At 35.3% G+C, this 72,089-nt stretch overlaps 1 pseudogene; it reads right to left on the reverse strand.

Moving 5' to 3' along the window:
* Positions 1 to 21,798: 21,798 nt before the first annotated feature.
* LOC115506023 lies at positions 21,799 to 29,131 on the reverse strand (annotated as a pseudogene).
* Between the last annotated feature and the right edge of the window lie 42,958 nt (positions 29,132 to 72,089).

The raw sequence follows: 72,089 nt of genomic DNA on the forward strand, positions 1-72,089 counted from the left end.
CTCTTCTTGGGTAGGAAAAAAAGGCATAGTGTGACAAAGTATGTAATACCCTTCATTATTAAAACTTGCATTATTCCAATGTTACTTACTTATAATTAATGTGTAAGCGATTCTAGAAGCTTAACCCCTATCCCTTATTTGTTGCTTAGCAACAATCAAGCTGAATGAAACACTCCTAAGAGATAGCCTATGAATCACCACAGGAAAAGCTGCTTGGGAATTACTGAGTTGGGATTGCTCTCTCTAGAGTCTCTTAAGCATTGTCTCCGTGTAATTTAGTTGAAGCAAACCTGCTTTGCTAATGGGGAACCCTGTATAAATAAATCTGTGCCCATGTGGAAACAGCCTTATTGTAGATTTTTTACTACAATAAACATGACAATTATTTTTCAAGAACACACTGAATTCCACTGTTCCTAAGGGTTACTTGCTTAAAAATAAAAATTAGTGTTAATTGTCCTTTCCAGTGCAAATGTAATTGTTTTGTTCTTTCCTTGAGTCTCGGCAGAATCAGCAGGTGTATATATATATGGGTCACAAGAACATTACTGTATCTACATATGCAAAGTGAAGTCAGAGATTGATATAAACTAAATGTTTGTGTCCTCTAACTTTCATGTGTTGAAATCTAATCTCCAGTTTGATGATATTTGGAGATGAGACCTTTGGGAGGTGGTTAGTCACTAGGGTATAGACCTCATGAATAGGATTAGTGTTTTTATAAAACAGAACCCAGAGTGTTCCCTTACTTGCCCCTTCTGCCATGTGAGGACACAATGAAAAGATAACTATCTATGAACCAGAAACTGGGTTTCCACTAGACATTAAATGTGACAGCACCTTCCAGCTTTCAGAATTATGAGAAATAAATTTCTGTTGTTTATAAGCCACTCAGTCTATGGTACTTTGTTACAGCAGCCTAAATGGACTAAGACAGGGATAGAGACAGTTATCCAAGAAGTTCATGTTCAAATCTCTTGCAATAAAACACAAAACGACAAAGGTAGGGGCGCCTGCGTGGCTCAGTCAGTTAAGCGTCCAACTTCGGATCAGGTCATGATCTCATGGTTCATGAGTTCGAGCCCTGCATCAGACTCTGTGCTGATAGCTCAGCTCAGAGCCTGGAGCCTGCTTCAGATTTCTGTATCTCCCTCTCTCTCTGCCCCTCATCTGCTCATGCTCTGTGTCTCTCTCACAAAAATAAACATTTAAAGAAAATTTTAATTACAAAAATAAAGAAAACAAAAGCAAAGGTATAGAGTTCTACTGAGCTCAAATTGTCCAAATAATCATGTGGAATGTGTACACCACTTTCATGACTATTTGAAACCTTATCAACTCCATTATCAACTCCAATGCTACCTTTCGCAATCTAAAGGCCAGGTACAAAACTTGGATCTTAGTGGAGACTAAAGTCAAATACCAATAAGGTTACACAAGTTTCATACTCTTTTATAGTAACTTAGTAGAATTTATAAATTTATACCAGTGTTCTGTCAGATGTAAAACTGTAACATCAAGATGATTTAGGTCCTTATCCAATGTTGAAAAATTAATGTCATATCCATCTCTCAACATTTATCTACAGTACTACTGAAACATCAGTAATTAAGATATTCTTTATTCTAGTCTATTTGATAGTATGTCACCCTCTTAAAAATGAGGTTCTGTACAGACATAACCTATAATGGAGATTTTAAATATGTGGCTGTGAAGACTTTGTGTATGTGCAAATTCAGTCATGTAACTAAAACTAATCCTGCATTTAAATCAACCTTGTTGATTAAAGATCTGAAGGAAATCTAGAATAGGTGCAACCAAAAAGAAAGAACTGTCAATATGTTTCTAATACTGTCCATTCAAGAGCACCTGATTGCTTTGGATATTTGAATTTACTATGTCAGGTGTAATCATCAAGGGGAAAAGGAGATATCAAGCTCTCATAACCTAATCAAATTAACCATAATGAATTACTTAGCTTTCTCTGTCCTAATTACCTACTCATATCAAACAAGCTTTTTATTACAATTTAACTTCACGTGTGAATTGGTTTTCAGAAGAAAAGAGTGTTCTAAACTACTGATATGATAATAACATATTATTTGTCATTTTGAACATTTCACTTATATATGAAATATATACAACTTTTATTGATTTTATACCTAGGTTATCATTTAAGCTTGATTATCTTATGTCAAGAATATGAGCATAATTGCTTCTGAATACTGACTTAACCAAATTCATAAACCTGCCAAATATAATTGTATCTCAATCTCGGTGAGGATAAGATTCAGCATGAGAATTTTATGAAGTAAACAGTTGAAGCACCTTCAGAGATTCTGATTAATGAGATCTGAAATCATGCATCTCTACTTTAACTAGAGATTCATTTCTGGCATTTTGAAGTGAGTAGATCAACTCTCTCTCCAAAAATCCAACTAAACCTAAAGCATAAAAAAATAAGGAAATAATAAATCTACAGGGTAGTTAAATGAAGTAGAAAACAGAAAACAAAAGAAAAAGATCTACACAATAAATTGTTTTTTTGAAAAAAACAACAAAATTGACAAATCTTGGTTAGACCGTCCAAGAAAAGAAAATAAGAGAAAAGATACAAATTACCAAAATCAGTAATAAAAGATGAAACATTACTATGGAACTATATATATTAAAAGGAATATATATGTATATATATGTTTTCTTTTTCTTTTCTTTTCTTTCTTTCTTTCTTTCTTTCTTTCTTTCTTTCCATCTCAATTTAAACTGCTGAGACACAAACTTATGTTCCAGAGTTCTCAGTGAGATCAGGCTGAAGCTCTCCTCTGTGGGACTTTTGCTTGAAATCACAGTTTTGCTTGGCTTCCTCCTCCTCCTAAGCCTTCTTTTCCCTTACATGTTTCTCCTGGGACCAGTTCCATAATAAATCACTTACAATCAAGTCCCTATCTCAGGGTCTGATTCTGGGGAACAGAAGCCACATCCAGCACCTACAATGGGCCAGGCCCTTTGAAGGATACTGGCAATTCAACAAATAATTAAGACACAGCCCGGGCTTTCAAGGAACACACTGTCTGGTGGAGAGACAGATGCATACATTGATGATTACAGTACAGTGTGTGAGGTGCTGTAAGAGAGACATTCTGGCCAGGATGGGGGCGGGGGGAGGGGGGAGGAGCGCAGCTGTTAAAGGAGGCATGAAAATAATGTCAAGAACTGTTTCTCCATTTGAGGGAGACAAGGACATCTTCGAAGAGGTAATCCTAGAGGGGGATATTTTTGAACAAACATGCTAGCAAATACAGAAAATTTAGATGACATGAACATTTTTCTTTTTTTTTTTTTAATTGTTTTTCAACGTTTTTTATTTATTTTTGGGACAGAGAGAGACAGAGCATGAACAGGGGAGGGGCAGAGAGAGAGGGAGACACAGAATCAGAAACAGGCTCCAGGCTCTGAGCCATCAGCCCAGAGCCTGACGCGGGGCTTGAACTCACGGACCGCGAGATCGTGACCTGGCTGAAGTCGGATGCTTAACCGACTGCGCCACCCAGGCGCCCCATCATGAACATTTTTCTAAAATGACAAAATTATCAGGACTAACTCAAGAATAAATAGAAAATATAAATAATAAATATATTCACTTGTAATTGAAAATTTTTCCACAAAAGAAAAAAAAAAAAAACCCCTGAGCCCAGATGGCCTTATTGGTAGATTTATCAAATATTTCAATAAAAAGTAATACCAACTACAAAAATGCTTTCAGAAAAATGGAGGAAGAAAGAATCCTTCCCACCTTATTCTCTGACACATTATACTGGTGCCAAAGTCTTTAACAAAATACTAGCTATAAAAGATTATATATTGTGACCTAATGGTATTTATCTCAGGAATACAGGTTTGATTTACCATCTGAAACTCAATGTAATATTCCATATTAATATAATAAAGGATTAAAAAACACATTATCACCTCAATAAACACAGAAAAAGCAGCTAAAAAAATCCAGCATTTGTTCATTCTTAACAAACTAGTAATAGAATAAAATTTCTTAATTTGTTAAAGGGCATCCACGTAAAATATACACCTAACATCACACCTCATGGAGAAAGACTGAATGATTTCCTCCTAAGGTCAGAAACTAGTCAAGGATTTTTGCTATCACCACTTCTATTCAAGATTTTAATAAAGTTGGGCCAGTGAAATAAGACAAGAAAAAGAAACTGAAGACATACAGATTGAAGAGAGAGAAGTAAAATTATGCATTTGAAGATTAAATGATCTCATACCTAAATATTCTAAATATTTCACAGCAAAAACACTAGGACTAATAAAAAAATTTATGGAGGTTTCAGGAAACAAGGTCAATACAAGAAAATCAATTGTATTTTTATGTACCAGAAAGAAACATTCAAAACATGAAATTAAGAAAGTAACTTTCTTTGAAATAACATTTAAAAGAATAAAGTCATGAATAAATGTAACAAAAGAAGTACAAGACTTATACACTAAAAACTACACATTGTTGAGATAAATAAAAGAATATCTAATTAAATGGAGAGACTTTCCATGTCAGCGGATTTGGAAACAATATTATTAAATTGGAAATTCTCCCAAAATGATCTGTAGGCTCAATTCAATCACTATCAAAATCTCAGCAGGCTTCTGCTAGAATTTGTTTTAGAAATAATTTTTGTAGAAATTAAAAATTGCTTCTGAAGTATATATGGAAATATATAGTACCTACAGTAAGCAAATCAATTTGGAAACTGAAACTTATTATTTTAACATGAATGTTACTGTCTCCCATACTATCCTTTTTCTTCACATCTCGATAAATTGCATTACAAGTCAGAAGCACATTCCACCTCCCCACATGTACACTTACATAAACAACAACAAATACATGTACATATACATATGTATATACATACTCAGCAACAAATCATCCTTGATTCTTTTTTTTCCTTTCATCCCCCCAATCAATCTACTATTCACACTTTGCTGCAATTTCTTCAAAACATATGTCAAATTCGGCTACTTCCACTACCTATACCTCTTGTTAGTCCCAGTCATCTTCATTTTTTACTTACTACTAAAAAGAGCCTCTTAATTGTGTCACTATGTCATCCTTCATTCATTTCTTTTTTAAACACCTGGAATAATATTTTTTTAATAGACAGAGAGAGTGAGAGAGAGAGAGCGCACATGAGTAGGGGAGGGGCAGAGAAAGAGAGGAACAGAGGATCTCAAGCAGGCTCTACCTTGAGAGTGGGGCACCTGATGCAGGGCATAGGGTTCAAACTCACAAACAGTGAGATCATGACCTGAGCTGAAGTCAGTTGCTTAACTGAACCACCCAAATGCTCCCATATTTTTTTAAATGTAAATGAGATTACATCACCATTGTTCTTAAAACATGAAAATGGCTTTCCATAACACTTACAATAAAATCCACTGTGACTTAAAAGGCCTGGCTTTGGCATGGCTGGCAATGCCACTTCTGTCTCATTGCCTGACACTCTTCCCCTTATCATGTTTCATCTACATGTAAGTTCTTGATATTCTACCTCAGAAAGCACTTTCTCCAGATCTTTGCACAGGATGCATCTCACATCATTCAGATCTTTGCCTGAATATCAATTTTTTCTTTTTTTGGAGGAGGAGGAGTTCAAACAACACTGCCTCTACACGAGCCTCAGTATATGTCCACTTCAGTTTCTTACTTTGTTTTTGTTTTCTCCATAGCCTTATTTGCTACCTGAAATTACATTATTTTTTTTAGCATTTAACATTTATTAAATAAGGCATAATTTAATGAATAAATAATGTACAATTCTCACTTTGCTCAGATTGTATATTCTAAATACCTCCCCAAATTTCAATGTATTTCTTTTTTTATGTTATTTTTTACTTTTTAAAATTTACATCCAGATTAGTTAGCATATAGTATAACTGATTTCAGGAGTACATTCCTTAGTGTCCCTTACCCATTTAGCCCATCCCCCCTCCCACAACCCCTCCAGTAACCCTCAGTTTGTTCTCCATATTTATGAGTCTCTTCTGTTTTGTCCCCCTCCTTGTTTTCGTATTATTTTTGTTTCCCTTCCCTTATGTTCATCTGTTTTGTCTCTTAAAGTCCTCATACGAGTGAAGTCATATTATTTTTGTCTTTCTCTGACTAATTTCAATTAGTATAATACCCTCCAGTTCCATCCACGTAGTTGCAAATGGCAAGATTTCATTCTTTTTGATTGCCAAGTAATACTCCATTGTATATATACACCACATCTTCTTTATCCATTCATCCATCGATGGACATTTGGGCTCTTTCCATACTTTGGATATTGTTGATAGTGCTGCTATAAACATGGGGTGCATGTGTCCCTTCAAAACAGCATACCTGTATCCCATGGATAAATGCCTAGTAGTGCAATTGCTGGGTCGTTAGGTAGTTCTATTTTTAGTTTTTTGAGGAACCTCCATGCTGTTTTCCAGAGTGAGTGGCTGCACCAGCCTGCATTCCCATAAAATTATATTATTTAGTTAGTTGTTTCCTTTATATGGTCTGGTATCGTTCATTAGAAAGGAAGCAACAAGGATAGGAATGTGTCAACCTGCAGTAAAATTCACAACAAAATCATGAAGCTCCTGGTGTAGAAAAAACACTCAATAAATCGGCATGAATGGATGAATTTCCTGATAGTGAATTGCTCTTGCTTTCCTGCAATAAATACTATTTGTCATGATATAATCAAACTTCATTATATCACTAGTTATATTGGTTAACATATTAGAATATTTGCATCTATATTCATATGAAAAATTGGTCTATTTTAGTTATCTTAAGAAAATCTATATTAAACTTACCCTAGTTTCATAAATAGAAACTGTGAAAATTTTCATCTTTTTATACTTATGGAACATTTTCAACAGCACTGACACTTCCTGTTCTTTAAAAGTTATTTAATATTCAGGTATAAAACATTAACTTTTTAACCCTCATTTTTACTTCTTCATTGATAAGAAATGTATTCAAATCTTAACTTCTTCTTGGGCCAAATTTGACAAATTTACATTTTACCTTAAAATAATTTCTTTTCAGGGCATCAGGGTGGCTCAGTCGATTAAGTGTCTGACTTGGGCTCAGGTCATGATCTCGTGGTTTGTGGGTTCGAGCCCCGCAACGGGCTCTGGGCTGACAGCTCGGAGCCTGAAGCCTGCTTCGGATTCTGTGTCTCCTTCTCTCTCTGCCCCTCCCCCACTTGTGTTCTGTTTCTATCAGAAATGAATAAATGTAAAATAAGAAAAATTTTTTTAATAATTTCTTTTCTCTAGAAGTTTAAATTCTTCATTGTTTCATAGATTCTACAATTTATTTTAATTTCTTTTACACAGTTATATTTCCAAACTCATACCTAAACCTTTACAGGTTTCTTATTTTTTAATTAGTCACTATGTAAGTTTTGTTGTTTTTTTTGTTGTTGTTGTTTTCTAAGAACCAGCTTCAGAATTTATCTATTCTTTGATTTTCTTCAATTAAACCCATTTCCAAGTGTGTTTTCTAATTCTATAAATTTGTTTCACTTTATTGTTGTTTCCCTAAATCTTTAAAATGAGTGACTCTAGTTTTTAAATTGTGGTGTGTTTCTTTAGCTTTGGGGGTATTTAAATTATATATTTCTTCAGAATAATGTTGTAGCTTTGTCTTACATGTTTTAATATAAAGTGCTACACTTTTATTGTTCTTTAGGTAGTTAAAAATTTTTATTTTGCTTTCATTTTTGCTCCAGAGAATATTTACAAGAATATTTCTCAGTTTGCAATCAGCTAAGACTTTTATATTTCATTTAATATCTGTATGAAATTTTTCTCTCTTGTTAGAATGGTATTGGGAATTTTGGAGCACTTGACTAGGAGGCCAAAGATTTAATATCTAATTGCAAATTCTGACTTGTGCAAAGTACTTAATTTATCTAAGAGTGCTTTCCCCATATTTATATGAAGTGGTTAAAGTAGATGACATTGAAGTTTCTAATTATAAATTTTATTGATTGTAGTATATACTGTATATATTCTTTATCTTATGTCACCACATACACAAAGCCTGTATATTTTATTTTATTTTATTTATTTTATTTTATTTAATTAAACATTTTGATGTTTGAAATAATAGGAAATAACTTTTGCCTCTTAGAATTTATTTTTATAGATTAAAAATAATGTTAGCTTACAATCACTTGTTTCTTTTATTTTTTAAGATAAGAGTCAAAAGAATTTAAGGTATCTTCAAGACAAAATAAAAAAATACTCTGCAATAAATATACCTAATATTTCACTAATAATTTGTAGAGCTTTTGGAAAAAGCCCATGAACTTCAGGGACTTCTCACACATTCTGTTAAAAAACTTTAGCATACTTTTTCTTTAGAGATACATTGTAATGACTTCCCTACTGTTCAGAAATACTACACATAGTTTTATGTTCCTTAATCGATCAAATAATAATTGCCACACCCCTCTCTTCAAAGAAATTCTGATGTTTTATGATTCATACCTTCACTCCACAGATTCTAATAGATGCTTTGCTTCTCATCTTTATTACTCAAATTAACAGTAGCCTCATTTTGTCCATTAAAAGATGTAATAGTATACAAATAGTGGTATATAATTTAAGGGCGTAGTTTTCTTATATTTAGAAACATTCCAAGTGGTCTGTTATCATTTTAGTAGCATTTTACAGGCTTTCTTTCCCTGTGTTTGACTTTATTATCATTCACTAATTTCCTTTCTGAAAACTTATATTTGGATTCCAATCCAATGATTTCCCTCTGGCTTATTCTTCTGCTGCAAGCCTCATAGGCAATTAGCTTTCCTTGCATGATTGCCTGCTTGGCCTCCCCTACCAGAATTGGGAAGCATCAGGAGAGCAATTTTCATGTGAATATTTTTTCAACTTACTCAAATTTCTCCTTTCCGATGATTGCAGTCAAGAATTGCCACTCATTTCTAAGAGATTGATCTCCTCACCTTTTCAATTTCTAGCTAACTAGCTGGGATAGAATTTCTGTTTCCCTCCAGGGTAAATTTTTTATTAGAATAAATTTTATGTAGTTCTGACTTTACCAATGGTTTTTAAAACTTTGCGGTTGTTTCTAGGCTAGTTGTTAACCAATTGATAATGTCAAGTGGTCACACTTCAAGAATGGCTAACACCAGGTATTTAAGGCCAAGTGAGGGGGAAAAAAAAAGCAAAAAACTATGGAGAGGAATTTCAGGAAATAGTGTACTGGGAAATATAATTCTACTCAGTACAAGTTATTAAAAAGCCTGAAATTCTCTTCAACCAAGCATCTACAATTTAAAATTGAGGACCAGTTTCCTAGAACTTAGGTGGGACTGCCCTACAAAACCCAGGAGGTATCACTTCATTGTAAAGTCTTGTGGTTCTTGTATTGTCTGTGTGTCAGCTCATATTGAACATATTGCAGCATAAAGGATGTGACATATGTGTGTCAGCATCACTAAGATTATTTCGACAGTTCACAAAGGACCTTAAGCAGGTATCATTACTCTGAATAGTATTATTCAACATTTCTGACATCATTGTGGAAACCTACAACCAGAACGTTTGTTCATTAGCAAGAGGATGTTAGAAGCAATAACATCAAAAGATGGTCAAAAAAAGTGTTTGATTAGGAAGACAGTAAAGGTCTCATTTTCTTTCTTTTTTATTTTTTCTTAATATTTATTTATTTCTGAGAGAAAGAGACAGAGGGAGGGGCAGAGAGAGACAGAGACACAGAATCCAAAACAGCCTCCAGGCTCTGAGCTGTCAGCAAAGAGGCCGATGTGGAGGTTGAACTCACAAGCCATGAGATCATGTCCTGAGCCACAGTTGGATGCTTAACCAGCTGAGCCACCCAGGTGCCCCAAGGTCTCACTTTCTAATATTAGGTATAAAAATTTGCAAGTAGGGCATGCAGTTCTTGAGTTCTATAACCTTATTGGTCCTTGGGCTAGATTGCTTTAATGGCTCCAAGTTTTCACCTTTCCCTATGCCCACCACCTCTTTTACCATTTGACTTTGCTGTTTCTCTAACTAAAGAGGAATATGTTTCTCCACCCCTTTGATTTGGCCATGTCTTGCTTTAGCCAGTAGAATATTAGTGTGAGTTACATAACCAAAGGCTTAAAAAACACTAGTGCAGTTGGGCTTGCCAGCTTCTGCCTCTATCATTTCCATATGATGAGCTTTCCCCAGGTAGCTGCTTCTCTAATTTCCTGGTCCCTGGACCAAATTATATCTTTGCAAAGAGCTAGGCCCAGCCATAGCTTAAAGAAGAGCCAGCCAGCCAATCCCCCCACCTCCTCATGCCAATACGAAAAAAACTTGAGCTAAATATTTATGTTTTAGTTTTTTTTATGCCACTCAAATGTTGTGTCTATTATGTAGTGTTATTATAGTAATTGCAAACTGATAAATTCCTGCATCTAAACTCACAGGGAACGTATACTTGACTCACTATAAGGTTGGCCAGTTTTATCCTGAAGATTCTATGAATCTTTACACAAACTTCCAGTGAAAATATGAAAGGGAGAGAAATACTGAATAGGTCATAAGACTGTTTTGTGCATTCTTGCTATTAAATCTCTGTACATTAGGCAGTATTTGCCTTTTTTGATACTACCATATGATGCATAAGAAATGCATTCCCACTTCCTTTATTTGTTTATTTTTAAGGTTCATTTATTTATTTTTGAGAGATAGAAAGAGAGAGAGGAGAGAGAACATGGAGGGGCAGAGAGAGAGAGGGAGACAGGGAATCCTAATCAGGCTCTGCACTGTCAGGACAGAGCCTGACACGGGACTCCATCTCACAAACCATGAGATCATGAAGTGAGCCGAAATCAAGAATTGGAAGCTTAATAGGCTGAACCACCCAGATGCCCCAATTCCTACCTCCTTTTAAACACCAGAAACTGAATATTTATCAAGAGATCATTGACATTTGCTGAATGTGCAAAAGAGCCCATTTGCAACAGTAATGTTCACTTTTAAAAATCATAGACCTTTTATCAGGGCAAATTTCATGTCTGCTTCATGGGAAGATGTCCCATCTTTACACAGCTATAGTCTTCCAGCCCCCATACATGCAAACATCCTCCTGAAGGGAGGAGATGCTTTTAAAAATTTTTTTGGTTATCCCTGTCCTCAAGTGAAAGAATATTTTCTGAATTGGCAGCTAACTGTCCTAAGGTTGGATTGTATTTTCAATGTAAGCTACAGCCAGAGATGTTTGAACATTTTACACTGTCTTAATTTATGATTCGTGGATTTCTACAACTTATAATAAGTTTTGTCAACCTCTTCCATGAATATGTTTTTCACACTTCTGGAATTGATTTTACATTTGCTTATGCTCTTTCTTTCTCCTTTACTCACATGTTGAATTTACATCACCTGCCAGTTTTCAATACTCAGAACCATAATTCAAGTCAGAAATTACTACCTACAGATGTCTTCAGTCATTCAATCTATGCTCTAAATCCTCTAATTCTCAAACCTCAATTAATCTTAATTCATCTGACTTCTAAGATAAATGTCATACAGCTATTTCAAAAAAGAAAAAGGAAAGTTCTTTAAAGATAATTGCACATCGAAAAGAAACTTGTAAGTACAAATCTACCCTAAAAGCCCAAGATCAATGTACTGGGAGGAAAAATAGGGATCTTTCAATTATATCCACATTATTTGGAATATGCTAAATCTATTAGCATCCAAATATTTGAACACTAATCTGAAGGCTGACATCATGAAATTATCAGAATAATTAATAAACTTCTATTTCACTTTTGAACTGCAGAAAATAAAAACTAGTAAAACTACTATCTCAAAAATCACAATAACTTTCTAACTAGCTTATCACTCACTTATCCAAGTTACTTCTCCTTTCAGAATTAGATATTTTGTCCTATATACAATCAATTTATCTATAAATGCCTATATATATTTGTTTTGTTCCTTTGGAAATAACTATCTTGGTCATCTCAAATGTGTGTTGTAAATTTAGATAAACTGGTTACAAAGTTGGCATATGCAACCCTGAAGATTATGAAATATTGAAATTTTAAGAGTGTTATTTAGAAGTGGAGATGTCACCAGAAAAAAATCCTATTGGCTGGATTTAGGAAGCATCCTTGCACAATATTTCCTAGGTAAATTCACCATGGTCTGGGGACTAACCTTAGTTGTAAGCATCAAGACGCACCAATTTTTTCAGTCAGGGACCGACTGGACTACAGTGAATTGGCTTTGACAATTATGTAAGTTATAATTTATTGTCAATATTTTAGGTCTTGCATAGGGTGTAAAATGTTTATTTGGCCAGTAAATAAATAATGAAGGGGGTCAATGATGAGAATATGGGAGTAAGTTCTGAGCAGAGTCACTAAAGTAGAATTGTTGGATAACAGTTCTTGAGAACCGCTTTAATTTTTTTTTATTATTTGTTTTTTGAGAGACAGAGTATGAGCAGAGGAGGAGTAGAGAGAGAGGGAGACACAGGATCTGAAGCAGGCTTCAGGCTCTGAACTGTCAGCACAGAGCCCGCTGTGGGACTCAAACTATGAGATCATGACCTGAGACAAAGTCAGATGCTTAACCAACTGAGCCACTTAGGCACGCCATTGAGAACCCTCTTTAAAGATAGAAGGTCTTTTTTTTACTGTCTGAAATTCAATTTGTACCATGAAAATAGAACTCCTGAAAGTAATAATGGATAGAAGGAGAAAAGGACCTTTCCTGAGTATGAAACATTCACATCTGACCAGGACTGTTTGTCTGTGGATTTAATTCAAATAGAGAATCAAGCTCTATTTTATTTAAGTCACTAATATTTTGGATTTGCTTTTTCATTCAGCCCATTCTTAATCCCAAAGGATAAACTCTTTAATTCTCAAATGTGTATGCATTTGCATAACTGTGGTTTGATTCTTATTTTGGAATAACCAGTGGAAAACAGTGTTGACAATTCAGGCACCACAATTTAGGAATCGATATACAAATTCCCTGAAAAGTAAGGCAGAAATAACTAATGGAGAAAAATGATTTTTTTTTTCACCATGACAGATCATCTACTACAGAACATAGTTATGGTCACCAAAACAACACACTCTCATCAGTAACAATAGGATTCACACAGATAGGATAATCTGTAGGTTGTTCCTAATTCCCAAGCCCTATTTTGTGACTCCGTCTTTCTCTGTGATCTATGACAGAATTTGTTGATTGAGTTATATGACCTCAGTTTCTGTACACAGCATAGCCCCAACACACACATGCACATCTATGCACACATACAGACACACACTTCATGTGCACACACATACCAAAATGACAATTTGCAGGACTTGCAGTTTTCCCAGATTTGTAAAATAACTTTGTATAAAAGCTTAAAGACATTTAAGTGTTCACTAGGCAGTGAGTTTCCCACAATCTAAGCAATTTCAACATTGCCAAAAGTTTTGGTGAAATATGTGTAAGTAGAAATGAATTGATAATCAATAAAAATATTACAAAGTAACAAAATGACAAAAGAGCATGAAAATTTTGCTTAAGGAACTATGAAAATGCACTGCTGTGCTTGGCTGAGAACAGCTGTATTGAATATAGCCAGAATTCAGAATGCATGCTTTCTCTAGAAGCCATGTGCTACCGTTTCAATATTTTGGAAGCTATCTTTAATATTAACCAACATTTTTGGGGTATCTGGGTGGCTCAGTCAGTTAAGCATCCGAGGCTGGGTTTCAACTCTGGTCATGATCTCACAGTCCGTGAGTTCAAGTCTTGCATCAGGGTCCACACTAGCAGTGTAGAGCCTGCTTGGGATTCTCTTTCTCCCTCTCTGTCTGTCCCTCCCCCACTCATGCTGTCTCTCTCAATATATATAAATAAATTTTTAAAAAAGCTAACCAATATTTTCTAGAGGATATTTAGCAGACTAGAGATCCTTGCAAGATATTCTGCACAATAAAAGGATTCAATCATCAAACAAATTTTGTCCTATAACATTTGCTCTTTCCAAAAGCACTTTGTTTTTCGATTTTGAACTCTTCATTTCTAAGCTTTGACCACTATGGATCTAGGGGCTGACCATTATAACATTCCACTTCCAGGGCATATCCCAAACTAAGCCCATTGTGGGCTTCCTTCTTTTCTTCTTTTAACTGGAAAAACAAAAACAAAAACAAACTAAAATGGAGCAATCTCTCTCTCTCACGCGCTCTCTCTCTCTCTCTCCCTCTTTTTTTTTTTTTTTTTTTTTTTTTTTTTTTTTTTTTTTGCGAAGTCTTGAGTTATTAGTTTGGATATGTTAGTGGAATGTTCCCTGACACAGAGAAAAAGCCAGTCTAAAAAGAGTAAAGAATAAAACTGATAGAAGCAGAAATAAGATATGGGAAAAAAAAAACCTTACACTATCCCTCTCCTTGGTTCCACATCTGCTTTGAACCACTGCTCACTTTTGTTATGTATTTCTATAGTTTGATATCCATAAATCGTCTTTCCCCTACTGAACTCATTCCACCTGGAGTTCCCTCACTCACAACCAAAATAATCTGATTAATTCAAGCTACAGACTGCTCTCATCTGTTGGAGATGAGTAATGCATATTTGCATATACAAGATTCTAAATTGACTGCTTAAGCTGTTTAACTTAACCCAACATTTCTCCAAAATTGTAAAAAAGGAAAACTTTGTTATTGGTTAGGATGATGGCTCCAAATTCATATATAATCTTCCTTCTGTGGTGAGCGAAACTACACCATGGATGAATTTGGGAGCTCTTTTGGTCCCTCTATTCTTAGAAGGGATGAAAAATACACTTCATCTTGAATACCAACTCTGACAGATTGGGAGTGGCTGTTCGGAATGTTGTATTGGGAAGGATGCTGATGAAGAAGGTGGTTTAGAAAAAACCTTGCCATTTGATTAGCATGGGGATTATCATGTAGAGTAATGGTGCAGGTAACAAATTTGCCCTTTCTGAAAAGTAAGCTAGCTCCATATGCTGACTTTTCCCCATCGGGCGTGAAAAGATGGATATAAGAAAAAAAAGTGGAGTTGGCTCAAGATGCTTCTGCAAAGTTATTTTTTTTTCTCAGGAACATCCTTAGGTTCTTCTGCTGCACCTTCTAAAGTTAGGGAGCTCTTTTGTGTAGGGACAGGCTCAAGTTCCGTGGATTATACCAACAGAGCAGATCCATGAGAGATGGAGGGAAGGCTGAGGAAAAGAACTCCCAAATCGCACTGAATAAAACGCAACATTTAACAATCTTTTTTTTCTTCTAGAAATGTGTACAGTACTGTCTCTTTGACTCATATAAGCTCTCCTTTGTTGAGGACATTCAGTGAGGTACACTCTGGTCCCTTGCAAGGACTTTCTATTGCCCAAACGAAAGGACAGAAAAGCCTGGTGCTGCAGTCTATAAAGGTCGGAGACTAGGACACAGACATGGAGTTAGGAGTGTGCATCTGGAGGAGGAAACGGAAAATATCCAGCATAGATGCTAAGGGCCATTAGTGGAGCCAGAAATGTGAAACAATAGAAAAAAGTTCATAACTAACCTCTCTCTCTGAGCCAACAAAGTGGAACCAAGGAAGGCTGTAGGTATAAAATTAGAACTCCTTTCTTTATATATTTAAAGAGTTAATGTGAGCAGGTTTCAGGAATACTGAAGTAGGCGAAGTTTCACTGCCAGAAGCTAGGGTTGAACCAAAAGCAGGAACTTGAAAATGGATTAAGAACTGAAGGAAAATGCATGGTAGCAAGAATTGAATTTAGTTCAGGCAGCAGTTTACATAATTCTAAAGAGAAATAGACAGAAACCAAGAAATTTCTTTTTGCTTTGTTTTGTCCCATTGTTTATTTTACATTAACGACCACTGTCAGAGTAATTTGCAAATGTTCACTTATTTAATCCATTTAACCTATTACTTGATGCTATGCTTCCTTTTAGGACAGAAGCAAATCCACAGCAAGAGCAGTTCCTGAGCTTAAAAGAAGACAAGCAAATGAGCACTCTTCACTGATAGGCTGCCTGACCAATAAAATCTTGTTCTCCCTAATGAAGGAGACAGAGCACCACAGGTAGAAAGACATCATCTCCATCTTACAAACATACCTGCAAAGACAGCGAGATGTTAAATATTTTCTTAACAATATTCACTTGGATAACGCAGCTCAGACAAGCTATATTTTCATCAGTGATTGCCATCCACTCCTCCCGTGACCTCTCCCATCCCATTTCTTTTTCCAAAACAAAAGAAGTTAACAAAAAAGTCAGTGTAGTCATGTTCCATTGGGCACTTTAGAATACTAATTATTGGATGACCCCGAAGTCCATACATCTCTGCTTTTCTACTATCTGTTTCAGGGGCAGTCTCTGAGAATAAGTCCCTCATGCCTTTCTTGATACTATTTCTATCACCTGGATTGTCCTTTCTCTCTATCTCCATTCTGTCAAAATTCTAGTTTTGAGAGCCAACAGAAGTCATAAATTCTCCATGAAGACTGTTTTTCTTCATCATCCTTAGCCATAAATAATATTTATACTTATTGCAGATGTTTCTGCAATTGTGTTCTGCAGACAAATCATTATAATCACATGGAGACAGAATTAACATGGCAAATTCTAGGTCCATCCTAGAAGAGGGGAGATATGAATTTGCATAATTTCCAAGGTCCCAGAGATTCTGATACTCAAAATTTAAGAAACACCATTCATTCTAAATTAATACAGAATTTTCCTTATTTCTTTCTTGTGGCACTCATCAACTTCTGTCATATGTTAAAGTTATTTTGTGTCCATTATCATATCGTAAGTACTTCATAGCCATGGAGCATGCCTTCATGTTTGTATCCTTAATAATATCTGGCATATTTCTCTTTATTAGATAGGTATTTAATGAATCTTTATTTTACTTTCATGATTTTCTGGAAGGAAAGAAATCATTTAATTTCAGAAGTAATTGCATTGTTCTAAGCAACAATTGATAATAACTCACTTATATTTAATAGACAGATGTGTAGACATGCATAGAGAGATACAGATATACTATGTTCTGTGTGTATTTGGAATTGTCCTTCCTTATCATCATTAGCAAGCATAAGGTTTAAAAGTCACTGTTCAGATATTTATACAACTGGACTCAGCAAACTCAGGAAAGTGATAAAATGTGAAAATAAAAGATTCAAGAAAAGTCCAAGATATCCCATGAGCTAAACAGAGATCCTACCTCAATGACAGGAAAAAGCTCCAAGGAATATGTCCCCAATCTTTAATCCCATGTTTCCCCTCAGATCTTTAAAGAAGGACCCAAGTGGGTTATCCACTTCCTTTTGAAATTATATCTGCTTCAGGCAAAGCTAGCCTCAAAGGGACCAATTACAGCAAAAACAGGGTGGTTATTTCCTTTTAAATTCCCTTGGCTCAGTAAAGTTAGCTCCCCTTTCTCAGGCTTTCCAGAGGTCTTTCTTAGGACTAAAAACCTAGTTGGGCAGAACGACTTTCTCTCTTGTAATTCCCTGTAGTACCTCACTCAGCACTCCTTGTACCAGAGCCAGGACCTCTAATAAACTGTGTTAATAAAGTTGAAGATAAAAATAATCATCTCCTTGTTTGTACTCCATAATATTCAAGTTCATTTCGTGGACGGTTAGCTTTATAAAAACAGCATATTTCAAGCAGAGAGGATTTAACTCTGAATTTTCAGAAAGGTTAATATCTGCCTAGTTATCTAGAAAGTTTCACATGAAGATCAATTAATCTATTTTTTTTTTTTTTTTGCTTTCAAACTAGGCTTTCCTGTCTTTGGGGAGGCTGAGTATCTTGAAAGTCAGTCAGAAAGGTTTTTATTAAATAGCTCTACAGTCTAGCAACTTTCACTCTGCAAACCTTAGCCAGACATATTACTACAGAGAAGACCTCAGGCAATTAAATCAAAGAAACCCAGGGCACACGCCCATTATCCATGTTTCAACAGCTCTCTTTATGACGGGTACAACTCAGGTGAAACTCTCTTTTGTAACTCTTCTCAAATTTGACATGGTTCTGTGAAGTCTGTCACAGAGCAATTAAAAAGAGAATCCAATCATACAATTCAACTCTATCTTTAAGTTGCAGCTTGTTCAGCTAAGACAGGGGAGACTTTTAAATAAGGAAAGAAAAACAGCTTATACAATGCCTTTGTTATACCATTTTTCATTAACTATGAATTTGTGTACAATTTAGAATAACAATCAGGTACCTATACTACCATATTACATTTTTTGCTGTACAGTCTTATTGCTACAAGTTCAGTGTGTCAAGTACTTAAGTGTAAGATTAAAAAATTTTAAATTACATTTAGATACATATATTTTTAAATTATAGCTATTCTCAGGTAATGCAAAATGTGATTGGTTCTCATTCCAATTAGTCTAACAGCCTAACAGGAGCTAGGGCAAGTTCTATGTTAATGAATTATTAACACTAGACTTGTGATTTCTCTGGGGGCTTAGAAATATACTATGAAAAAAGAAGAAAACCTATTATTTGTTATCAGTCTTACAAAGAAAATTGGACAAGGGTGGTGCTCTTGAATTCTAGTCTTTGCTTTACTGTTGCTGCTCACAAACAGAAAACATTGGGCGATGGAGAGATGACAACAGATGGGGGAGGGGACTCTTTTGAGTGTGCATTATGTGCCAGAAATGTTATAAATGTTGCCCATTAACATTACCAACAGTGTCCCAATTACTTCCCCATCATACAAACATCTGTACGTGGGTTGAGTCAGCAAAACTCAACAGTTCTGCTCTTCATTGTGATTGGCTAAAAAATGAAGTGTTTAGGGGTGCCTGGGTGGCTCAGTTGGTTAAGCATCCAACTCTTGGTTTTGGGCTCAGGTCAAAATGTCACAGTTCCTGAGATCCAGATCTGCATCCCCTGCTTGGGATTCTCTGTCTCCCTCTCTCTCTGCCCCTCCCTTGCTCGTGTTCACTCTTTCTCTCTCTCTCAAAATAAATAAATACACTTTAAAATGAAGTGTTTGGACAGCTGGTCATTAATGCATTTAAAACTTTCTTATTTAATTCTTACCTATATCTATGGACCCCAAAACAAGAGAGGAAAGTGAAACACTGAGAGACAAGTGGTCCAAAAGTTTGGGTTATTCAGGGAGCATCTGCTAGTCTTAAAAACAAGGAGAGTCTGATGGAGAAAGGGGAGCAGGGCTGTATGTGGAACTAGAACCGTAACTCACTTCTACATAAGGACGGAGCTGTTGAAAGGCATTCTTAGCAAAGAGGAGAGACTAGGAAGAAGGAGAAGAAACATTTATCTGATTGATTTAAACTCCAAGTAGAAAAAAGAGTCCCCCCATAGGAATTCATAACACAAGTCTATCCTGATGTACGTTGGTATCAAATTGTCACAATCTGTGTTGTCCAGAAACTCAATGCTGAGAAGTTACTGTTAAAGCCATTCCAGGCTGGTAAGAGCCTTGCCAAGACACCAACTAAAATATCCTTTGGAAGAACACATCCTCGTCTTAACCTCGCAGAATTCTCTCAGATAATGCCCTGGTGAATGTGAGCTTACAAACCCCATTTTAACAATGTGTACCAGGAAGTGAATCAATATTAGGCAGAGTTTTCAGGAAAAACAAACTGTAGAACTCAACCTACAACTTCAGATGTAGGACAAGAAGGCAGTGACAGGTTTGCACTGTTACACAGAACTTGATATTGGGTGGGGGAGGGAAGAGAAAAGTAAAATGACTAATTGTGATTAATCATTGTTAAATAAGGTATAGATAAATAAAGTACAGTTCATATTTTAACATTAACTTCAAAACTAATAAAAAATAAAATGCATAAACTTCAAGTCAGTGGCAGGGTGTTGGGGAATAAGAATTAAAATAAAGCAATCAATTTTTGACCACATTTTAAAAACAAAGGAAATATATTATCTAGAAATGTCACATCATATATTGAAGAAGTCATACATCCAGAAGGCACAAGATAGGATGACATTACCATAAACCTACGAGTAATAATAAAAAATATGTTTTTATTTATTTAATTTTAATAGTGTTACTAGAAGATTTATTTCCAAATTGTGGCCTTTGTACTGCACGGCTTTCAGTACTGCTTTTAGTATTTGCAACATACTGCGGATATCATATCAAGACCCAGTCTTAACGTGTTATGTATTTAACGCAGAACAATGTAGTCATTTTTTCTTTTCTGATTAAACTCTCAAGGAACAGAAAAGTGTTTTGGTAACAAGAAAGTATTTATTAGTACTTATTTACTTTCGTTCATATGCTTCCCCAGAGTGTAATCTTCAAAGTAACAAGAGTGTTCCTGGTTAAGAGTAACGGCAGCCTGTGTGATATGGACCCAGCATCCACCATCATACTTTTAAACAGAAGCCTAGGAAATGCTTATTGTGAGAACAGACTGGTGTTGCACTGTTTCTAAATGTAAGCTCTCCCTGGTTTATTTTGGCACTAAGTGACTTGCTTTTGTTATTCCTTCCATTCTGACTGTGTCCCTAAGAAAGGGAACCACTTCAACTGTTGAATTTTTAAGAGTCTAACTGTTCTTTCATCTTTTATGCCTAGAAACCTGTTTTCTTCAGATATAACTTCTTGGGAAAGGATGAGCTGAGGCATATGGGAGGAAAATAAAAATATAAGATTATTAACAGACATTCCCCCACAGGACGTATGCAGTAGCTTCTGGTACTCCATCAGCTTAAATTTTTTATCAAAGCTCTGACTTCCTGGAAAGAGAAAAGGTGCATTTAGTTACCTGATTTGGGAAACTATAGTTGACATGGGACCTTAAATCACTTTCACACCTTTAACTGCCTCTGGTCCTTCTTGACTCAAATAAAAGGAAATCAAGTTGAAAAAAAATCGAACACATATTTTGAGGCCTGATTTTCCCATTGTTTGAATATAGAACTTTAGGCCAAAACCTCTGGTACTATTTGGATTTTAAATGGGAAGATTGTTACTTCCTTAGAATTAAGACATTCCCTATTTTGAGAGAAAGTTTTCATTTGTGAGGGGTATGTGCATCTGTCTCCAGTCCTTGCTCTCCTCAAACACGATATTGCCTGCTATAAGATCATGCCCCAAGATTGCACTTTAATAAACAGTAAAGTTGTGTTTTTTACTTCTGCCTTACAACCTGTTCTTAAATTTAACTTTCAAGTGAAGCCCTGTATAACTGAATAAGATAAAGGCATAATGTGTAGTGGATTTAGAAGATGGTATGAAACTCATTCAAATATGTGCAAGTGGACATTTTTATTCAAGCATGTTAATGCAGAGATTTCTATATGGACCAGCTGCTTAAAACACCATCTTTAAAACAGTAAGAAATAAGGATGCCTGGGTGGCTCAGTCCATTAAGCATCTGACTTCTGCTCAGGTCCTAATCTTGCTGCTTGTGAGTTCAAGCCCCATATCAGGCTCTGCACTGACAGTGTGGGGCCCATTTGGGACTCTCTCCCTTTCTCTGCTCCTCCCCTACTCTCTCTCTCTCTCTCTCTCTCTCTCTCTCTCTCTCAGAATAAGTAAACATTAAAAGAAATTTAAATAGTAAGAAACAAATAGTTATTATCTCATGCCTGTCTTCTTTAAGAACTTTGTTTAAATGGCCATGGCTCCATCCCCACTGGAAGAAGGTGTACTGTTGTCACCATATCAAGTTTGAACCAGTCATGCTGCTGAAGAGTTGTCCACTCAGTCCATTCCATTTCTGACTCAGTTCCTCATATAGGTGAGTAGGCTCTCGTTAATAAAATTCACTGTTGTGCACGAGACATCACGGAGCAAGGATGGTGTGTGATCGGCCACCTTTTTTGGCCAACAGCATGGGTCAAAATCAGCTTGCTCTTCTCTTTCTCCATGTCTTTAGGATAAGTCTGTGTGACCTGCTCCAGTGCACCAGCGAGGCACTTCCTTCTCTCTTCCTCCCACAGGTTCATATTCTTAAATTGTATTATCAGGTTATTCACTAGTCTTGGGTGAATGCTGAGATCCATTCTGTCCCCTATTTGTATGAGTTGCCTGGCAATATCCCAGATGATTTATTCTTGACTCTCAGAATATGCCTCCTCACTATTGACGAAGTGGCTGCACCAGTTGCCATTTGTCTATAGCTCATCATCATGGTCCTCCTGTAGGTAAGCTGGCACGGGCAGTTCACGGCCCAATGCCTCCAACTCTTTGTGGAAATTATAGTTGGAGCAGTTTTGAAGGAAGCCAAAGACCAGCAAATTTTTTGATGCACTCACCCTGGAGGCCTGACCCATTGCTTACCTTAGAATCTATGGCTCAGGCAACCTTGCAGGGATTCGACTTGCTTCTGGTTTTGTGAGCATCCCAAGTCAGCAGCCTCCGATGGGGATAAAATTCTCAAAGTTTCCTATGCCCATAATTTGTTAGATGCCATACTTTTGCTGGTTGCTGCAGCTATTAAGTTTCTTGGGCATTCCAACATTCCTTATCCACCAGCTATAGCAGGCTCTGAGAGGCAGACAGGGGGTGAGGCGCTGGGTGCCAGGTAAGGCAAGCTGGAGGCAAAGGCCCCAAGACACCAAGGGTATAAATTTATTAAACTCAAAAGTTAAAGATAAAAAGGGGTTATCTGGATAAAATATAACCTATTTGCAACATAATAACAGCATATATAATACATAAGACCACAGAAAGTTTGAATGTGAACTAACAAAAAAAACGAAGCTAATATCATAACCCAAAAATGTATTAGGAAAAAATATACATAATTGTAAAAATAATGGGCAAATCCATAATTATAATAAAATACAGTTTAACACGACTCTCATAGTGGGGAAATAGATCAATGGGGAAAGTTTTGAAGAATAAAGAAGATTTTAACAATCTGATCACAAATTAATAATGAGCACATTTAACCCTGCAGTCAGCAATTATAAAATACAGTTTTCAAGCATTTACAGAAAAGACAATAATACTATTTGTTTGGCTCAAAAGGAAAACAATCACATTACAAAGGAACAATTTACCATTAATTATAAATCAGTATCCAAAAGATAAACAAAGAAGAATAAAATAAATTAAAAATTTAAAAGCATATTCTGAATAAGTGTGATTATATAATAGAAATCAGAAAATACTTAACACTAAATGTAATGGAAAGTACTGTAATTATACCCTTAAAATGCTAATGGAAAATAAGCTATATAAATATAAAAACAAAAAGCTGTATAAATCTAAGCTTTATAAATATAAAATAAGAAATTAATAAAACAGAAAAAAATGCAATACAGAAGATCCTTAAATACAAATATTGGTCTTTTAAAAGCAAAAACTAATGAAACAGACAAACCACTCACAAGACTGATCAGGGAAAACAAAATAAGTTCCAAATACACAATATGAAGAATTAAAAAGGGGAAGGGGTGCCTGGCTGACTCAGTCATTGGAGCATGCAGCTCTTGATCTCAGGGTTGTGAGGTCAAACCCTACATTGGGCATAGAGCTTACTTAAAAAATAATAATATTTTTTAAAGTTTTAAGAATTAAAAAGGGGAATACAAAAGTGATTTTTTAAAAAGATATATAAAAGAATATATTTTGAATACCTAAACTTGAAAATTTAGAGAAAATAATCACTAAACTAAAAAATATAGGTTAGCAAAATTAACTCAATAAGAAATTTAAAAAAAAGCATTAATTAACTATAAAGTTAATTAACTATAAAGTTTAACAAGATTGAATCAATCCCTCAAGAGAGAGGGGAATAAAGGAAGAAGGAAGAAGAAAGAAATAAAGGAAGGAAGGAGGAAGGAAGAAATAAAGGAAGGAAGGAAGGAAAAGAAGAGGAAGAAACAGTCAACGAAAATAAAACACCAGGCATATGTGGAGAAAGAAATAATACCTCATACATAAATTGTTCAGGGATTTGAAATAGAGCAAATGCTTTCTCATCAATGTGTGAGGCAGTATAAAATTATGTGGTAAACACTGATAATTGTAGTAATATAATCCATAAAGTTTTAGCTGGGATCATGGCCAATCAGCTAGAGATTATACATCCTATCATTGCTTAAAGCTAGATATGGCCATGAAAAGAAAAGAAAAGTGTTATCTCACCAGGTTCAGAGAAAAGTACTTGACTGAAGTTCTAAATTCAATATTAAAATTAAAAAATATATAAACAACTTTTCAGCAATCAAGGAACAAAGAAAATATTGGGCTAATAAAGTGTATTAATCAAAAAACCTATGGCAACAACATAATGGATATTAAAATGTTAGAAATATTAGCTTTAAGAGTTTGAATAAAGCAAGATCCAAATATCACCATGTGTATTAAATATCATACTAAGGATGTAGTTCGTGCAGCAAGACAAGAAAAACAAGTAGCAGTTTAAAATTTGGAATACCACATATTGTCATGTACTCACATATAATTATTTACTTAGAAATCAGGAGAAGCTACACATTTTAGAATTAATAAGGTTGGTAAGGATTTTAGATATATTAATAATAAAAATCAACATATATGTTAAAGATAAATCAATATATAAAAATCAGTAATAAAGTTAGAAAATGTGCCTTGAAAATAAACAAACCTTGATTTCACGTTTGTGTATATAAAAGAAAATAATTCCAATAACAATTCTTATGATTTTGTGTGTGGGGAGGCAACATATTCTAAAATTTACATAAAATAGTAAAAGACCAAGAATGATCAAAATGTTCCTTAAGAAAAAGAACTGGTTTGTGTGTGGGTGGATAAAGTTGCCTTAGAAGAGACGAAGTGTTATGAAGAAATAATAATAGTAAAGACAGTATAGCATTGATTGATAAGTCACCACACAAATGGAAAAGAATAGGAGCCACAATAAAAGATATCTGTGTGTTGGGAAGTGTCATTTGTGATAAGAGATATAATCAAACGTCGATGGGAAAAGTTGGACTTATTTTTCAAAACAATGCCTGAATGATATACTAAAAAGTATAAGTGGATTTGTATTTCACCTCATATACAAAAGTATATTACCAGAAGAAATAAGCACTTTGAACATTTAGAAAAAAATATACAATACCTTTTTAATTTCAAAAATGGATGATTTCTGAAAGAATACAAACAAAAAAGTATAAACTATAAATGAAACTATCAACAGTTTTAGCTGTATTTAAATAAAAATGTGTGTGCTCCAAAAGACAACAAAAACAGTAAGGAAAAAAAATCACAGATGTGGGCAGCTAATTGCAAAATATGTTACTAAGACAATTAAATATCAATAGGCTGTGACATATGTATATATACAATTCAAAAGAAAAAATGGGATTGTCAATACAAGTGAGAAATGCTCAATCTCGGGAGGGAGCCAAAACATAAGAGACTCTTAAATGAGAACAAGCTGAGGGTTGATGGGGAGTGGGAGGGAGGGGAGGGTGGGTGATGGGTATTCAGGAGGGCACCTGTTGGGATGAGCACTGAGTATTGTATGGAAACCAATTTGACAATAAATTTCATATTAAAAAAATAATAATAAAAGAAATGCTCAATCTCACAAGTACCTTGGAAATGTAAAGGAAAACCACAATGAAAATCAATATCGCATATGATGAAAGAACAAAAAAAAATTTAGTTAGAATGTGAATCAGCTGAAAACTTTAGCCACCCATGGTGAGAGTGCAAATGAGCACAGTCCCATTTGAAAATCAGGTTGCTGAGAACCTGTGAAACCTGAAGAGTTTCATATGCTTCAAACAAGCCATTCCATTCCGGGTTTATGCCCTGGAGAAACACTTGAATATTTTCTCCTATAGACATGTACAGCAATGCTCATAGCAGCAGTATTTGAAATCTCAAGAACTTAGATATAACTTAAATGTCTCCTGGCAAGAGAAAAGATGATAAATTCCAGTATATGTATACACTGGGCATTCTATGGCTCTGGAAATGAATTATACAGAGTTATATGAGCCATAATGATACAATTTCTATTAAAATTAAAACAGAAAACAACACCGTATATTGCTTTAATCTAATTTGTAAACATATATAGTAAAGTATAAAGGAGCAAACGAAACTTGTAAAAACTTATTCACATTCAAAATGATGATTAATTCTAGTTGGGAAGGTGGAGAATATGATCCAAGAGGACTAGGGAAAGGTGCTCTGATAGATATATTTTATCTTTGGGGCTCCTGGGTGGCTCAGTCGGTTAAGCATCCAACTTCAGCTCAGGTCATGATCTCACGGTTCGTGAGTTAGAGCTCAGCAGCAGGCTCAGTGCAGAACCTGGATCCTCCCCTACTTGTGCTCTCTCTCTCATTCTCAAAAATAAATAATTAAACATATTAAAAAATAAAAAAAATACTTTAAAAAAGAAATATTTTATCTTTTAAGCTGCTTTATGGGCATTATGGGTATATTGCCATTCAGCATATAATTCTCTTTCTCAGGAATTTACCCAAGGGATACAGGAGTGCTGATGCATAGGGGCACTTGTACCCCAATGTTTATAGCAGCACTTTCAACAATAGCCAAACTATGGAAAGAGCCTAAATGTCCATCAACTGATGAATGGATAAAGAAATTGTGGTTTACATAGACAATGGAGTACTAGGTGGCAATGAGAAAGAATGAAATATGGCCTTTTGTAGCAACGTGAATGGAACTGGAGAGTGTTATGCTAAGTGAAATAAGTCATACAGAGAAAGTTTTCACTCTTATGTGGATTCTGAGAAACTTAACAGAAGACCATGGGGGAGGAGAAGGAAAAAAAAAGAGAGGGAAAGAGCCAAACCATAAGAGACTCTCAAAAACTGAGAATAAACTGAGGGTTGATGGAGGGTGGGAGGGAGGAGAGGGTGGGTGATGGGCATTGAGGAGGACACTTGTTGGGATGAGCACTGGGTGTTGTATGGAAACCAATTTGACAATAAATGTCATATTAAAAAAAATTCTCTCTTTCTCTCTCCCTGCCTTCACTCCATTGGCTTTTTGAAAGCATGAAAAAATAAATATATTAAGATAAGTTGATTTTATAAGAGAATCAGTTGAAAACAAAAAACACTGAAGTCACAACATTTTCCACGAATTGATAATACTGGATACACCAATTTTGTGAGTAGAATCCAACCACAGTGAGGTCATTTCTTTGAAGGATCTAATCTTTCTAATTCTCACTTAGATAAATTTTCTCTAACTCAGGAACATGTAAATAATAACACTATAAAGGTACCTGAAGGCACCAAGAGCAGATCATCATGCTGAGAATTCATCTGCCTTTCCGATTAATATTAGATGTGAGCAATTTCAGACTACTGATTAGATGTATCAATAATTAATGCAATGTTATTGTGGATGATTAAGGTTATTTCTTTTAATGGGATTCTCAAATCACTTTTAACACCCTGATATAAATTCTTCATGACATATAGCCCTGCATACACTTTAGCAAACCTACCAGACAAGTTTTATAATAGTGATTAAACCAATCTCTGGGCACCTATGGGGAAGAATTTTTTTCAGGCTTGTCTAATAAATGCTTATATAAATGCTGAAAACCTTTAGGGGTAGCAAGATTACTCTCTGTATCTAGTCTTAGCCACTTTCTTTTACCATGCTGTGATTTTAATTTATTTCATATTCACTTAATTTTACTCACATATGAGAAAATAAAATAGAAACAACAGCTTCAAAGTCTATTTGGTATGTCAATATTGTAATATGACAACTGGTAGTGAGGTTCTGTTTGTATTTGGAGACCTTAAACACAAATTTCTATAACAATAAAATGTTTGTCTTCTGAAGAAAAATAGACTATGCCATTACATCACGATGTCATTTTTTTTCTCTCTCTAATGTTCCTTAGTGTCCCAGAATAGTTATTTTAACTTAGGAAAACTAATATGTATTTATACTCAAAGTTTCTCCTGGAAATATAAAAGTTAAGGAGATAGTAAGACAATTTATTGACAGTTCTTTAGCCAAATAATACAGCTATTGAGGAAAAAGGGTGATATCATAATTTTAGAAGACCTAAGAAATACTTGCTCAGGAATCAAAGTAGGCAATCCACCAAAGAGAAAAAAAAACTGACTCATAAAAATAAATGCAAACGTAAAACCTCCCTTATAATCAAATAAGTGCAAAAAATAAATCACTGATAACATTTTCCTTTGTAAAATTATCAAAGATTTGTTAAAAATTAGTAATACTCAGATTTGGCACAGAATTATTAAAATTTCAAATATTTGATAAAATGAACATTCACATACCCTCCTAAAAATAATGTAAATCGATACCTTTCTAAAGACAAAACTTTACAAAATCATTTTGACCCAGCAACAGAATTTCCAAAATTATTAGATTTAGCAAATAGTCTTAGAAATAAAAGAGTAAATAAAAAAATTTTAGCTATTAAAATTGTTCATTGCCACATTTCTAGTAACAAAGTTAGAACATATTTAACATCTAACAAGAGTTTTTGAATGAGCAATGATATATAAAACTAATAACAGAAGAGATGATAAATTAAATGTCAGGTTATTAAATAGTATGCATACTGTGGTCACATTTTTATGTTTTAAAATTCTCACACATACACATACACACATACAATTTAAGGAAAATATATTATTTTATCAAATCAAATTAAAGCTAGTTCTAAATCCCAAGTCTCCAGTGGCCTAGGTTTGGAAAGTATCCACATATCAGTCCTTAATAACAACTCCTCTTTGGTCTTAAGTAATGAAAGTATACTAAGGCTTACACAGTCCAGAGAGTTTAGAACAGAAGCTGGAGCGACATCAATAAGATGGCCAAAGAAGACATTCCTTGCACACACTTCCCTCAACAATAACAATTTGGCATCTATCTACAGACGAAAGTGCCTTTGTGAGAGCAGTGGGATCTATCTAAGAGACTGTGAAATCCTGGTGCAGTCCAAAACCCAGGAGAGCCATTTTGAAAAGACAAGCCCACAGCCAAGCAGCTGACATACTGACCTGTGATCCTGTCTATAGGTCCGGACATAGCTCCATATCCCTGAATACTTGGCTACAGCCATTTTGCCTTTGGTTCTGTCACCAGCCTCATACACCAAGAGACCAAGGAGAAACCTAGCCCACCTGTGCACCAGGCAAGAGGCATATATACCTCGGTCCTGGCTGTGGACCCTCATATGGCCTGTGAACAGATCAAGCATCTCTTGGCCATGGTCTGGGACAGTCCCTGGACATCACTGATTTAGACAATCACCCAGAGACCACAGAGCTTTTGTGAAAGTGCAGGAACCCAGCAGAAAAGCTCCAGCACACTGTTGGAGAAAAAAAAAATTGAGATTGGACACATTGGATAGGAAAAGAATTTGACTTTACTAATGTCAGCTCTCCCACAGGGTAGGACAAGCCAGTGGGGGAGATCTCTTCTTGGCCCCTGATTTTTCCCACAGCGGAGAATGAGAGCATGTGAGTGAGTGCCCAGCTTCTCAGCTGCATAGGATGCTGCCAAACAGGCTCACTTCTCCTTCACTGCACCCAGATTACAGAGTAGTGCAAAAGCAACCATCAACTAAATGAAATGACAACTTACATAATGAAAAAAAATATTTTCAAATCATGTATCTGATAAGGGCTTAATATCCAAGATATGTAACCAGCTCATACTAACTAATAAGCTCATACAATTCAATAGCAGAAAAGCAAACAATCTAGTTAAGAAATGGATAGATCACCTAAATAGACATTTTTCCAAAGAAAACATACAAATGACCAACATGTGTATGGCAACATGTTCAATGTCACTAATTATCTGGGAAATGCAAATCAAACTACAATAAGATATCACCTCACATCTGTTAGGGTAGCTATAATCAAAAAAGACAGGAAATAACAAGTGCTGGCAAAGATATGGAGAAAGGGGAACCCTCATGCACCATTGGTGGGCATGGAAATTGGTACAGGCACTATGGAAAACAGTACAGAGGTTCCTCAAAAAATGAAAAAATGGAAGTACCGTACGATTCATCAATTCCACTTTTGGGTACCTATCTGAAGAAAACAAAAACACTAATTTGAAAATATATATGCAGCCCTATGTTCATTGGAGTATTGTTTAGAATAGCCAGATATGGAAACAACCCAAGTGTCCATCAACAGATAAATGGATAAAGAAAATGTGTTGTATATACATACACAATGGAATATTATTTAGCTACAAAAAGAATGAAATCTTGCCATTTGCAACAACATGATGAACCTCAAAGGCATTATGCCAAGTGAAATAAGTCCGGCAGGAAAAGACATATTATGTGATATCATTTATATGTGGAATCTAAAAAAGCCAGACTCATCGGAAACTCAGAGGGAAAGTATGATTGCCAGGGGTTGGGGGCAGGGAAAATGGGAAGATATATGTCAAAGGGTACAGCATAGCAACTGTAGTTAATAATATTGTATTACAAAATTGAAAATTGTTAATAGGTTAGATCCTAAATGTTTACACCACCAAAATATTGTAATTATGTGAAGTGATAAAAGTGTTAACTAACCATTTTGTGGTAATCGTTTCACAATCTGTACATGTATCAAATCACCTTGTTGTATACCTTAACCTTACACAGTGTCATGTGTCAATTATATGTCAATAAGTCTGGGAACAACAACAAAAAAAGAAATAAAACTTATTTCTAATGAAAAACAAATACCTTTGTTTAAGTACATTTAAATACTGCCTCCTCAAGGGGCTCCACTATCCCAATGCCCCCAAACTCCAGGAATTCTGTATTCTTTTTTTGGCATTACTTGAAAGTCACTCCTCCCTCCACCTTCTAAATATCCTTCCCTCCTAGGAAAGGCAATTTGATTGCCTTAGAAGCCCTTACCTTAGGATAACAGTAAAGTCTCCTTAGTAATCACCCATGGAAAGGGAATTCAAGCCTGCGGGACAGGAAGTCTTGGTAATTGTTTAGATGTTGGGTGGCTGAAGACAAAAATTACCCCTGATTTTTTGGTGATCATTTGGAGAAGAAAATAAGACAAATGAGTAAGAAATTATTGACTTATTGATTGATATATGCTATACGCAGTTAACAGCATATTCTCTGGAATTAGATTATTTTGTTTTGAACTTCAGCTATGCCACTTACTAGCTGGGTGACCTTGAACAAGATGCTTAATTTATCTGTGCCTCAGTTTACTCATATTTCAAATCAAGATAATACATATATCTATATTATAGGATAGTTATGAGGATTATAGCAGTTAATTCTTTTAAAGATCTTAGAATAGTGCATGTGGTTAAGTACCATATAAATCTTTATTAAATATAAATAGTATAAAGAATTCAAAAACAGCACATCCTTTTCTTTTAGCAGCTGTACTGAATACAGGGCAACTTGTCCAGAAGCCTCCAAGTTCAGAAAATGTTCACCAATAGGGAAGGAGGAAATCGACCAAAACCATTAGCTCAATAACTTATTAATAATATCATAAGGTGAAAATAGTTCAAGATGACTATTCTGGAGAGGAGTAGATGATTAAAGATTTCATGGAACAAACTGAGGAAGATCAATCAAAGTCCAGTTTTGTTTCAAGAATTGTTCACTGTTAAAATTCTCAGAAGGCATGGGGGACCAGAGGATGTGCTAATGATGAGACAGGTTGCAAGACCTCAAGACTAAGACTGCAGTTAGCCATTAATTGGTTTAGCCATTAACTGCATGATTTTTGATTAGGAAGAGGGGAAGATGAGTTTGGAGGCTAAGATCTTACTAGCGTCAGCTGAAAAATTTCAGTTCTTCAGCATCTTTTGTCCAGGACAAAAGAAAGAAGAGAGAATTCCAAGAAAATTAAGATGCTAATAAGGAGTTACTTGAGGCTAACTCAAATTCAAAACTTTGCCAAAGACAAACTAGTCTAGCTATGCATGGAGGTCACCAGAGACAGAGTATACAAATGTATAGTTAGAGTGTTTACATCACATCCTTGGTGCAGTGAGTTGCTGTAATAAGAAATCTACATACCAGGGATTGTGAAATAGCACTAGGAAGAAAGGCAACTTATGAACCAAACATTATTGCCAGATTCTTCTATCAATACAATGAATGTTAGAAATGGGTTTTGTGGATGAAATTAAGGGACACTTGGGTAATACATATTTAAAATACGTTATCATTGGTAAATAAACAGTAAAAGGTATTCAAGAAATGTGAGTTGAATAAAATATCAGACACTCCTATCACATAAATAAAATACAAGGATCTACAAAGCCCAATAGCTTCTATATTTAGAAAAATCTATCAAAGCTTAAACCACAAGTGATTTGATGTCCTTGGCCTACTTTGGAGGATTTGTGGTCTCCTGACTCAAGTTGCTATTCAGCTGAATCCTCAAGCTGGAATACTGGTAAACTTTCTTCAGGTGAAAATTATAGACATTGTTTGCCAAGGTTGCCAAGGACCAGGGAAAAGTAGAAAGGGAGAAAGAGCCAAGGCCACATCAAGTTTAGAGAACAAGTTGTATGACAGATTTTTTTCTACTTTACAGTATATATGTGCCATGTATTTATATGTGGCAGAATTTTGTCCCTGCCCCCTTTTTTTTTTTTTAAATTAATGTTTATTTTTGAGAGAGAGAGAGAGCGCAAGTGGGGGAGGGAGACACAGAATTCAAACCTGGCTCCAGGCTCTGAGCTGTTAGCACAGAGCCTGACTCAGGACCCAAACCCATGAACTACGAGATCATGATCTGAGCTGAAGTCAGACACTTAACCGACTAAGCCACCCAGGCACCCTGTGTCCCTGACTCTTCACTACAACATAGTTGTAGGGTAGCTAATTTTTTTTTTCCAACTACCACTACTGAATAAAGCAAATCCAATATACTAACAAAAAATAGCTGAGTATGACCAAATTGGCATAGATTAATTCACTGTTTTCAATTTTATATCAGTGATAATAAAGCATTGCTTCTCACAGTGAACAATGGTAGGTATTTGTATGTATTTAAGTTTCATGCCATGCCATTCAATCATGTTGCTGTCACCATTTTAAGATTACATATTTAATTTGGGTAATAAAAGACACATGGAAATTTGGCAGGATTTTTTTAACCTAGGGAGAAAAAACCAGGTGAGAAGGAAGGATCGGGGAGTTAGCTAGGAAAAGACTGAGATTCTGCATGGGTTAGTGAGGTTCTAATACTACTGTTAGGCAAATGAAAAGTTACTGCTACTATTAACTGTCTATTGATTTATTTGACACTTATCAGAGAACACTGTGGACAGCGCACTAAGCAATACGCTTTTACAACAGACTTAAATTTGCAACCATCTGTGCAGTTTTGAAACAGATGGTGAAAATTCTGGCCTGTTTTTTTTTTGTAAACCTGGAATTAAGGAAGGCGAAAAATACTCATTTCACAAATTGGTGCATGCAGTTACATGTAACCTCTTTCAGTTTCTATAGGTTCCCAAACAACTGCTTTTACAAATCATTATAGTATCTGTAAATACAATCACTTGATTTAATCTGCATTTGCAATATTTCTTAAATTAGATTTATGTAATAAAGATGAGCAGTATATATCTACAAGTATACAAATAGACTAAAACTACAACTGTATTAGCATGGTCATTACATTCTGTTAAAATACTGCTCCACTTATCTCTAAATTTGATTTATTTTTATCAAATAGTTTTAACACTGGCAGGATAAAAAGAGGGGCATTTGATAAAAAGAGGGAGTTTTTGCAGTTACAACTTTGCTTTTTTATTTCAAACAAGTTGCCTAATTATCTTCTGGATGTTTGAGACTAAAACTCCCCAAGTACAGATGGTAAAGAAATTCCTTCTGTACTGCTTATCGACATAGTGCTTGGCTTGAGAGTGCCTTAGGATTCAGAGAAACCAAAGTGTACTGTAGCAACTTTCTAGAAATGGCTAGTGTCTGACACTCTGTGATAATTTAAATTTCAACAAAATATGTTAGAGGGGTAGGGATGTTATATGGTACCAGTGTAACTCAAAAGAGTGTCCAGGGCCATACCCCTCTAGATTTTCAGCCAGTGGGAGATGGAAGCATTGGCAAAGGGGGAAGAATGACAGGAGAAAATTTCCCTTCAAAGATAGAATATTACCCATCTTATGATGAATACATTGCAAAATTTAATGGGTTATAAGGCAATCCCAAATATCCACCCCAACTCTGTTTATCCACACCCAAATTTCCAGTTTATCTGCATAAATTTGAGTCTGGCTTGAGACCAGAAATAAAGATGGGGCCAGCCATGTTGGAAATAGAAGACTTAGTCTGTCATGGAAACATAGAACAGCCAGAGCCAGCAGTAGAGTTAGGACCAGCTGGATCCACAGAAAAAACTGGCATGAAGCAGTGGTGGGACGAGTTCCCAAAGCAGAAATGGGGCTAGCCAGAAGGGAGGAGAACAAGTGGCCACATGGCTGAAAGAGAGCCAGGCTTTCAGGATTCCCATAGATCCAAATCAGCCCCATTCCCCAGTGATCTAGATATAAGAAGTCTTGTTTTATTTCTATGTAAAGACACACTATTTGGTATGAAGCCCAGAGCCAATATAAGGCTTTTGCCAACAACCATGGCCTAATTCAGTCAAAATTCATAGGAAAAATTGTTAAAAGAAAAAGATAAGCATAGTTAAAATATTGTATTATATTGCAGAAACCTGAATTTGGGGGTAACGCTATCGTACTGATAATTTGATGACAATACCAAATTGCTATAATGTGCAGAAAAATCAAATAAAGACAATATTACATGAATCCAATGTAATCGTTACAATATATTATAAGTGTGATTTGTAAAATTCAGTGAAGGTAATGGTGATGCTTTTTAAGAAAATATCATTATTCTCAATGCTGCCTCTTAACTAATACTAATAAGTCGTGACCCCTTGTTATAGTATCCCCTGTGATTTGAATCTCATAGCCCTCCTACCTTCCCTGACATTTTCCAAGAAATTTCTCCTGCCTATTGGCTTCTCTTCAAAAGCATTTAAAAATGTTCAAGTCTCTCTTATATGAAAGCAAAATATCTTTCCCTGGGCCAGGATAAGTAGGATTTTATACTTCTACATTTATAGTTTGATGAACGCAAGCCATCCCGGGAAGGGGTGTAACCTTGCACCATCCCTGAGCTGACAGCAGAAGGCTTTCTGCAGTGAAAACTCCCAGCATCGCCATCATTGTGTACTTCCTTTAGAGAGACAGAGTGGCACAGGACATGTCCACCACAGTTCACTCCTTTAGTTGTTGGGATCCACTTCCTCAAACACAGTTCTGGAAGCAGCTCCCCTAGGATTCTGATGAGTTTTTCTTCTTCAGGGGAAATCATACAAAAAGAAAACCAGTGCCCACAGTTGCTGCTGGTCTCATCATCACCTTCATCTACTATCCATCCCACATCTGTAGCAACACCTCTGCCATCCTTGTGGCTTAGGTATAAGTGGCATGCCTCAGACTCTCATCTCTGAGGGTTCTGAGCCCATGATCACTACATCACCATACTTTTTTTCAATCCAGGTTTAATGAACTTGTCCACTTACCATCAAAAGAGACACTTAATTGGATGATCTGGCTGACAAACACACTTTCCTTATTGTGTAACAGGAGCCCCATCACTTCCTAATCAAGATCTAGCCTGGATAGTGACTCCTTTTCTTGCCTTCTGATCCCTTGGAACAAGGAGCCTGAAGTCCTGAGGTAACATTACCAGTTAAAATTCGATGTCTGTTTCCTTGACAGAGGATATCTAAAGTCTTTAAACTACCAGAGCCCACAGTTGCAAGAACTAGAAGTAAAAATTCTACAAACAGGTAAATTTTTTGCTTTTGTTTTGTAAAACATTGATAGAGCTTTAACAATGGCTATTTAATTTTGTCTTCCTTAGAGCTGTCAGTTTCTCATGTTTTCTCAAATACCTAATGTACCATACCAGCTCATACACCCCCTTCCTTCAGTATATAATCCTGGAACACCACCATAAATGGGCCTGGGCTATAAAGGTTTTTTTGCAGCTGAGACCTTGGTATGCCCTGAAGGAGCTGAGACTGAAGGTTGTTTACAGACAACAATCTGAGCACATGGTGCAACTAGTCCTTCAATGAAGAGAATCTAGAAGGTGCATAACTATGTTCAACATTCGTGTAATTGTGGAAGATGCCTGCAACTCTGCGCTACTCAGAAGTAGGATTGTTAGACATATGACTTAATTTTGGTAAATATCGTCAGATTATATTCAGATGTTCTTAAACATTTATATTCCCAGTTGCCTTAATATGAGTTCTAACTCCTCACAGTGTTATCAACACCTGACTGATGTTAGGTAATAGCATACCTTTCTGATTATAGCCCTTCTATTTGGTAGAAGGCAATTTTACTATTTTTATTACTAGTCAATTGAATATCTCTTCATGTACTTATTAGCCTTTGGGTGTTCCCTCTAGACATTGCCTGTTTACCTCCTTAGCCAATTTTCTACCAGGTGTTATTATTTCCTTATGTTTTTAAGGAACTATAATCTCTTGTCAATTTTGGATGTTGCAAATATCTTCTTTCAACTTGATCACCTGTGAAATAATAAGAAATATATGTATTGGTCTCTGCTTCTGGTTTCTGACACTGTCTGAACATAAGTGGTGTACCCCAACTACATGGGAACGGAAATTCCCATGCTTGGGTCCTTTCCTTATGTATCTCTTCATCTAACTGTTCATCTGCACCCTTTCTTATATCCTTTATAATAAACTAGCAAATATAAGTAAGGGTTTCCTGGAGATCTGCAAGCCATTCTAACAAGTTATTGAACCCAAAGAGGGAGTCATAGGATTCATAGCCAGTAGGTCAAAAATACATCTGACAATCTTGGACTTGCAATTGGTGTTTGAAGTGGGGCAGGGAGGGGTGTCTTATGGGACTGAACACTTAACTTGTGGGCTATGGCATTACAGATACCTTGGTAGTTGAGCCCAATATCTTTTCCCTACTGAGAAACCCTACTGTATTAGTCCCTATGGATATTATAATAGTCCTGAATAAAGACTGACTACTTTAACAAGTGTCAGAATAATTTTTTTGACATAATGCATATGAAAAACAGGACCCAACACAAATAATTCCATAAATATTTGTTATTTAACCATTATTGAGAGTGCCACATCATTAAGATTATTTCTAGTAGCTAAGATTATTCCTAAGAGCTCCTTCACCCATTTTGGAGGTGCCATGTAAGACTTCCAGATTATGGTACCACCCTGGAAAAGGAATGGCCCCAGTAATGATTGGAATTTACCATTATCCAATGGGAGAATGAGTTCAGAGTAAAAATAATTTGTTTTAAGAAGAATACAATGATTTTGTATGGCATATCTGAGAATGTAGTCTCAGGTTCAGATAATACAAGTAACTAATGAGTACCTAACTATGCAGATACTAAGGATATTCAGATATCTTGAGAGTATCCACATAGAGAAGACATCATCTAACATAAGAACAGAGTTCTTAAAACATGTTATTCCTTTTACCATTCTCCTTCACGAAGGTTTCATCATCATATCAACTTACAATCAGTAAAAGCAATTTTGTAGGCGTTTTAATAATATAAAGTTTGACTACAGTAATGGTTCCCAAACATGGGAGACATTTTTAAAATAAAACTTCCTTGGTTCAACCTCAGAATTATTGAAACAATATTCCTAATGCTGGGGTTCACAACACTTTTCATTGGATGACTGCTCTGAATCATATTTTATAATAACTAAGAAATGATGGGGAAATTATTAATTCAATGGCTCTTGTTCAACTATTTCATCCAGTCATGCTTGCATTAATCCACTTCTTTGCTGACAAAATATTTACCAACTCTTTTCTCTAGCTAGCATTATGCTAAACATTGGGAATGCAACAGATATAATTCATGCCTTACCATATTGTCTGATAAGTGATACAGAGATATAAAAATTTACAAAATAGTGTCAGAATCAAGATGACGGTGCCACAACAAGGATTTAGAATGGGCTATTTCAAATGTTGAAAAACTCTGATAGATAATTAGAGAGACTTTCAGCAGTAAGCTCCACATTGACATAACTGGAAAATATGTTCCCAGGTAATACAGTATCCCCAGCCTAACACTGCCTGTTTCTAGGAGTGATTGGATCCCACTGATTATTTCCAGTACATGTTCCCATCATCATTCTTCATTCATTAATGTTATGCAATCAGGCATGCATCCTCCCAACTATCTTTAAGTCTTATAAATCACTGCCAAAGTGGTGTGCTTTTGTTATTTATTCAGCACTACTTCTAGACAGTTAAGCTCACATTTAAGGTCACATATGAGAAAACTTTGTTGCCTAGCTCTTTCAAAATACATGTTGAAAATCCTCTCAAAGAAAGGATTTACGTTAGGAAAGTAAGTGTATGTGTTATCCAATAATGTAGCAGTCTTGGGGTGCCTGGGCAGCTCAGTTGATTGGGTGTCCAACCCTTGGTCTCAGCTCAGGTCTTGGTCTCAGGGTCATGAGTTCAAGCTCTGCATTGGGCTCTGTGCTAGGAGTGAAGCTTACTTAAAAAAAAATGTAGCAATCTTAGCATCCCGCTCTATTCCTTTACTTATTGCCCAGACTAAGTAGAATACAGATCCACCAACTCTACTCTGGGTACCCTTTAAGGTTGTTATAGCCTGGAGTCTATTATCCCTTATGAAATGTCTAAATGAAGGCTTCTGAAGGATTTCAGTACCACATATCTATCCCTCTTTTATTTATCAGTGGCATATATATCCAAATCAAGACAAGGAACATATACATTAGTTCACGTGTATAGTTAATAAGCTAAACTTTATAAAGATCTGGGTTATTTGTGTGAGCCATAAAGTATAAACCCTAAATCAGATTGACATTTCTGGAATCTGGCTTATTTCAAAACCAAACTTAAAATGGAGAAAAAGGTATAAACCACTGAAGAATTTAATAGTTATAGCATATACTAATAGTTATACAAATTTAATAGTTACAATTTTATTAAAGCCTTAAAACTAGTTTCAGAATGGAAAATAGAAAAGGGTGAGAAAAGAATGTTGCCATAGAACTTTCTTGAAAAGGGGCAAGTAGAAAGATCCTTCAATTATGAGAGTATGAAGGACAGACAATAGTATAGAATCAAATCAATTTAAAGAAATTGGTCAGATTTAAAATTTTTTTAAACAGACCTCCAAAAATTTAATCTCATTTTATTCCCTTGTGATAAATTGAAACATATCTCATTTCTGATAATACAGTAGAAAAAGAAATAGGAATTGGATGTATAACTGATATAATTAATTAGGTAGTTTACATTCCTTGGATTTTATTATAAATGCAAAGTACGTATTTACTAAAATACCATGAAATTTCATTTGGTATTCTTACCTAACTTTCATGAAATACAATATGAAAAATAATAAAAAAATATATTTTCAACAACTTCTTTAAACTGAGTGAATGTTAAAGCTGAGCAGCTGACCAATAATGGTCCTAACTGCATGCAATATTCAGTGGCAGTCATTGGGTTGAGATGAAACATGACTATAGTTGCATAGAATTTTAGGAATAGCTCTGTATTTGAAAAATGAAAATAATAGCACCCAGTTTGGAAAATGAGTACAAAATCAATAAAAGAAATTAAATAAAGGGCTCAACTACAAAACACAAAATACTCTGACAAAAATGAATTGGTTTTCATTTTTGCACCCCATGCCAATAGTTTAGAAGAAATGAGAGCATGCATTTCATCTCTCCTTCTTTTTAACTAAGTTGTGATTTCTAGTTTAAAAATAGATTTCTCTAATTGGCTTACAAAATAATTAAGAACTCTGTCTTAAAAATTTGCTAATCTTATTATAGAATGTTACAGAGCAGATGAAATTAGCAATGAGCATGGAATGCAAGGGAGAGAGAGGTGATGTTACCACCCAGCTAGAAAACCAATACTCTCACAACACTCTGAAAATGCAGCTGTATGTGTCTAACAGATTTTGTGATCTCAATAGCTTTTTGCTGACTGTATACTCAAAAGCAAAATGAAATGCTTCATGTGTCAACGAATTTCTCACTTACATCAAGTTACTCTGTTCCCAGTGGTCCTCTGTCCCTCATCTCTACCAAGAGAAATGGCTATGAAATTTATATTGCAATGTCTTGTAGTACCGCCAAAATTTTGGTTCATTTTATCCAACCAAACAACTTCTAAAAATACAAAAGAGGGGCGCCTGGGTGGCGCAGTCGGTTAAGCGTCCGACTTCAGCCAGGTCATGATCTCGCGGTCCGTGAGTTCGAGCCCCGCGTCAGGCTCTGGGCTGATGGCTCAGAGCCTGGAGCCTGTTTCCAATTCTGTGTCTCTCTCTGCCCCTCCCCAATTCATGCTCTGTCTCTCTCTGTCCCAAAAATAAATAAAAACGTTGAAAAAAAAATACTTAAAAAAATAAAAATACAAAAGAATCCATAAAATGGAGGGGAAATGTGTAAGGATAATGGATGCAATACCAACTAATCAATAGATATCTAAAAGCTAACTTACTGGATATAAACCAAAATCAGTCTAATGGATTTGGTTTTCACTGGAGACTATTTAATGTAATTGAAATTTTGATTTGTTTTTCAAATATCTTTTGTTTAATTTTATCAGAAAATGTGATATGAAAATATAGAGATGAAAAAAAATTTTCCTTTTTGATATTTAAACCAGATTGACACTCAGGCCTGATTCTATAGATAAACTCTTGGCTCATGACTTTTCAACTTGAGATGAAGTAGGAATGAGATCATAAAGTGACAGTAAACCAGCCAGATCAAAATGGAGATCTCAGATCTTATACAGCAGAATACGGGAAGGTAGAGCAGTTCTTTATTCTTTGCTTAAACAGAAGTCTTAGGTATTTATGTAATAGGTTGCTGGGGCAACTGAAGCTTGCAAAAATATAGGGCAAAGTCAAGTGTACAAAATATTTGTGTAACTACAAAATATAGTGGACATCATTATCTGTTTTCCCCATAATTAACATGAGATATGAATATGTTTTATAGGAAAAAAATCCATATATAAATAAGTTTGACAAACACAGTTTTGCCATAATTGATTTGCAGTAAAACAAGTAAAAAATCTCTCAAGGCTTTTCTTTTGTGGTTTCTAAATGAATTTCCAGGAAGCCAATATAGACAATAATCAGCATTTCCAAATTTATTGAAATAAGGAATTATTTATCACAGAGAGCATCATTGGTCTAAATTTATATAGAATATATTTTAAGAAATGCTGAATGTTTTGAAACAAGGGTATGAAATAGAGCCATCAAAGATAGAAGGCATATGGATATAATCAACTTCTGATTTGCTTAAGCCCAATCTAGTTTTTGATACTCTCTACCAGAAAATGTAGTAGTAAGAATTTAAAGAAAAACCATGAGTTACTGCAGACAAAATGCCTGCCACTGGTAACAAGAGATAACCATTGAAAGGACAAATTTGTTTGCATTTATTTCCTACATGTTCAGACACCATATGAGATATTGGGGTTCCAAAGATAAATAAAATTAATATGCCATATAATCCATGCCCCAGAGAGCTCACAATCTAGTTGGGTGAGCAGGTGGAAGGAGAAGAGATATTTAAAGAGACAATTACAATCTACATTGTAGATTTCACAAAATAAATACATAGCTTAACTCCATGAACTGTTCATAAAAAAGATGTTTTACATACCAAAATCATTTTCAAAAATATACACTTTTAAGTTGTTTTAAAAGAACTGCAGAAAGAGTAGCAATCCTGAGTGACATGCATTCTCCTGAATAAAATGGTTACTGTATGCAAACCAGACTTCCTTTGTGCATGCTGCCAGTAATCTGTTTTACTTTCCATAAAATCCTGTAAATCAAAATCAAACCTCCTAACGTACCTTGGAAGAGACAGAATTACAAATAATGTACAAAGGCTAACAGCTGTTGCACCAGATTACCCTTCCTGAAAAATGTGATAATGCAGATCCTTTTCTTTCCTGACAGTCATTTAATAAAATAAAGTTCCCCCAAGTGAGAAGTGCCTGCCAACTAAGCAGGGAAAAAAAGGTGTTATGTACTCCAACACCTTTTTTTTTTCTTTCTGCTGTGTCAGGATCCATAAGGGAACATTCTAAAAATGACTTCCATAAATCCCTTTCTTTTGTTCACGTTTTTCCAAGCATTCTTGTTCTGTGTGATCTTTTTTTGGCTTGGTTCAATAAAGTTATTTGATAGGTCTACCATTTGTTCTTTCAGGATTATCTAACGATGTCATCTATGTACTCTTGTCATAATGTCCCAGAATCTGTCACCTAAAATAGATTAACAGCAGTTGGTTTCAATGGTTACGGAGCTCACTTTGCATTTTGTCTCCAGAGAAGATGAAGTAGAAAGCAGGAAATTTTGTAATTCTTGGGAAATTAACATAAACTAGTTATTGTGTTGAGGAGAGATTGTAGCAACTGGTGTGCTCTATAAATACAAATAACTGAGTTCAGAAAAAGGCATAAAATTAAATAATAATATTGCTGTTAAGGAATGCAAGAAAGAGGACATTTTGTTTACTATTTTTGAATATATAATTCAAATGTATAGTTCTCAATATATTTTGAGGTCAAACCCATGAAATGAAAATCCAGTCTTTGGATTTCTAAATATTTTTAGAGGTTTTAAATCATTAGCTGATTTTTTTCATCTATTACTCAAAATTTTATCTTATTAAAAAAATAGAAATCCATTGATTCAAGTAAGGGTAAAATCCAGAGTTAGTGAATATGGGAGTGCAGATATCTCTTAAAGACCCTGATTTTAGTTCCTTTGGATATATATTTCCAGAGATGGGATTGCTGGATGATATGATGGTTTTATTTTTAAATTTTTTGAGGAAACTCCATACTGTTTTCTGTAGTAGCTGCACCATTTTATTTTATTTTTTAACATTTATTTATTTTTGAGACAGAGAGAGACAGAGCATGAACGGGGGAGGGTCAGAGAGAGAGCGAGACACAGAATCTGAAACAGGCTCCAGGCTCTGAGCTGTCAGCACATAGCCTCATGCGGGGCTTGAACTCACGGACCGCGAGATCATGACCTGAGCTGAAGTTGGAAGCTTAACCGACTGAGCCACCCAGGTGCCCCTGCTGCACCATTTTATATTCTCACCAACAGTGCACAAGGGTTACAATTTTTCCACATTCACACCAACACTTGTTACCTTTAGTTTTTTTTTTTAAATAACCAACTTAACAAATGTGAGTTTTTTATTTGTATTTCCCTGATGATTAGTGAAGTTGAGCATATTTTCATATACCTGTTGACAATTTGTATGTCTTCTTTGGAAAACATCTATTAAAGAGCAGGAGACATCAATATCTGGCTTATAATAATGAATGAAACATCCAGACAGAAAAAACAATAAGGAAATAGTGGACTTGAACAACACTGTAGACCAAACGGACCTAACAGATACATACAGACCTTCCCACCCAAGATCTGTTTATATCTGTAGCAGAAAAGTACATAGTCTTCTCAAGCTTACATGGAACATTCTCCAGGATAGAATACCATTAGATCATAAAATATGTCTTTTCCCCACATGTTAGTCTTCAGAATTACCTAAATTTTCCTCTTCTGATGGATTTTCAAATAGTTTTACATTTTTACTAATTAACACTGAACATCACTATACATATACTTTTCTTCTCCTTTTAAAATTACTTGCTTAGAATCAATTCTTTAAGGTAGATTCAGTAGCCGAAAGCTTAGGAAAATTTTACACTGATAGGTGATTAACAAAATTTTGTACAAAACTTTGTGACCATCCACTCTGTAGTAGAACTTCTTAAATTCTGATATTTGTTCTGCACACTATGTAACATATTTATTACTGGTCATTTTCTCACAATATTGTTTTGAAAATAGGGCTTATATAGTAATTAAAGTGTAATTAATTAATTAAAATATTAATGATTATCATAAATTGAATACTCACTGTATGCCAGGAGACCTAAATAGTTTTATAAGCTAGATTTCATTATTTCTATTTTACAGATGAGAAAACTAATTTTCAGAGAAGTAATGGGAATTTTCAAGTTCTCAGAACTGGAATGACCTTAGCTTGAGGTATATAGGTACTTAATTACCAGGAGATAATCCTATGTTCAAGCCAGAATTAAACAACTCAATATTCCCTGAAGCAGCCATAAGCATTGCTACCTCACTAGAATGCCAGCTTCACCTTCAGCCTCTCCAAATTCAAGACCTAATTTGATCATTTTTAATTTTTCCTGAGTCACATGGGCAATCTTGAGTACCTGAAGAATGCTATGGTCTCTGTCATTAGCAAAAACACACACAAAGCACAAACAACATACCCACAACATTTTGCTTGTGATATCTAGGGTCTGTGTTCCTTTACATTAGGAACATCTAGCCTACCTGATATCCCACTTCTTCATGAAATCTTTATTTTTTGGCAATGTCATTCATCAGAAGTATATTAGGCAGTGATCCAACATCTCAGGACTTCCAGCTCTGCAAGTCATTGGACAAGTCATTGGACAATTTCAAAATATTTTGAAATTCATCTTGCCTCAGTTGTGAGTATGAAATAAGAATCAAAGTATATTATCCACGAATTACTACCCAACTTGCAACACCTCAATTTGAGATCCACAGAAAAATATACTCATGAGATGCTATGTTTCTGGTTGCCTCTGTATTTTCATTCACTAATTAATTTAATTCATATTTATTGAGAGTTAACTTGGCATCAGACATTATACTAAGACATTTTGATATTAGTTGAATGAGCTACAGAAAACTCTAGAACTTAGAAGATTTTAGTAACCTAGAGATATACTCTAATCCATTTGCACCTAAGAGCAGATTTCATTCTTTTGGCTGAATACCAGAATCTAATTTCTCTCAGTTCCTGCTCTCATGCATGGCCAATTAGTCTTCAACAGCCATCAACCTCTCTGCCACTGTTATATGTTAAGCAACTGGATTTCCTCATAATGAAAAATAAAACATCAAGGAAAAGCTCTAATGATTTATTTTATTATTATTTGATCATATGTTTTCAAACCTTTTTATATTTAAAATTATATGTTTGTTTATTGTAAACTGTACACAATTTATTCATCTTTGTGTTCTATATACTTTGTATGTAACTAATAATAAATGTGCATTTGTTAATTTGAATTGTATTATTTATACCAACACATTCCTGTCAATTGTAGTGTCTAATATTTCACAGAGAAAGAATTAATACTGTGAATTTGGGCCATCCAATTCAATTCAAACAGCCCGAAAGAAGAAAGGTAAGTTACTTCTTATTTAAGCTACTCGCAACTATCCCCAGGGTGATGTTTCTTGGTACTTAGTAACAGCTGTTATGTCTTGAATAAGTACTTTACACATATTTATTAAGTTAATCATTAGTTCAACAAATAATTATTTATTGCCTCTCTGTGAAAAAGATAGCTTTAGACTTTGAGAATATGAGATAAGGCAGCTCTGATTCCCAAGGAATTTCATTCCAGTGAGAGAGACAAACAATTAGCATGTACATAAATGAGCAAGATAATTTCAAAAAAATAGTATATACGGTGAGAAAAACAAAGTTATGTCCATACTATAGACTGACTGGATAAGGGAGGACTCTCTGAGAAGAGACAGTAAACTTAGAATTGATTGACAAGGGGCACCTGGGTGGCTCGGTTGAGCGTCCGACTTCGGCTCAGGTCATGATCTCACAGTTAACAAGTTTGAGCTCCACATTGGGCTCACTGCTGTCAATGCAGAACTTGCTTTGTATCCTCTGTCCCTCTCTTTCTGCCCCTGCTCCACTTGCTCTCTCTCTCTCTCTCTCTCTCTCTCTCAAAAATAAACATTAAAAAATTGTTTTTAAAAAAGAATTGATTGACAGAGTTGACCATGCGGAATCTAAGCATTCTAGGTAAGTGCAATGTCTTCAAGATTCAGAACATGGTTCACTATGGCTGAAGTTTGATTCTCTAAGAGCAGTTGCAGTAGATCACATTCAAAGATGTATCTAGGAGCCAGAAAAATGTAACCCTCTAAGAGAAATATGAAGTATATATTGATGAACCAGGAATTCCACACTATCTATCTAAATTAACCTTCAATGGTAGGTATACTTCTTCTCATTTCATAGGAAAATATTTTGAAATTCAGAGACTTTGAAATTCAGAGACTTTGTATCACTTGGCCAAAAAGTAAAATGATGGAGTTCATGTTTGAGAAGAAAGAATTCTGTTTCCAGATCCCATATCCATCTCACTATACTACCTGTTTTGGTCATGTTTTCCAATTCATGATCATGGCCCTTTTGAAGGACTACAATATTCGCCTTCCCCTGTGCAATCCATCCCCAAAGCTTCTCCCCTCCATACAGATGTTCCAGTTACATTTTTGAAATCTCCCTTGACTAAATTTTTTGGTACCATTGTTCACAATCCTTCCATCTTTCTGTGTCTTGGATTATTAACCAAACCGACTGACTTCTGATGTTGTGTGCTCTTTAGGTTTCATTTTAACCCAGCCCTGTGCACTACCAAGTGGGGCAGCCTACCTGGAATTCTTGACTTATAGCTAGAAAGTGATTAAACTTCTCTAGAGAGAAAAATAAAACATTTTTTTTTTCAAAACAGAAAGAAAAAAAATATGTTGGAGACATTGTTTGGGGATTACAAAATTCAAATAGTAAGTCAAAAAGAAAACAGAATACAAGAAAGGAATTTTGTTTCAAACAGAAAAGAAGTTTTAAACAGATGGAATCTTTAATGAGTACGATGATAGAATCTAATCAAGTTTTGCTAAACAAGATTGAGCGGCTAAAAAACCAAACTCGATTGTGTGTTGCTAGACTCCAGGGTCGGTGAATTCTGAAGGAGGAGATGATTTGATTGCATTTATGAAAACATAGATCCCTAAGTTACTGAAGACTGATACAGAGAATGATCAAATTAGAGTAAAAGGGCACTTTTGATGTCATGGAGAACGTTGATAATGTAAGAAAACAAGTGGCTCCAGCATTTAAAATCTCTGATAACAAAAGGAGTGCACAGACATTTCCAAAAAGACAGATAAAACCACTTTTTAAAATGGTCATTCATTCTGCCAGTCTTATAAGAGCAGGCAAATGAAAGATAAATCTTCCACTTACTTATTTGTGCTTTAAAGAAAATAGCTATGATAAACAAAGCCCCCAGAGAAATACCTAAGAGGTTTTGCATTTTTTTCTGTTGCCCCTTATCAAGAACTACAGTAATAAGATTCAACAGCAATGGAAAATACAAAAAGTCACACTAGTCCAATTGGTCATCTATTCAGAATATTAACTATCTCATATATATCTCTCATTATGTGCCAAGACTTTGATTTTTTTATCAGTTTTTTCATTTGTTTTTACATATGTTAAGTCATTTTAATACACACAACAACTTTCAGAGGTGTTATTATTAATTTTTCATTTTACAAATGAGAAAACCATGCCACAGACATGTTAAATATCTTGCCCAAAGTTAGATGGTAGTAAATTATGGATCATAGATTCAAACCCAGGAGGTCCAACTAGATATTCTGTGCTCTTAACCAGTGTATTTTGCCATGGATAAAGCAAGGCATATGACTGATAGCATAATATGCAAACTTCCATTACTCAATTAGTTTGATCTTAAAGCACAACTTTGCCCTCTCATAAGATAGCCTCAACCTATCTTCTCAAGTTAACTCTATCTGTTATTCAAGCTTTGTGGAATCACACTGCTTTCCTAAGTTCATCTTTACTTCTGCCCAAATTAAAACCTAACATTATTTCTGTTCATCCCTTCTGGTCATTCTAAGAAGCTAAGGTCTTTTCATCACCCAAAGAATTATTTTCTCAAATAAATGTTGGCATAATCAGCAGAATTTCAGGAGCTATGCTCCTATAATTGCAAAAATAAGCCTGCTCAGAAATTTTCACATCAAGCTGTCAGAGATACTTCCCTGACAAGTCCTCCTAGCCTTTCTACCAGATCACTTCTTCCATCATCCTATTATCCCTAATTATTATCCTGGCCGCAAATTTCCCTATCTAGTAATTTCTATAACTCAGTGACCACATAGTTTAGGACAATAGTCCAGAGGTTCTTTCCACCCTTATTTAATCTGGTCATTTTGATATTTCTAAGTATTTCAATAGTCATCTTAATACCTTGATCTTCTTCCCAAGAGCTCCTCCCATGTTAGTTTTGAGAAAACCCTATTCATGCTAATATCATCTGTTTCTTTAAATCATCTCCAGTTCCAACTGCACTGTTTCCCACTCTCCAAAGAAAAAAGTGTGATTATAAAACCAATTGGGAAATCCTGCTATGACCTTGGGCTTTTTAAAATTTCCACATCCGTCATGCAAACAACTTTTACCCACTCTCATTTCAGGCAAAGCTCAATCATCTCAGGGACCAACTCACAATCTTCCTCTCTATTCCATCCTCACTCTTTTTCTACAGCCCAGTCTCATATGTTTTTTTTACTGTCCTCAATATCAGCACCCCGCTTCACCTCTCCTGGCTTTATAAAACAACAAGCACAGTCTTACGAAGGGCCTTGTAAGTCAATCAGAATGTTTACAATCCCAAGACCACAGACTCTAAAATTTCTCCTTCTAAACACATTCTGACAGCCACCCACTTACCACAATTCTCTTGTTCTTTTGGAATCTTTTCCAAAAACTGTAATTCATTTTCACAAAAATTCAAAATTGGAAATGCCCTCATCCAGCTTTTAATAAATAATGTTTAAACTTCTCTTAACAATGGCCATTGAGACTCTGCTAAACATTCGGGGATGGAAAGATCAATGCTTTGTAGGGAATAATGTTAAGAGCCAGTTAATTTGGACGTACAGACTTAAATCCTATTTCACACTTAAATTCATCTGTTGGTCTTAGTTCTCAATTTCAAAGCAAGGTGGAATTCATTTGTTCCCTCTCTCAAAAAAACATATCTTCAAACACATAAAGAAAACTTCATTCTTTACATCTTTGTCATATTTACTCTGGCTAAATGCATGTGAATTTGTTGATGCATCCATTAAAACAAGTTACGGAGAAGTCAGTAGCTTTCCAGGGCTAGAAATGCATACCATCACAAAGAGAAATCAGATGTGGAGCGTATTTACTGTTGTACCTTAAGTGTAGAATAGTCCCTAAGACTATAGCGGATACTCAGTAAAAAGTTACTAAGCAAACGAATGAATGAGCTAAAGAGTATGTTCCAGGGACACTTGGGTGGCTCAGTTGGTTAAGTGGCCAACTTCAGCTCAGGTCATGATCTCATAGTCTGTGAGTTCGAGCCCTGCATCCAGCTCTGGCTCTGTGCTGACAGCTCAGAACTTGGAGCCTGCTTCAGATTCTGTGTCTTCCTCTCTCTCTGCTCCTCCCTGTACTGCGCCCCCTCCACTCTCTCTCTCTCTCTCAAAAATGAATACACATTAAAAAAATAGCATATTCCAGATGTGCTTAAATCAGAGTAACATGAAGTAATTATCACTGTACCTGCACACCATATTTTTGTTTGTAAAGCCAAATACTGAATTAAATTTTATAACAGCCTAATACAATTTGTTGTTTACTAAAGTCTCTAGGTTTTGGCTAGGCTACATTTGTTTTATTATGGATTACTTTTAATTCATAATAACTTCACCTATTATATACTCATACAATGCTTTAAAAACCCAAGTGTAGATTTTACAGTTTTCCTGTTACATTTCATTTTCCTAGATGTAGCACATCTTGTTTTCGAAATCTTTCTGGATCATAATGCTGTAGTGCATCACATTAGAGATTCCAAGCTTTGTGCCTTCCACCTGTTTGATTCAAATGACTTCATGGACACACGGTAAAGAGAAATCCTGTTTATTGTATGTATATTACAAGCATTGTGTTAAAAATTTGCATAGAGCTTTTCCTAACACATCTACTCCCTCTGCCATCATCCCAGAAGTTCCTCCCTTGCTGTTGATAAGCTGCCGTGTATGTCCTTATATAATTACTGATTAAAATAGGACAATTTTGCACAATTCAAGAAAACCCATTCCAATCATTGATTCAGACATTCATTGATCCAATAAATATTTAATGAGTACTCACTGTGTGCCTTGTGGTGCCAAGGTTATTACATTAAAAAGAATCCTCACCCTGTGGGGGAGACAAATAAATATACAATATGGTGGAAAATTCTGTTCTACATAGAAGAATAAACTATGATAATATGAATTGAGTGTGAAGGTATCTATTTTAAATAATTGGTGAGGGAAAACCTTCCTAAGAAAGCAGAAACCTAAATGAAAGGAAAGAAAGCCATGTAAATATCTAGGTGAGGAGGAACAGAAAGACTTTGGGGTGAAATTATGCTTGGTCTATTCATGTTTATTTATTTTTGAGAGAAAGAGAGTGTGAGTGGGAGAGAGGTAGAGAGAGGGAGACACAGAATCTGAAGCAGGCTCCAGGCTCTGAGCTGTCAACACAGAGCCCGACGCGGGGCTCGAACTCACAAACTGTGAGATCATGACCTGGGCCTAAGTTGGACCCATAACCGACTGAGCCACCCAGGTGCCTCTGTTTGGTCTATTCAAAAAATAACAAGAAAGCCAGTGTAGCTGAAACAGAGTGGTAGGCAGAATCAATCAATCTATTATTCAAAACATCTTGGCTATAACCAGCCAAGTAGTCACTTATGCTTATAATCTTACTATCACCTAGCTCATATTTCTTCATTTTATAGGCAGAGAAACTAGGAGAAATAATGTTAAGTGTCTTTCTTGATTCCAGGTGCATGATATTACTAATGCTGCTGGGTATGGTAACTCAAGGACTTCCTAAGTCTACTTGTCTTCTAAACCATCCTGAACATGGGATTTATCCATTCAATTATTATTTCTATGTCATTCTACAAACCCTTCTTTTTGCTGCTAAAAAAAATATATGCTACTTAACTTTCTACTAATCCTCAATGTTATGTGAATATTTCTCAATGTTTACTATAATGTTATCAATAATACCATTCTAAAATCTTCTCTACTGCTTAAGCTTCCATGACAACATCCCAGTTGAGGTCATCCAAAAAGTACTGTTTTCTCAATGTGACCTTTCTCACCAATAAGCTTTTTGACTACTTGCTCATTATCACTTCTTCCCTAGCTTTCTCAGTTTGCCTTCCACGGCCCTCACATCCTGATGAGCTTGATTTTCCACAACTGACTATGACTTTAGAGTAGTATAAGGCTACCAGATTTAGATTTAGAAGAAAATTTTATTGTTGGCTTCATTAGCTTCAAGAAATTGAATGTTAATGTCTCCATATGTCGATTTCTTCTGTAAACTGGAGATGATGATACAGTTTCTTGTATGGACACTTAGAATAACCTTAGAACACCTCTTTCTCTTGCTCACTATTCTTGTTTTTAAAAAAAACACTAAGAGATTCTTATATCCCAAAAAACATTTTCTCTATAACACTGGAATTACAAAGTCTGTGCCTTTCCATATATTGCAATGTGTCTGGAATACTTTCCTCTCAACTTATCTCTTTCCTTTCGGGTAAATGCTTTTGTCTTTTTCCATACACAGCTCAAATGTTGTAGGACTTTGTACATGTTTCTAATATTATATCTTATTTGTATCTCCCATGGGGCTGGAAGATACTTAAATACGGGAACTATTTGTATTTGTATAACCTTGAAACAACCCTAGAATAAAGTAAAAGTGTAAGAGACTACACATATACAATTTATAGCCATACCTCCATAATATCTATTTGGAGGGAGACAGTTTGGCAATACATTTAAGATCCCAAGTTTTAGAGCAGCCTCTCCTGGGTTCATATTCCACCTCCACCACCTTAATGCTGTTACCTAGGAAAACTCACTTAACATCTCTGAGCCTCAGTTCTCCAGTCTTTAACATTGCTCTACATCACAGCATTGTGGAGTGTATATGACTACCTGTAGAACACTTGGTTACTTAAAGTCTTAGATATTATTCTATTTCTTCATATATATTTTCTTTTTGTGTCTATAAATGTGTCTTTTACATATTAAGGGATCACAGGCATCCACTGCATATAGCAGTGTCTGCAACATGGTAGACAATCAATAGGTGTTAATGAATGGTAAATGAACAGGTGAAATACTACCTTTCTGAACTGAATTTCACAGAAGTTTTGCTATAGGAAAAACTAAAAAGCCTAGGTATAAGGTAACCTGTCTGAGAGTACAATGACAGCATGTAAAAATTACAACTTAACTGTATAAAAATTCTAATTTTACAAAGTAGTTATTAATACACTTCATTTTCATAATTGATCTGTGTGTACTGTAAGTAAATAAAAGTAAAGAGAAGAAAGGAAAAAGAAAGATTAAGAGAAAGAAAAAGTGTATTCAGTTTAATTACAACTTATTAACCAGTTGGAGGAACATTACAAATTTTGCCGAGTCATAACCAAATTCACATTTGTGATTTAAAATTTATTATGCTTCCCTTGACTCCTTCCACAGTGCCCTCATTTTTACTGTATCCAAGCACATACTTGACATTCTTTCCAAAGCAAACCTACCCACCATTGTTTCTAAAGATTTGTTCTATGTGGATGCAGAGTGTGTAATTCAAAGAAAATCAACTACATGAAATATAGTCTAATTAATATTTATTGAGAGTCCCTAAGGTGCATCATTTACTAAATGAAGAATGATTTGTTTTTATTTAACAGCAACATGACATAATTTAATTTGGAAGTGTAGTTGGAAGCTCCTACAAGTAGTAATTAGAGAAGAATGAATGTATTAATGACCAGCCAGGCTTTTGCCTTTGGGAGGGAGAGATCTGGATGGCACACAATATCAAAAATGAAACAAAGGTTTGGTTTATTTTCTCTTTATATTCTAAATCCAAACTTAATGGCTTGAACACTAATATAAGTTAATGAGAACATCACAGGAGAAATTCTATATACCATATGCTGACATCTGTAAGCACCATGAACCGACCAAGAAAGCAAAAATATAATGACAAATTTTAGCAACTTGGAAAAAGAAACCTTTACACAAAGATGTTCATCATAAGTAATGAAATAAAACTTACACTGACTTTTACTCCCTGAGCAGATCACTGACAAAAGACAGATCACTGGCAAAAGATATTCAAGGAGACCAGAATGTCTTTCAGGAGAGTTACAAAGAATAATTCTACCAACCAAGTTAAAGTTTCCTTGGCAGTTATGTTGTCCCACCTTGTTTATAGCTGTGGTCTGTGAATTACTGCAGATGACACCTTCGGTGTAACAAGTTACCAACAAAAAAAATTGGGAGAACAAAGCCAACAGACCAGATATGTCAGTTATTGCAGGATAAAGGACTGTATGATACCACAACATCTGCTGGAGTATGCATTGTACGAAGGCTCCCAAAAGCATGTTGGACACTGCCGTGTTTGGCACTGCTGAGACAATCATCTCTGAGCAAATAATGACACACCTGAGGTGAGTTTTCAGTAGTTTTTAAATTCGTTCTTTTTATTGTTCGTGTCTCTCTCCATCTGGACACTCTCTGCTCAGGTGATAAAATCCAGGCTTTTCATGTTCCTTAACTGGAGTGTTCCTGCCAGTCGTGCTCCTTCCATGGTGGAGAGCCATGGTGGAGTACCATTTTCTTGTTTTCTCCTTACATTATCAAAATTCTTCTCCCCTGTCCCTACCTACCACCCCAGATCCTCCTCACTCTCTTCTCTCTAAGGGACATGTTGCAAACAGTAAGTCTCAAACTGTAGCAACATCAGAATAACCTAGAGGTCTTGTTAAACACATATTTCTGGGAGTCACCCCCGAAGTTTCTGATTAGTGGGCATTCCCAACAAGTTCCCAGGTGATGCTGATGCTTCTGATCTGGGGAGCATCTATTTTTGAGAACCACTGATGTCAAGTATTTACACAATCTTTATTACTTAGCCATTAAAAGACAAGGTTAGGGCACCTAGGTGGCTCAGTCGGTTAAGCATCCGACTCTGGGTTTTGGCTCAGGTCATGATCTCACGGTTTTGTGAGTTTGAGCCCCACATCAGGCTCCGGTCTGACAGTATGCAGCCTGCTTGGGATTCTCTGTCTCCCTCTCTCTGCCCCTTCCCCACTTGCACTATCTCTGTCTCCCTCAAAATAAATAAATAAACTTTAAAAAATTTTTTAAAAAAAGATAATTTTAACAGCTCGAAGTCCCTCCAAAGGTATTATTTTTTGTAACATTAGATAATATAATTAATATAAATGACTGTATCTCTCAGCACATGGAAGAGTGCTTAGTGCTTAGCACATTTCCATAATGATAAGTTTAAAGATTATAAAACATTTTCATAACCTGCACATACTGGGCTCAAAATAGTTAAACAATAAATCTCAGACCGTAGCATACTAGAGAAATCTTCGAGTATGTTCAGCCCACTAAGTGTCCTAAAGTCATGACTTCTACACAGCAGGGAAAGCTTTCTCAGGTGGTGACCAACCTAAAAGCTATTCACTTACAGGCAACATCCAAAACAATCCAGATGACCTTTCCCCTGCTAGAGAAGGATGTAACCCCTGGCTTACAGGTAGGCATTTTGTACAATACCCATTAAAAGAGAACAAACAATCCTAAATCTGTACCTCCCAAAAATCTATTCAGGACCAAATTAGAAACAGTGAGAGCCAGAGCAATAGAAATCCATAAATGTGGAAGATGTAGTTTAGGAAAATGCAGATAAAGAAGGAAGGCTCCCTAAAAGTAGCTTAAGCCCTAGAACAAAGAGAAGTCCAGTTTTGATTCCACAGGTGTGATTCAGGAATGGCATGGGGCACAGAAAATCAGCAGGGCAACAAACACAAAAGAGTTTCCAAAATAAAATGCCATTTGCCACAATGGCCATTCTTTATTGTTGAGGTAAAGGATATACAAAACTATATGTAATTTGAAATATAACATGCCTAAGTTAACTATATATACAAAATTCATCATTTAGGAATTATTAAAGAAATTATTTCTGAACACTGAGTGAGCAAAGAAAGTATCATTCTTAAAGGATTAGTGTTACAACAAGTTACATTTCTCCTCTAGAAGCACAGCACTGCATTTTGGTCTTCAACACTTGAATCCTGTGAACTCAACAATGGTATGCCCACATTGCAGATAAAAAAGGAAACTGAGGCTCTGAACTGGGACTTGAACTCAGGTCATTGAAGTGCAAATTTAGAATGTGTCTCATGCCCACAGCTATCTCCTTTTGGTATCTTGCAGTTAAACTGCTAGTAATTATTTAATAGAATGCTACAGCATAATCTAGGAGGAATATATCAAAAATTACGTATTGTGAGTATTCTAACCAGGTCTACTCTTCAGACAAAATTATGCTCTATGTGATTTTGCAGCAAGTATTTCATCAAATGCCTCCTCCTCCTTAGTCAACCACTTTCATTTGGTGGATAATATCAACTTTAGTACCAGCATTTGAATACAAAGGATACGTATTACAAAATGTAAGGTAATATCTTTAGATTAATAATCCCACCATTCCCATAGCCTATGCTTTACCATCTCTCTTTTTATTTTAATTTTAAAGCCATATTTAATTAGGAAAATCTAATAATATTAAAAACAGTTTAAAAATCAGTATGGAGGCAGTTTTACAATTACATCATTGACATCTACGAAAGCCAATGTCACAAGAAACTCAGAATCTTGGGGTCTGAAGGGGACTTATTTACTTCAACCACCTGTTTACTCCATTTACTCCAACCACCTATTGGAAGGCAATAGAAATGGAAAATTTGAAACTGGATTGGTCTGAATCCAACTTCAGTACATGTCAGCAGTTGAATGTCAACCTATCTGAGACATGGTATATTATCTAACACACACAAAAATTATTCTCTTTTCATGCAATCTATTTCATATTTTGTATTTGTAATAATATACAATTTATTTGTGTATTTGTTCACTTTATTGCCAGTCTCCTTCACTAAAATGAAAGCTCTGGGGTGCCTGGGTGGCTCAGTTATTTCAGTGTCTGACTCTTGATTTTGACTCAGGTCATGATACCAGGGTATACGATAGAGCCCAGCACTGGGCTCCACACTGAGCATGGAACCCCCTTAAGGTTCTCTCTCTCTCTCTCTCTCTCTCTCCCCCTCTCCCTCTCTCTCTCCCTCTGCTCCTCTCCCCTGCTCTTTCTCTCTTTCCCTCTCTCTCTCTCTAAAATAAAAAAAAGAAAGAAAGAAGGCTCCATTAATTTAGGAACCACATATGTCTGGCTCACCACTATATCCCCAATGTTGAGCACAATCCTGGTACACAGTTAATGATCAATAATTATTGTTAATTATGATAATGATCTTTAATTGATAATTGTTGATACTAATGATCAATAATTATTAATGTCAGTCTTCCAAATTTGGGTTGCATTTTGTTTAAATTCAAATCATCTGAAAATCCTAATCCAAATGTTTGTTAACTGGTGCAACAAAGTATCAGCTTTTTAAAAAAATTCTAGTGTAGTTAACACACAGTGTTATATTAGTTTCAGGTGTACAATACAGTGATTCAACAATTCTATACATTACTCAGTGCTCATCGTGAGAAGTGTACTCTTGACCCATTCACTTCACCTATTTCACTGATTCTCCCTACCCACCTCCCCTCTGGTAGCCATCAGTTTGTTCTCTATAGTTAAGAGCCTGGTTTTGGTTTGTCTCTTTTTTTCCTTTGTTTTGTTTCTTAGCCACATATTTCACATATGTGAAATCATATTTTATTTGTCTTTCTCTGACTTATTTCACTTAACATTATACTTTCTTGATCCATCCAGGTTGTTGCAAGTGGCAAGATTTCATGCTTCTTTATAACTTAGTAATATTCCATATATATGAAATATATACAGATATGTATGGAATATATATGGATACATATATGTAATATATATGACATATATATATAAGATGATATAAGATGATAAGATAATATATATAAGATGTATACGTAATACATATAATATGTATGTGTAATATATATATATATATATAATATGTCTTCTTAATCAATCCATTCATTTATTGTTGGGCACTTGGACTGCTTCCATATTTTGGCTATTGCAAATAACACTGCAATAAACATACGGGTGTATATATCTTTTTGAATTAGTTGTTCCCATATTCTTTGGGTGGATACCCTTAGTGGAATTACTGGATCATATGGTAATTCTATTTTTAATTTTTTGAGAAACCCCCATGCTTTTTTTCACAGCGGCTTTTCATGTGTCTGTTGGCCATTGATATGTCTTCTCTAGCAAAATGTCTGCTCATGTCTTCTGCAAATTTTAATTGGATTATTTATTTTTGGGGTGTTGAGTTATATATGTTCTTTATATATTTTAGATACTAACTTTTTATCAGATATGTTACTTGCAAATATCTTCTCCCATTCAGTAAGTTGTCTTTTAGTATGTTGATTGTTTCCTTTGCTGTGCAGAAGCTTCTTATTTTGATATCATTCCAATAGTTTATTTTTGCTTTTGTTTCCCTTGCCTCAGGAGACATATCTAGAGAAATGTTGCTATGGCCAAAGTCAGAGATATTACTGCCTGTACTCTCTTGTAATATTTTTATGGTCTCAGGTCTTATATTTAAGTTTTTAATTCATCTTGAGTTTATTATTGTATATAGTGTAAAAAAGTATTCCAGTTTCATTCTTTTGCATGTAGCTGTCCAGTTTTCCTAACACCATTTGTTGAAGAGATTCTTTTTTCCCATTGTATATTCTTGCCTCCTTTGTTGAAGATTAATTGACCCTATAATCGTAGGTTTATTTCTGGGCTCTCTGTTTCTGATCTATGTGTCTATTTTTGTGCCAATACTATACTGTTGTTGATCACTTATAGCTTTGTAGTATAACTTGAAATCTGGGATTGTGATACCTACAGTTTATTCTTCTTTTTCAAGATTTCTTTGGCTACTCAGGGCCTTTTGTGGATCCATACAAATTTTAGGACTATTTGTTCTAGTTCTGTGAAAAATGCTGTTGCTATTTTGATAAGGATTAAACTAAATCAGATTTCTTTGGGTAGTATGGAAATTTTAACAATATTTGTTCTTCCAATTGATGAACATGGAATCTTTCCATTGGTTTGTGTCTTCTTCAGTTTCTTTCATCAATATTTTAAGGTTTTCAAAGTATAGGTCTTTCCCCTTCTTGGTTAAGTTTATTCCTAGTTATTTTATTATTTTGGATGCAATTGTAAATAAGATTGTTTTCTTAATTTCTCTTTCTACTGCCTCATTATTAGTGTATAGAAATGCAACAGATTTCTGTACATTGATTTTGTATCCTAAGACCTTAATGAATTCACTTATCAGGTCCAGTAGTTTCTTGGTGGAGTCTTTAGGATTATTTATATATAGTATCATGTCTTATGCAAAGAGCAAAAGTTTTACTTCTTGCTTACTAATTTGGATGCCTTTTATTTCTATTTCTTGGATAGGACTTCCAGTACTATGTTGAATAAAAGTGGTGAGAGTTGACATCCTTGTTCCTGATCTTAATGGAAAAGTTCTCACTTTTTCACCATTGAGTACAATGTTAGCTGTAGGTTTTTCATATATGACTTTTATTATGTTGACATATGTTCCCTCTAAACCTACTGTGTTAAGAGTTTTTATCATGAACTGATGCTATATTTTGTTGAATGCTTTTTCTCCATCTATTGAAATGATCATATGGTTTTTATTTTTTCTCTTGTTGATGTGATGTACCACTTGTAAATATTGATTCACCCTGTATCTCAGCAATTAATCCCACTTGATTGTGGTGAATTATTACTTTTTTCAATGTATTGTAGGGTTAGGTTTGCTCATATTTTGTTAAGGATTTTGCATCTATGCTCATCAAAGATACTGGCCTGTGGTTCTCTCTTTTTGCAGTGTCTTTATCTGGTTTCTGAATCAGGGTATGCTGGACTCAGAATGAATTTGGAAGCTTTCCTTCCTCTCCTATATCTTGGAATAGTTTGAGAAGAATAGGTATTAACTCTTCTTTAAATGTTTGATAGAATTCATCTGTGAAGCCATCTGATCCTGGACTTTTGTTTGTTGGGAATTTTTGATTACTGATTTAATTTCATTGCTGGTAATTAGTGCTCAAATTTCTATTTCTTCCTGATTCAGGTTATATGTTTCTAGGAATTTAGTCATTCCTTCTAGGTTGTCCAATTTGTTGACATATAATTTTACATAATGTTCTCTTATAATCCTTTGTATTTCTGTGATGTCAGTTATTTCTCCTCTTCTGTTTCATTTCTGATTGTCCAATATAAGTATTACCACCCCAGCTTTCTTTTCACTACCATTTGCATGATAAGTGCTTTTCCATCCCTTCACTTTCAATCTGCATCTGTCTTTAGGTCTGAAATGAGTCTCTTGTAAGCAGCATATAAATATGTCTTGCTTATTTATTCATTCCACCATTCCACATGTATTTAAAAAATTTTTAAGTTTATTTATTTATTTTGAAAGAGAAAGAGAGAGAGAGTGCACAAGTGGTGAAAGGACAGAGCGAGAGGGAGAGAGGAAGAATCCTAAACAGGCTATGCACTGACAGTGCAGAGCTGGACACCAGGCTCAATCCCATGAACCTTGAGAATATGACTTGAGCCAAAAATCATGAGTTGGAAGCTAAACTGACTGAACCATCCAGGCATCCCTATTGCAGGTCCTTTAATTGGAGCATTTGGTCCATTTACATTCAAAGTAATTATTGATAGGTATGTACATACTGCCATTTTGTTACTTGTTTTATGATTATTTTTGTAGTTCTTCTCTATTTCTTTTTTCTATTGCTCTTTTCTCCCATAGTTTTCTGGCTTTCTTTAGTGATACACTTGGGTTCTCTTCTCTTTATTTTTTGCATATCTATTACTGGTTTTTGATTTGTGATTACCTAATAGCAATGGTTTGTATATAACATCTTATGCATACAGTAGTCTATATTAAGTTGATGGTCCCTTACATTTAAGCCCATTCTTTACTCCTCTCCCCCCAACCCCACATTTTGGGTATATGATATATATTTTCCATTCTTTTATTTTGTGAGTCCCTTGACTGATTTTTATAGGTATACTTAATTTTACTGCTTTTGTGCTTCCCACTTTTCTTACTTCTGCTCATTCCTTTCCACTCAAATAGTTTCCTTAACATTTCTTTTAGGGCTGGTTTGGTAATCATGAATTTGTTTAACTTTTGTTTGTCTGGGAAACTCTTTATCTCTCTTTCTATTCTGAATGATAGCCTTGCTATATAGAATATTCCTGGCTGCATTTTTTCTTCCAGCATTTTGTTTATATTATGCCACTCCCTTCTGGCATGCAAAGTTTCTGCTGAAAAATCAGCTGATAGCCTTAGGGAGTTTCCTATGTATGTACCTGTTTTCTTTTGCTGCTTTTAAAGTTCTCTTTTTAACACTACTTTTGCCATTTTAATTACTATGTGCCTTGGTGTGGACTTCATTAGGTTTATTTGGGGTGGGGGGCTCTCTGTACTCACTGGATCTGGATTTCTGTTTCCTTCCTAGATTCAGGAAGTTTTCAGCTATTATTTCTGCAAATAAGTTTTCTAACCTGTTTTTTCTCTCTTCTTTTGGGATCCCTATAATACAAATATTATACTTGATGGTGTTGCTGAGTCTATTTTCATTTTGTACTGTTTTTCTCTCACTTGTTCAGTTTGCTTTCCATTACTCTGTGCTCCAAACTGCTGATCTGTTCTGTTTTCTCTAGTCTACTATTTATACTAGTGTGTTTTTCATTTCAGTTATTGAGTTCTTCACTCTGAGTGGTTCTTTCTTATGTTTTCTAACTTCATGTTGAGGATCTCACTGAGGTCTTCCACTCTTTTCTCAAGTCTAGGGATTATCTTTATGACCATTACTTAAACTCTCAAGCATATTACTTTTCTCCATTTCATTTAGCTCTCTTGCTCTGATTTTGTCCTGTTCTTTCATTTGGGCCATATTCCTCTATCTCCTCATTTTATCTAACTCTCTGTGTCTGTTTCTATGTATTAGGAAAGTCATCTATGTCTCCTGCTCATGAAAATAGTAGCCTTATGAAGAAGAGATCACGTAGTGCCATGCAGTGCACTGTCCTGCTTATCAGAACCAGGTGCTTCAAGGGTGTCTCCAATGTGCATTGCATGTGTCATTCTATTGTGTCTGAGTCACTTTTGCCTTCAGTCCAGCTGTCTGCAATGGCTCTCTTTGCTGGTTGTGGTCAGGGTTTGATCCCTGTGTTGTTAGGGGGCCAGTCTGGGGCTGCCTTAGGCTTGAATTGAGTCAGACTGGGTGTTTCCTGAAATGTGATAGCACTGAACTGCAGGGTGATTTTTCCATATTTTCTCCTGAGAAGCATTGGCTGGTGGGCTGTCTGCCCACAGCCCATTGCTGGGGCCACCATCAGACTGATGTGTGTTATTATCTTCCTTTCTCCTTGGCACAGGAGTCACTTTCAAGTGGTGCTGATCCCTCTTGGGGTTCCTTCCACACTTCCAGGCTTCTGGCACCATTTTGAATAGGCTCTAAGTACATACGAGAGGGGGCACATCCCCAGGAGAACATGGAGGCAGGACACACGATGTCAAAGAAAGGTTTATGCAGGTCTTTTGTTTGAGGGGACCTGGAGCTGAGGCCTAGGAAAGGGTATTTCTGCAGAAGAACACTCAGGCAGGGCATGTTGTTAGTAAGTTACATAGTGAGTGGTGGGACTGCACTAGTTCCCACTGGTTCCACTAGGTGTCCATGTGTCTAGGCTGAGGGGTGGGATAGGGAAATAGCACAAGCCAGCTAAGAAAACTAAAGGCTCTTGGAAATATTTCCCAACAATCCTTGCCCTTCCACTCTGGGATTTAGAAACAAATCTCTCTCCCATATACCCAGGCATTTTCCAAACTGTTGCTTCCATGTGGTATCTCAGCAGGGCTGTTTGTTTTGCTGTCTCTGTAAGGGCAGGGACTCAGGTCCCTCTCATTCTCTAGGCTCTCCCAGAGCTAAGCCTGCTGATTTTTAAAGTTCCAGGTGCTAAGCCCTGATGACTGTAAGAACTCTAGGAATTGTGTCCTCTGGTTTTCAAAGTCAACAGTTACAGGGGTTAACCTTCCTTGTGTAGGTTCCCCGTACCTTGGGTGCTCAGTTTGGGGGTCTGTTTTTTTCCCCTCTCCACTGTCCCTCCTTCCCAAGGATAGTCCCTCCTTCTTGGGTCAGTTTAGTCCCTGATCATGTCTCCACCCTTTCCACCCTCTTCAATATGGTCTCTTTTCTACAGTTAGCTGGAGAGTCTGTTCTTTCAGGCTTCAGGCCATTTTCTGGGTTATTTCCACTGATGTGAGTGTTATCTAGTTGCATTATGGGATGAGGTGAGCTTAGGGTCCTCCTACTTCATCATCTTCCATAGAAGTCCCCCAAAACATTGGCTTTTGAAGCTTTATTAAAGAATTCTTGAAAGCAATTCTTGATAATAGTAAAACTTTGAAATTTAAATGTATCAATAAATGGGAGTAACAGAAAATTAAATGATAGAACTCAGCTAGTATATAAGACTTAATTCTTGTATTTATAATTGTGTTTTGATATCATTTGAATTGTAGAAAGAATCTCTTTTTGAGGTTCCTAGTTTCTATTGTTTAAATTTATATTCTTCTTTGGAATAAAATGGCATTGCAAAAATCTACAACTCTTGCAGCAGGTAAATGTTTAGAATCATCAAAAGAATCATACAGACAGATTAAATTAAGAGTTTTGTATCAAAATATATATATATATATCCCATAAAGGTATTCTCAGTGGAGACAAAAAGATAGTAACCCTGAAAACATTTAGTATAAAATATTTATATCTTTAACTATGAATTTATGAATTATTAAAGAGTATTTTTTTCAAAAAGAAAAAACTGCAGTAAGAAAGAAGGGAGCAGTGGTTATCAGGAGTTGGGACTGGGGAGAAGGTATAACTACAAAGGGAAAGCATAGGGAGGGGCACCTGGGTGGCTCAATCGGTTAAGCGTCCGACTTCAGCTCAGGTCATCATCTCACAGTCTGTGAGTTCAAGCCCTGTGTCAAGCTCTGTGCTGACAGCTCAGAGCCTGGAACCTGCTTTGGATTCTGTGTCTCCCTCTCTCTCTCCCCTTCCCTGCTCATGCTCTGTCTCTCCTTATCTCAAAAAGTAAATAAAAAAAAAAAAAGAAAGAAAAAAAGCATAGGGAGATTTAGGGGGCATAGAACTAATCTAACTCTGTGTTGGCAGTTACATGAATCTTATAAGTATCTTAAAATTCTTAGAACTTTATACCAAAAAAAGTAAACCTAACCATAGGTTTTATTTAAAATTTTTAACTGTATATTATTGTCTATAGAGAAGAATCAATTAAAATTATCAACAATTTCAAATGTGTTACCTATAAAATGTAATCAATTAGAATCAATTAGTAAGACTATTTTCTAGATACAAGAGACAGAATCTAGAGACAGAAACAACCAAAAACTCTTTTGTTATTAATGTGCATCAAAAATAATTATTCTGCTTCTATTGAATTTCATACTCAGATGATCAATACTGAAGAGAGAATTTTAAAATACTTTATAGTATACAGATGTATTAATTTTTAGAAAAACTACTTTTAAAAGTAAATTTTATTATAATTATTATATATGTCTATCAACTTACTAAATTAAATTTGTGGGTCAATAAGCATTTCAAAAAGTCATGTAATTTTAATTGGTAGTGTCCTCTTTTACTCTCAAATGCATTTGAGTTTGGATGACAAATTATATGGTCCTCCTACACACCAACCCAGCTTGTTGATATCTTTAGGTCTGAACATTTGCAACATCCTCTGTGTAAATCTCCTTTACTCTTTGTTCATCTGACAAACCTCTATTCATTCTTCAAGGTTCAAATCAAATTCTAGAAATTTAGGGAGAATTGTTAAATCAACTAATTCCAATAACACCCTTGGTGTATCTGCATGTGAGTATTTATTATTGTCAATAGGCATATTAAAGGGAGTTGAGTATTAAAGACAAATATATGAAATTTAGTCACTGCTATATAAGATGAAACTACGCATTTTGAAAAAAAATCAGATTATATGAGGTCTGACCATTTTAGAGTAAGTAAGTACTATGCTCTTTACCTGTGTGGGAACATAAGCAACTTAATTCTCCATCCAGTAACACATTTATTTTTACCTGCTTCTCCCTGAGTTAAAAGTCTGACAATAGCAGTGGTCCCTAAGGATTTTCAAGAGGCTCATACTCTGTGAGATAAAAACTGTCTTCTTGATTCCTGTTTTTTGTTTTCATTTGTTTTAGAGGTGAGCCCTATTTCTGAGAGAGTGTGAAGGTCTTTCTGAGTGCTATCATCTGGGCAGTTTTTAATTTTTGAGTCTAACTAGGAACATAAACATTCTCCCCATTTCATTCCCTGAAAAGAATTCACCAGAAATCTGTCAAAAATAACCATAATGTGAATACTTACAGAAGGACTTTAACATTTTTAGAAAATACATTCTCTTAGTATTCTGCTTTTTCCAGTCAAGCCAAAGCTTTTGAGTTTATCAAAATGTTATTTTTAGCTTTTCTGCCCATAATTAGTAACTCTTATATGAGAGGAAGTGTAAGCTTTGTACATCTCCTAATGGAAGTATCTAGTGAGAATTTTGGGGGAGGCAAACACTAGTAATGACCAGAATCACAAAATTCAAGGTATATATTTTTTTACATAAACATTGCAAAATTTGCATTGTCTTTTGACTTTAACAAATCCTTTGAATTTAGTTATACAAGATTAGATTATCATATGATCTTCAAAATCAGTACTTAAATGTGTCCTACATTTTTTAATACAGCTTATGTGTTTTTTTGTGTGTTTATTTCACAAAATTGCTTTAGAAATGAAAAAGATCATATGTGTAGTATATTTGGTGCTTACTGGTTTGGAAATCTATTCAACTGCAATGTCATGTCTTGACATTTTACAAAGTTTGTAGCAAACCCATAAGGACAGACCAAAAAGAAATTCACTATTTTTAGACCTTAGAAAATCACCTTTAAAAGTGACTTCATTTCATGAAATATAATATTATCTCCAACTCCTTCAGTCTTAGGATACTGGGTTTATTTTTGATTGAGGTAGCTATAGAAATGCTGTTCAAGCTAGACTGTGGGTTTTGTGTTTCTATTCTATGTATAACTAGAATATAAGGGACACAAGAGAGAATATTCATTGTTCACAATTCGAATATTATCTCTTGATGAGGGTGGAGTTCTGGAGTCACTGAAGGAGATTCAAATGATTTTGTTAATTTATCTGGGAATGCAGTTTGTCTATAAATAATCAGTTGGACTGCATGAACATGTTCTTTGGATGACACCTCATAAGAAGGAGAATAAAGAGTGAAGGGGCCACAGCTCCCCTCCATTTTTGAACGCCGATGCCTTTACAACATTACCTTATTTATATTACTCACAAGATCTCTGTGAAGTAGGTGTTATTGTTATCCCCATTTGGCAAGAAAACTTTTCATAGATATACCCAAAATCATACCTCAAGGGAGAGATGGAAACAACATAACCTGAACCCACTCCACCTCACCACCTTTACTTCATTCCATCAGAAGCAAACCAGTTCACTGCCATATTTCATAGAAGCCGTTTCCATTTCAGTTTCAAATATATATTTGAAAGGATTCTGGGAAGATAACAGTATTGAAATACTAAGAATCTATCTCTCTACCTACACAACAATTACACTAGCAGAATCTGTCAGATGTAACTGTTTTGGAACTCTGAGATATGCTGAAGGCTTACAACTTCCAAAAAAAGGCTTGGGCAGTAAATTGTGGTTGCTTTCAGTCAATTTTACCTCTCAGCAGAGTAGAAGCTACCCATCTTTCAATCCCCACCCTCATGGCAGGCATCTGTGCATGCACTCTAGAAGCAGCTAGCACACTGCTTGTGAGAGCCAAACTGGGCAAAGAGGAACTACCCTCTAAATAGTGGGGATTTGTGCTAATATTGCTGATTGTGGCTTTAGATCTCAGAGGTGCAGACAGAGGCAGAAAATTTTCCCTCCCTCTCCTCTGGTAAGAGTGAATTCCCAGGAATTTAAAAGTTGGAGATTTTATATTTCCTAACTTCAAAACTAAGTACAAAGCTATAGTGATCAAAAGAATGTGGTACTGGAACAAAAACAGACATATAAATCAGTACTATAGAATAGAGAGCCCAGAAATAAATCTTCACATGATTTTTGACAAGGGTGCAAGACCATTCAATGGGAAAAAGACAGTGTTCAGCAAACAGTTCTGGGAAAATGAGATATCCACATGCAAAGAATGAAGGTATATCATTCCTTAAAATCATGTATAAAAATTAACTAAAAAAATGTGTCAAAGACCTAAATGAAAGACCTAAAAAAGTAAAACTCTTAAAAGAAAACAGAGCAAAAGCTTCATGGCATTGGACTTGGCAGTGGTTTCTTGGAAATGACACCAAAGGCACAGGCAACCAAAAAATAAGAGAAATCAGACTTCATGAAAACGTTAACATTTTGTGCATCAAAAGACACGGTCAACAGAGTAAATAGGTAACCTATGGAATGGGAGAAAATATTTGAAAATCACATGTGTCATAAGGGATTAACATCCAAGTTATAAAGAGAATTCCCAAAACTCAATTTGACAAATCAAACAACCCAATTCAAAAATAGGCAAAGGAGTTGAACCAATATTTCTCTAAAGAAGATATAAAAAGGCCAATAAGCACATAAAAAACTGCTCAACATCATCCATCATTAGGGAAATACAAATAAAATCATAATGAGAGGGTGCCTGGATGGCTCAGTCAGTTAAGCATCTGACTCTTGGTTTTGGCCCAGGTCATGATCTCGCAGTTCATGAATTCGAGCCCTGCATCAGGCTCAGTGCTGACTGTGTAGAGCCTCCTTGGGATTCTCCCTCTCCCTCTCTCTCTGTCCCTCCCCACTCTCTCTCTCTCTAAATAAATATATAAACTTTAAAATTTTTAAATAAAAAATTACAATGAGATACCACCTCATACCTATTAGGATAACTCCTGTGTTATCCTACAAACAGAAAATAATAAATGTTGGCAAGCATATGGAGAAATTAGAATCCTGTATACTGCTGGTAGGAATGTAAAATGGTATACCTGCTGTGAAAACCAGTATGGAGTTTCCTCAAAAATGTAAAAGGTAGAATTAACATATGATCCAACAGTTCCACTTCAGGGTATTTAAACAACCCAAGTGTCCATCATTAATGGATGAATGTATAAACCAAGAAACTAAAGCAACCTAAGTACTAATAGATGAACAGAGAAACAAAAAATGGTATACATATACAATAGAATATTATTTAGCCTTAAGAAGAAAGGAAATTCTGACATATACTACAACATGGATGAAACTTTTGGAGAACATTATGCTAAGTGAAATAAGCCATCCCCAAATAGACAAATGATATGTAATTCCACTTATGTGAAGTACATAAAGTAGTCAAAATCATATAAACAGAAAGTAGAAGGGTGGTTGTTAGGAGCTAAGGGAAGGAGGAAAATGGGTACTTATTGTATGGTGGGTGCAGAGTTTCAGTTATACAAGATCTTTTTCTGCATCCATCTGGAAAAGGAAGGTGGTTATGGTAACATGTTACAAATGTATTTAATACTTCTGAACTGTACACTTAAAAATGGTTAAGATGGTAAATTTTATGTTATGTGTGTTTTACCATAATAAAAAAATTAAAGATATATTTGAGGAAGAAGGGGTGGAGGAGTGATCTGAAAATTCTATGATAAATGCTGGGAACTCACATGAAAAATAATTTCTGTGTCACAGGTCAGTACCATAGGAAAGCTCCATATTTATACTATATCAAGCACTCCTAAAATAATTTGCTTATATATTTTCATGTGCACACGTAAAAAAAAAACATTATGAAACTGCACTGCTACCTGTAACAGAGCTAAAATGCACATGGACTTTGTTGAAAGAAAAAAAAATTAAGCAAGTAATTTAAAAAAAAATCTGTGCAATCTCACCATTGTACACAATCAGTCTTCTCTCTTCCCTCAGAATAATCATGGGGTTAGAGCTAAAAAGAGCAGAATACACAGAATGAAGTCTTAACTAGTGCTAAACCTTACTGAACAGGCTCTGTCTTTTGTGATTTTTTTTCTCTCAAAGACCTTTGAAATAAGCTTCACTTGGAATAAAGCCTAAAAGCCAACTGGGCTGGAAAATATCCACAATGTTCTTGTGATTTTTAATCTCTTTTCTAAGCCAATAGCCAATTGTGTCACATAAAACACGGTTAAGAGCCACCCAGAGGCAAAATTCTTATACCACTGCTGAAATATGCAGCAATTGCTTAGAAAATCAAATACCTGCACATTTAAAAGTATTACATTAATGACTAAAGGGCAGCAGTCTATCACACCTTTATTTCTCCCAGGGAATATTTAGGAAACTGCAGGCTGTTTGCATTCACATTTGTAAGATGTCCTGCTATGTGGTGATCCCATCCCTTCCATTCAGCCCATTAAAAAGATTCAAACCTCATTAACATTTCTTTGGAAATTTTGATTTTTAATCGCTTGATTTATAACTGGCCCCCTAACATCATGGGTTGTGTGACCAATGGCAAATTTTGCAAATGTGGAAACTTGTTTATTTCACTGTTTACAGCTTTAGCTACATGTACTTGCTGTAAATTTTTTAGAGTATTTCCTTTTGCACCATTCTATTCTTAATCACCTGCTACTGAATATTACTTTGCTAATTTCTATAACTTTGACTTATTCTCTCTCAAAAGCTGACATGAAATAATAATAACATAATAATGATAAGTAAAATCTCCATCTTGTGTTCAATTGTACCTATTCTTTATGTACCTAATACACACACACACACACATGCACACACACACACACACACACACACACACGTACACACACACACACACATGCACCCTTTTTTCCCCTGCATTAGATTAAAAGTTATTGAGGACAGGAAAACATTAAGTGTCTTTTGATTATATTTCTTAGAGGCATTCAATAAATATACTTAAGTTACTCCTTGCATTAAGCAAGATTCTGTCATTGATAAAGCTAATATTAATAAAGGTAAATAATGCAACAATAATAAAAACAATAAAGATAAAATGATGCAAAGGAGACAGGTATCTTAGAAAAGCAGTCACATAATCAACTTGTACAATATATATGGTGCCTCATCCCTATACTACAAAGTAAGAGGATAGAAATCCATCACATTAGAAAAGATGGGTTCCTTAACTCCTGATTTAGAGCTAATATCTTGATTCATTCTGGATAAACTTCAAAGCAGGATTAATAAGAATCATGGCTGCCATCATTGATGTGTCCCATGCTTTTATGAGTGACAACTTTCTACAAATAGGCTCTTTTATATAAGTTAATTAGACCAATAGACAAGTTGCAAACTTGTGTCTCGTTTAAATATACAATTAATGATACTTCTTGTTTTTGACTGAAGAAATTATTCTATGCTTAGATGAGATAGGCAAATGAACTATAAGACTCATGTATATGTCAGTGGAGCTATTATTAAAGGTGAAATACAAATATAAACTGGAAATTGACTTATGTGAAAATGTTATGCTGATTAAGTCCACTAATCAGACTCCATGGACCTTTTATCACATTAACACATCTTGAATTAAGAAAGCTTCTACAACTGATGAATGGATAAAGAAATTGTGGTATATATACACAATGGAATACTACGTGGCAATGAGAAAAAATGAAATATGGCCTTTTGTAGCAACGTGGATGGAACTGGAGAGTGTAATGCTAAGTGAAATAAGCCATACAGAGAAAGACAGATACCATATGGTTTCACTCTTATGTGGATCCTGAGAGACTTAACGGGAACCCATGGGGAAGGGGAAGGAAAAAAAAAAAAAGAGGTTAGAGTGGGAGAGAGCCAAAGCATAAGAGACTGTTAAAAACTGAGAACAAACTGAGGGTTGATGGGGGGTGGGAGGGAGGGGAGGGTGGGTGATGGGTATTGAAGAGGGCACCTTTTGGGATGAGCACTGGGTGTTGTATGGAAACCAATTTGTCAATAAATTTCATATATAAAAAAAAAAAAAAAAGAAAGCTTCTACAGCTCTTTCCACTCAGATATGAGCCCATTTTCTTGCTTCATCAACCTTGTTATTGAAATAGTCAGAATACTAGTACTACATAATGCTACACAAAATTTGGAATCTATTATGTAAGTAGAAATAATTTTTGAAGTACATTTTCAAACATAAGGAAACTTTCATTGACTCTTGCAGTCAAGTGAATAAGAACACTCAGGCCAAAACTGAGATTAACTCTGTCTTGTAAATTTTTTTAGTTCTCTTTATAGGTCTCAAAGGTGTTCAATAAATGATTTCAAAGTAAGGGACATTAAATTCCAAGCACATTCCAAGTAATATAGGATTTTAAATTTGTTATTGTTATTTTTAATTGTTTCTGTTATTAATACAATGAAGTAATTTTAAGTGAACTTGCAGGTTAAATATTTGGCTGTATGCAAATGGTAAGCAACTTTTTATTTTGTTACAAACAGTAAATAAAATTCAATTAATTCAAATAAACACATGTGTTATTGAATTCTGTTGACCTAAAGCAATTGACCAAAATGTTTGTTTTTGCATTGAACAGATGTTACTTTTTTTTAATTTCATTTTTGGTACACATTTTCATGAGGTTTGTTGTTGATTTCCTTAGCAAACAAAAGTTTCCTGCTTTTGTCTTTAGGGATCTACCTGGCTCCCAAACTAAATCCATGTTATTTGAAGAAAGCTGACCTTAAACTTATTTCCAAGAATGTTGCATGGCCCAGGACTAATGAATATGAGCCTTCACCTTTCTGGTAGAAGAATTTGTTTCAAGCATAGATGTGTGAATCAGGCTGGTCTAATAAAGATTCACACTGATCATTTTCCAGAGCTACTGAGAAAAACAAATTCTTACCCTAAAGTTTTTAAGACAATAGAATGCTTTTTAGTCTGGCGAAGCTAGTGGCATCATACCACCATTTGGGAACTGAGAATCAAGTAGACACTAAGGAGAACAGAGATAAGATAGAGTGATAGAGTCTCAAGATTCCTAATGACCTGGGTCGAGTATACCTGAAGTGATATGAGAAGGTCATCCGTTCAGAGAATTAGCATTTCTGAAAATACTTTTAAAGTATGTTATTAAATGCATCTCTCTATATTTTTCCCTTTAATTTTAGCAAGCTTTTAATTTGAACCTCTGAGAATTAATGTAATTCATTTACATGATAAAACATAAGAAAATATACTTTTCACATAGATCTGTAGAAGCAAAATAAAGCCCTTCATATCAAGAAATGTTGTTATATCAAATGCATGAATAAGCTTCTCCTACTCTCCAAACCTCATCCACTCACCTGAATTCTGGTTCCCATTCCCTTCTCTCTTCAGAAAAAATTCCTTCTAATTGTCTTCCTTTCTATCCAATCTTCAACACAACAACCAGTGTTATTTCTAAGATACAAACCAGGGGCGCCTGGGTGGCGCAGTCGGTTAAGCGTCCGACTTCAGCCAGGTCACGATCTCGAGGTCCGTGAGTTCGAGCCCCGCGTCGGGCTCTGGGCTGATGGCTCAGAGCCTGGAGCCTGTTTCCGATTCTGTGTCTCCCTCTCTCTCTGCCCCTCCCCCGTTCATGCTCTGTCTCTCTCTGTCCCAAAAAATAAATAAACGTTGAAAAAAAAATTTTTTTTAAAAAGATACAAACCAGAACAGGCAATCTCT

This window comes from Lynx canadensis, chromosome F2, assembly GCF_007474595.2.
Source record: "Lynx canadensis isolate LIC74 chromosome F2, mLynCan4.pri.v2, whole genome shotgun sequence".
Taxonomy (NCBI): Eukaryota; Metazoa; Chordata; class Mammalia; order Carnivora; family Felidae; genus Lynx; species Lynx canadensis.